This window comes from Papaver somniferum, chromosome 7, assembly GCF_003573695.1.
Source record: "Papaver somniferum cultivar HN1 chromosome 7, ASM357369v1, whole genome shotgun sequence".
Lineage (NCBI taxonomy): Eukaryota > Viridiplantae > Streptophyta > Magnoliopsida > Ranunculales > Papaveraceae > Papaver > Papaver somniferum.
Genome location: NC_039364.1, coordinates 30461520 through 30533608, shown reverse-complemented (window position 1 = coordinate 30533608; position 72089 = coordinate 30461520). Strand labels below are relative to the sequence as shown.

Genomic DNA, 72089 nt, shown 5'->3' with positions numbered 1-72089 from the left:
CTCTATGAGGAGGCAATGAGGTGGGTTCAGCAAAAATGTCTTGAAATTCATTAAGAAGTGGTAACAAAGGTGGAGGGGATGAAGGTGTAGGAGTGGAAGTAGATACATAAAACAGCTGACCAATAAGCCCATGTGTAGTTTTGGTGAAACAATTCTAAACAGCTGCACTACTCATTGATAATAAGGAGGGAGGGGAGGGAGTACCAGTTAAGGTGATCTGTTTCCCATCATGAAGAAAAGAAATGCTGAGTTTAGAAAGATTAAATACCACATCACCTAGCTTGCGCAACCAGTCATCCCCTAAGACCATATCACACCCCCCAAGTGGTAGCAGTCGAAAGTCTTCTGTGAAACGAGAGCCCTGCGTAGTCCAAGAAAGTTGTGGGCAAGTGCATGTGCTGACTGTTTTCTCACCATTTGCAACTGTCACCAACATGTGCGCAATATACTCCACCTTACAATTGAGCTTAGCAGCTAAGGCACAATCAATAAAGCTAGTAGTGCTACCCGTATCGACAAGAATAGATATATAATGGCGTTCAAGAAAACCAGGAATACGTATAATATCACCATTCGTATTACCAGTAAGAGCATGGAGTGAAATATCCATATCAGATTCCATTGGAGATTCGACAGCTTCCTCAAATACTTCCTCATCTGTCTCAGTATCTGGAGTATCAGAATATTCAGCTTGGACCATAAATAGTTGTGGTCTTCCTTTGAAAATGTGCCCAAACTTTTAAACTTCATCGCAATTGTAACACAAACCTTTGTCTCTCCTCAAACGCATTTGTTCTGGTGTTAACCTTCGCAGGATTGGTGAAGATGAAGAAGGTTTTGTGTTGGTAGGAGAGTAAGATTTTGGGGTGGTGGGTGCCGATTTAGAGAAATTGGCATTAGTGATGATGGGTTTGGGAGGAAAATTTGGTGAAGAATAAGGTCTGGATGAAGAAAACGACGTATAAGAGGGTTTGTTGAATTTAGGGAGTGATTGGTGTTTTTGTTCCTCCATTCTGGCTAATGAAAAAGCATGACTCAAAGATTGAGGGTTAAACATATAAACTGAGTTGCGAATCTCTTCCTTAAGGCCACTGATAAAGCTCAAAATGAAATAACGTTCATCCAAGGATGGATTATGGGCAAGCATTAAGGCCTTAAGTGCTTCAAATTGGTCAAAATATTCCTTCACATAATTCAATTGCATCAGTTTATTAAAAGACCCAACAAAATTCTCATCAACCGGATTTTCGAATCTAGAACAAATACTGTGAGCAAAATCATACCAGAGAATGCGATGACGACCCACTTGGAAATTTAAGAACCACTTATCTACCTTTCCGTCAAGATGTATGGCTGCAATATCCACTTTACGTTGTTCTTCGATGTTGTGCAAAAAAAAATAACGATCACATTTTTGAATCCAACCCCTCGGATTGTCACCGTCAAGTCTAGGAAAATCAAGCTTTGGTGCTCGATTTAGGTGTTGGGTTGACGCGTTAGGAAGGAAGGTACCAAAGACTGGATTATTCTGGTGAAAAGAGTCGCCGCCATGATTGATTGGATCTTGAACACCAGATCCAGATGGTGGTGGAGATGATCTGAGTAACGCTGCAAGCTGAGTAGTAAGAGTTTTGACAGATTCGGCTGTCTCCTTGCAGGTTTCCGTTGTTGCTTTAGATTCAATAGATAAGGTACTGAATTTTTCATCAATAATTTGACGGTCTCGTTGAATGATTTCGAATAGATCTTTCACTGTTTTTGGATCGGAAGCTCCCATAGTGGAGTTTTAGGATGGCTCTGATGTCAAAATGTACTGTACTCAGTACAAATTGAACACCAATTACCAGGAATCGTAACTCTGGTTCCTAACGAACACAACCTTTTCTATTTTAGCTAAAAATAAACTTTCATTAAGGAAGAAGAGAAGGTTCTTACAACTTTTAAAAGCAATCATTAACCAAACTCTAACGGTCAGATAGTATACACATGTCACTATCTGATCGGACACACACTAACCAATCCCTACCCTAGTTATTACAGCACACAAAGAGTTATATGGGCAGACAGGGTGCCATTAAGAGAGTTATAACATACAAAATACTATGACATGTTCTTGAAGAGTTGAAGGAAACAAGGAAGGAGATTCAACAAATAAAAGATATTTTTTTAAGAACTCTTGAAATTCAGAAGGCCCTGGTTCAGTATCAGTCAAGAAGGTTTGTTAGAATTGAATCTTTTCTTCATGAACCTTATGTTCCAATGGCTGTTGACGACAAGGAGTTCGGGGACGATAAAGAATTTTTCATAGGTCTTAATGTCTAGGAAACTTCTTATGAGAATTTATTCTTGTGTTTTAAGAAGGATAACTAGGGTTTGAAATAACATATATTGTGATTACACATAGCTATTTCCAACGATTTTCATCTTGCAATGTTTTTAGATTTATTTATTTAAGTTCTAAGTTATTTGTAAGATGATTTTGCAGTATTAATCTTTATTGGTTTTATATATAGCAAATAATGTTATGGGATATGTGTGTTGATAGACACATTCTTGTGTCTAAGTTGTCCTCAATTTTCTGTATTGTTAGTGCTCATTTTTGTACTTATTGTGGTGGTTTATGTGTGTATAGGTATTTTTGGGGAATAACCATTTATTGGAAAAATCGGCTCGAAAAGTTGTCTAAAGCACCCGGAGGACACGTGTTATTCGGACGCTCACTTTTGGATAAATGGCACCTCAGTTGGACACCTGTTATTCGCACCTCATGTCTCGGATAAGGGGCACCCGTCTTCAACATTTGAAATTCTGAAAATTGGCGGGAAAATGGAAGTCAAAACTGGCAGATTAGGGTTGCGATTTTGAAGGAGTTTTAGGGAGACTAAAAAGCTGAAATTGATTGGGTATGTTCCTATGGGCTAGACAAGGATGATAGAGGTGTTAGATTCGATCCAGTTTGGATGGATATTCCGCGAGAAGAAAACAGGGTAACACGTTCAACAGAGGAGTATTTCACGGGATCGCATGAATTTGAGTGTGTTCTACACATGTATGATGACTCGGGAAATAGGAAGGAGCGTGAAATAGATAAATAAGGAAGGTTGGACAGCTGCAGATGCATGGATGAAGCAAGAAAGGAAAGGAAATATCCGGAGATAATTTTCTTTACTGTCGAGTGATGACAAGATTTTTGGAAGTGGTTGAGCGTGCTTCCGGTCGCTGTTGGGTATATAAAGGGTCTACGGGAGTCAGGAAGAGGTTACGGGAGTTGGGAGAAGAAAAGTGCGTAAATCAGAGCTGCAGAGAATTCTTTTCTGCTGCTGCATAAGCTGAAGAACACAAAGAACATCGACCCCTATAGACAGTCGTTAAGCTACAGCGTTAACGACAGAATATTTGTACCGTTCTTTTTAACAGTTGGTTTGTAACAAATATAATTGTTGCAAACCCGGTTTTTCATCATTTCTCCTTTATTCATCATTTGTAAACCATTTTTGAGCATAAATAAATTCTTTGAGAGGGTTTTCAACATGATGAGCGGCTAAAATACCCGGTGACTGAGGCAACGGAGGAAACTATTCATTCGCTCTTGATTGGTAATTTCTTTTACAATTTCTTTAATTATTAATTTTATTTAATTCACTAGGATCAACATAAAGATAAAATTGGTTTTCTTAATTAGTTGTGAATCATTTCGATGTGTTATGCTTAGAATCAATTCTTTGATAATTCATGCTTAGGGATTACAATTTAATATTTGGACACCTTATAGATTATTAGTGAATTAATGAGAAAAAAGAGCTTAATAATAATTTCAGAAATATCATTATAAACCAATCAAATAGAAGGAACAGTGGAATCCGGAGCCTTGGTCTATTTTAATATCTTAAAATCAAATTTTGAATTAAGTTTTGTTTATTTTTAAGTTTCATTAAGTCTAAAATCTATTGCTTTCACAAGTCCTGAACGAACTATTACCACAACAACTTTGATACCACATCATGTGTTTACGTCCGTGAACTATGATTGTCCCATATATGTCAAAAGTTAAGTCTATTGTGTCATTATGCAAATATTGATGGAAAATAGAATGAACTTTTGAATTATATGTCAAAGATTAAGTGTATGGCATCATTATGCAAATATTGATGAAAAATAGAATGAATCTTTGAATATTCCGGAGTATTGATCTTTCCCTGATCCACTTCTATTGAAAGTATTGTACGACTCCGTAAGTTTTCTTATGTTGAGCATTTCCGATTAAATTAATCATTAAGGTTCCTTTGTGGTTAATTTAATTGATTTTACTGGATACAAATTCATGTTTCATGTGATTTGTTAATGTCCAAAGAAATCCTTCTTTTCTTGTAAAAGTAAGGTCGCTCTTGTTGTTCTTTCGGGAATGACATTTTATGGGGGAGAGTTCTTAATTGAACTTGTGCGTAATTGCCAAATCTTTGTGGGGAGTGCGGCTGTGGAATATTGCAGGAGTTATCTTGTATCTTTATAAACTCCTTGATGAATACACTAAGTTTCGACTATGTGGAATCATCAAAACAAAGTTGATATGTTCGCTTTTAGTCATGAAGTATCTCTTTGAGAATTTTATTATGATCCCGCTAGTTTTCGTACCTTTGCCAATTTATATTGACAAAAAGGGGGAGAATTATTTTGTTGTTCACACTACATATACATATGGTTTACGGATCATTATGTTAGGAGGAGTGGTTTTCATTGTGAGATGAAGTATTGACTAAGGGGGAGTGATACATATCACCATAGTATTATTGTCAAAGTTGTGATACAATTGAACTTTGATGTTGTGTAATAATACTATGACACTGTATAACAATAATTGAGAACAATTGTTTTCTTATTGTTATGGCTACGGATCTTCAACAACTATGATACTGAGTTGAATACATTCAGAATCACTGGAGTACTTGGAGTGACGAAGAATTCAAGGAATGTTGAAGAACCAAAGTGTAGTTACCTAAAATTGGTGAGAGGCTAGATATGGGATTCTAGGGTTTTGAAAGTGAGTTATGGGAGGTTGAGCACGAACAGTCTTCGCCTAAACCACGCACAGTGGCCATTCAAAGGCTGCTTCATTCACAAGGAAGAAGGATTAGGGCTGATCTTAGGGAGGGAGGCAGACGAAGAGAGAGATCAGAGAACAATTTATTGCTCTGAGAGGTTATGAGAAAGATGATCGTAGCTTGGAAAATAGATGACCTATTTATAGTTGGATTCTCTAATCTCAAGTCGGTGAAGGTAAGGATTGCTTTTTGTGTCGTGCGGAACAATTTTCCCGTCTCTTCAGGAATAGGGATAAACTAGGTTGAGTTTATCTCATTATGCCACCGCCTTTATTCTCTTCTGCGGTGAGAAATAAGCCGGGTATTTCTCACACGTGTCGTAGACCGCCAGACCAAAACCCTAATTGATATCCCCCCATTTGTGTGAAGCCGAGTCAGCCTTTGTGATGATGTATTTGAGAGAGAAACATTCTCTTTAGCCGAGTTGGCCAAGATAGAGAGATATTCTCTGGTTTGTGAGAATGACTAGGATGAGTCACGTGAAAAGGAATGAAATTCCTTAGGAATCGTGTGCAGAGTATGAGAGGATGTGAGGCTGATCTCCCTCTCTCTGTGTCCGGATACACATGTCATGTGAAAACCATATTATTGTTTGTAGGTCCCTTTGTTGAGCATGCGGTGCTCAAGAGAGCCTATCCACGTTTTTGGATAGCCATGTATAATTCAGGCTCAATTTACTAGCCGGGAGTGTATTTCAGAGGCTGAGAAATAGGCTTCAGCGTTAGGTAAGGCGTGTGCCTCTCAAAAGAAATCTCTCTGTGATTTTTGCAGAGAGATTTCAAATCTCTCATAGATTTTTGCAGACAGCTCAAAAATCTCTCAGAGATTTTTACAGACAATTCAAAAATCTCTCTGTGATTTTTGCAAAGAGATTTTGAATCTCTCAAAGATTTTTGCGGACAACTCAAAAATCTCTCAGAGATTTTTGCGGATAGCTCAAAAATCTCTCAGTGATTTTTGCGAAGAGATTTTGAATCTCTCAGAGATTTTTGCAGACAACTCAAAAATCTCTCCGAAGATTTTCTTAAGGATCCGTATCTCTTTGCGGTCAGCTGGGACTCGGCCTAGAGAGAGAAAAGGCTTTGTACGCCCGACTTAATGTCTCTGCGAGACTTTGGCTCACTCGTCTTTGACCAGCGTATCTTGCAGAGATGTGCTAGGAATCAACTATGTGTCCATATGATGAGCCAACAAGACCAGTGTATCTCGAAAAGATGTTCTAGGAGTCTGTCAAAAAGGCTCAGAGGTAGAATAACCAGTGTATCTCACGGGGATGTCCAAGGAGTTATTCGGAAACCTCAGTAAGTCGAGCCAGAGCCTAGAGAAGACATGATCAGTGTATCTCGCGATGATGTACTAGGAATCAGTCTTTGATCTCAAATAGGGTGAGTCGTGCTTACAGGAGATATGTAAATCTCCGCTCAAGGTCATAAGTCCATTGAGGACGTATTTACGCATCTACAGAGCCTACATGACCAGCAACATCTCGTTGAGGACGTATACTAGGAATCATGGCGTCACAATCAGTTGCGTCTCGCGAAAACATGCTGGAATTGTGGTTGTTCTGGTTCATAAGTCTGCCGGGGACGTTTTACGCTCTACAGAACCTACGTGACCGGCAGTATCTCGTTGAGGATGTACGTTAGGAGTCACGGAATCACGACTAGTAGTGTCTCGCGGGGACGTATACTAAAAATCGTGGCTAAGGATGCCTTGTGGATCAAGGGATTAATCTCTCCCGTGAGAGTTGAATTCTGTCTATAGGGTTGAAATGACACTTTAGCCCTTTATCCAAATTTCACCATTTACATTAAGTCCCCTGCTCAGAGTAGAACCTTGATTTTTCTATGATGAGTATATAGATGGTAACAAACCATTCGTACGCAATTACAATTCATTCATCCTTTTAGACGTGCAGAATCCCCAAATTGATGTTTAGCCTTAGATCGTTGCGACTTTGATCTTTAAGTTGGTTATGTACCTTGGAATTCCCTGGGAATTTGTGTTGAAAATTAATGAAGTAATAATGAAGTCTTGATTGGGAAAAAAATTCCGTCTTGGAAGGATAGAATTCGTTAATTAGGGTTTACTCAGCCAAAACCCTAATTTTCTCTTTCGTCCGCATCTAACTCCTTCAGACACTCTGGATATGCTCGAAGAGACTTGGTAAGCGTGCATATTTCTTGTGGGGTCATCACCTTGCATGTTGAGAACTTGTTCAATTCCTTGTACCAATCAGACACCCTTTTTCTGAGACAAAATTCCTTTTTGAAACCAAGGGTATTTTCATCAAAAGAAAACAATGTGAGCCTGATTTTCCTTTGGCATGAAATATATATGGAGCCTCCCTAAGCATAGTCACGTCTTGAAAGAGGAATTTGCACGCCTCTGATCCTGTTTTTGGAAATCATGAACCCGAAATCCCCTTTTTGAGCTAGATTCCCTTCGTTTTCTCTGTAATTCTGCTTTTCTGGATTTCGTTTCAACCCCATTCTTCTTTGAACACTTATAGAACTCAATATTCACGTGCATGAGGCCTTTGGAAGGAGTAGATGAGAGCTTGGTCAATATCTAGCCGTATCTAGGCTTTCTTCTTCGAAAATACTCAAAATTGCAATATAAGGGTATTTTGGTCAAAATCCCTTATGAGCTCGCTTTTGTTGAAGACCAATGAGAAAAAAGGGATTGAGAGAGGCTTAGAGAACCGTCCAAGGTAATAGGAGAGGCTCGGTCCTCTCTCTTTTAGAATAAACCCCTTTTTACAAAATTCTTGAAATTAGGCCTCTTCGACAAAACCCTATTTCTCTTCGACTTTCGATCCCTCTGAAAATAATTCCGAGAGAATATATCACGTCCCACTGGCCTAGTAGAATCCTGACGCGTGAAAAGGGTCTTATACACGACTTGGAAGAGTTTTGGAAGTAGAAAAGACCTTGGTTTCCTTATTTGAGCCAAACTCCTTTGGTTTCCTCTTTTAGCTCTAACTTCTTTTCCTTTTGCTTCAAGGCTTCCTTTTTTGGGTTTAACAAAAAAAAGAAGTATATTGACGTGTAAGCACACATAGAACCGGTTCACCTCCTTCACAAGTCCTATTTCCATTAGAATTCCACATCTGGGTCGTTTCATGCATATATATATACATCTATACACACATACCTATAACTCTTGTGTGTGAATTTTCTTGTTATCTAATATTTATTTCTTAGAAAATAAACCAGCCCCTTATTTTCTTTGATATGACTTTGAGAATGGTTCGTAAATCTCCCAATATGTGTGATGAAGATGACATCAATATGGGCGATTCCGCAACGAGCAATGAGCCGTTAACAGTAAAGAGATTCCTAACTTCAACGACGAATTCCATCACTTTACTGAACTGATTGACATTTATCCTAGTCCCCAGGTGAATGACGATCTCGTTTTCTGCAATAGAATTACTTCTCAAAATCAACAACTCGTTCCCTCTGCAGTACTACGATTTTCCATGGAAATAAAAACTATGAAACCCTCAGCAGTGAAATTCAAGGCTCGTCGGGAACCCATGGATTCTTGGACGGATTGGGTAGAATCTATGCTCAGAAGTAACGAAATCCAACAAATCTTGAAGAGAGCCGACATCTACCATGCAGTTTTATCTTCAAGGTCCTTAAAAATAAAGAAAGTTGTTGCTGATTTGATAGCCCTGCTATGTCGTTGGAGTAAACATACTCACACCTTCGTCTTCGCTTGGGGAGAACTCACAATTAATCTCGAAGACGTAGCCGCACTTCTTCATCTTCCAGTTACATGTATCTTCTCTTTAACGTTAAATGATAGTGAAAAAGAAGTATCACTAGCTCTATCCGAAGCCATTAATCAAAATCATGCTCAAGCAGTTATTAAGAAGAACAGATAAAATTTTGGATTAGCCATTGGCATAGTAATGAGGGACTTCTCGGATTTGCATCTTATTCCACTACACAGATCGCTGCTTTCATATTATTACGGCTATCTAAAGATGTTTTTGAGAAATCGAATGGCGAAGAGCTAAAATCTGCACTAATTCCTATGGCGATAAAACTGGCTCGGGGAATAACTTTTCATATTGGGAATTTATTTTTAGGAACTATGTACTCGACTTTAGACAATTTTGTATTGGATATGGCATCTTCGAATGGTAAAAGAATTGATACCTGGGTGAACGTGTGCTTCCTTCAGGTATGGCTATGGGAACACTTCGAGAAATACGCCCCTGTCCCTCGTTCACTGAAAACTAGTGATCCTCCGATAGCCAGAATTTGTCGCTGGTGCAATAAATATCCTATTCAGCAACCTCTGTTTGCAGTAATGGATAATGAAAATTCTGTCATCTTTCGTCCTTGGACACAAATTCCTGAGGGTGTGGCTCAGTTGCAATCATTTTCCTTAATGAAAGACGTCGTATTACTTCCTGAAGGCCATGATCACTTATCTGAGGCAGAGGCTACATATGTATTCAGCAGTTCTCTTGGTCGTGTCTTGAGTTTGGATGGCCGTGGTGATTTCAGTATACAATCTTACAATATTGACAGAGCTGCTCGCCAGATGGGATTTGACCAGGATATCCCTTTTCGCAAAGGACCATCCACACTTTCTAGGATCCAACGGAATCTCGGTATTGTAAGTGGTTTGCAAAGAAACTTTCCCTTCTTTCATGCTCAAAGGATCGGCCGCGTATCTTCAAGAGGTCAGACTTATTGGATGGAATAACTGTTGAGCATAAGTAATTTCATACAAGATATTCCTGAGGATGGTGTAATCCTCGCGTCTCACGAAACAAGTTCCAAACATTCATCCCCTTGCGCAAACCAAGTAAGTATTTTTCTGTTTAACTATTTTCCATGAACTAATCATATTATTCTAGAATTTTAACTGGATGATCCCTTTCATATTGGACGTTTCGTTCTTGCTCAAAGAGAACTTGATTCTCAGGTGGACGACATAGAAACTGACATAGACTGCCTCGATTCTACCATGACGGAAGGCCCTTCTCCTCCTTCTTTAGGAATGCCACCTGTAAGAACTCCCTTTTTTTTAAACTCCACAAATATTCCCATTCTTGGTTAGTACCGTGATGATCATACCTAGGAATATCCTTTTACTCGAGTATTCGTCAGAAATTTTCAGATTCAGTAGACCCGTATAGAATAGACTGTAGAATCTTCATACGATATCAGATTTGAGCTCCCAACCCCAATTTTAAAAGATAAAAGGATTATCTATTCAACACAAAAAAAGAATGGCCTAATTCTGAATTGTTTAGGTCAGTCAACCAACCACATACTTTTGTCATCAGAAATCCCGTATAGAATTTTCAGGAGCGTTTCAGATCGCGCTTACTTCAATGTTGGGATCATATCTCATAAATCGCTTATCCGTTTGAGACGCCCTTTGGATATGTTGTAGAAGAGACATAGATAAACATATTTGGTCAAGACAGTACCCCAAAATTCCTTACAAATTTTCGTCAGTTAATGCGTTTTAGCATGGCAGTGTACAACAATCCTAATCGTAAGAGGATTCTCATATTCCTTGATCCGTTGCACGTCATGACGCCTTGAATATGTCTCCTAGAGTATTATGAATTCATTAGATTCCTTATATTATCATAAGACGTGGCCTTTTTCTTCATGAACACTAACCCCACCTACGAAAGTAAATTTAGTCGCCGAAGCTAAATTTTCTTTTTTTTTACTTCCATATCTCAATATACCTTGTTTGATTTCATCTTCTTTTTTAGACTCATGACGTGAGAATGACTCAAGATGTACTTATTGGAAATACAACAGAAATATCCTCCCTTGACAATTCCTCAGCTACCCATCAGTCTCCAGGTTCTGGTGATTCTCGTGTCGAAGAAACCCGAAGAGATGAAGCACATCCATCGACTGTCGCCGAATATCCTACTGTTGGCCTGGATTTTGTCGGCCCTAGTGCAACCCTGGGTAAAGGGATACGCTGTATTTCGGCTGGGTAAGGAGGACGATGACTATGTAGCAAATCATCATTCTCTCTGTCTCTTTCTCGAGCGTTCAGCAACCTCTCCAGATCTGCCAGTGTCAAAAATTCAGGTGACTGTTTATCTTTCTGGGGCTCACGAGTATCACTAGTTCGGTAGTTGACGTGATCATGAATAGGGATCAGTGTACAAGGGCTTCCGTTATCATTATTTCTGGAAGACTCGGGTTCTTTGCGCTGATAAGGACGAAACTGTCCTCGCGAAGAATCAAGGATTGTCGATTTATCGATCAGAGCTTTCAAACTATCCAAAATTGCGATTTGAGTTTCTCACATATTCTTTTGTGCTTCATAAAGTTGTTCCTGATTTGTAGCCAAGCTTTCCAGAGCCGGTGGATCAGACTGGGTGGTTTCAACAGGGCACTCGAGGTTGGTGACAGGACGCTTAGTGCTTGTGTTAACCATATTAGGATTACCAGGACGTTTGTTTCCAATATTAATACCAGTAGTACCAATATTAGGCCTTTCAGTAACAACAGGTCGTTCAGTAACAACAGGACCAGTGTTGGGCCGTTCAGGGCATTCGGTAATAACAAGATTAACGTTAGGACGTTTCGTAACCACATGATGTTCGACGTTGGTGTTAATCCCCACAGTGCTGGCAGCAACATCGTTCTTCTTTGTCGTCTCGACTTCCTTTCCTCTAGTTGTGACCATGATGAAGATTGATGAATACGATCTGGGATTGATTTGGAACTGTGACTGAGTGGACAACCATCCCACCGTGATCGCCAAAATGTAGTTAACTAAAATCGGTGAGAGGCTAGATATGGGATTCTAGGGTTTTGAAAGTGAGTTTCGGGAGGTTGAGCACAAACAGTCTTCGCCTAAACCACGCACAATGGTCGTTCAAAGGCTGCTTCAGTCACAGAGAAGAAGGATTAGGGCTGATCTTAGGGAGGGAAGCAGATGAAGAGAGAGATCATAGAACAAGTTATTGCTCTGAGAAGTTATGAGAAAGATGATCGTAGCTTGGAAAATAGATGACCTATTTATAGTTGGATTCTCTAATCTCAAGTCGGTGAAGGTAAGGATTGCTTTCTGTGCCGTGCGGAACAATTTTCCCGTCTCTTCAGGAATAGGGATAAACTAGGTTGAGTTTATCTCATTATTCCACCGCCTTTATTCTCTTATGCGGTGAGAAATAAGCCGGGTATTTCTCACACGTGTCGTAGACCGCCAGACCAAAACCCTAATTGATATCCCCCCATTTGCATGAAGCTGAGTCAGCCTTTGTGATGATGTATTTGAGAAAGAAACATTCTCTGTAGCCGAGTTGGACAAGATAGAGAGATATTCTCTGATTTGTGAGAATGATTAGGATGAGTCACGTGAAAAAGAATGAAATTCCTTAGGAATCGTGTGCAGACTATGAGAGGAGCTGAGGCTGATCTCCCTCTCTCTGTGGCCGGTCACACATGTCATGTGAAAACCATATTATTTTTTGTAGGTCCCTTTGTTGAGCATGCGGTGCTCAAGAGAGCCTATCCACGTTTTTGGATAGCCATGTATAATTCAAGCTCAATTTACTAGCCGGGAGTGTATTTCAGAGGCTGAGAAATTGGCTTGAGCACTAGGGAAGGCGTGTGCCTCTCAAAAGAAATCTCTCAGAGATTTTTACAGACAGCTCAAAAATCTCTCAGAGATTTTTGCAGACAGCTCAAAATCTCTCTGTGATTTTTGCAGAGAGATTTTGAATCTCTCAGAGATTTTTGCAGACATCTCAAAAATCTCTCTGTCATTTTCGCAGAGAGATTTCGAATCTCTCAGAGATTTTTGCGGACAGCTCAAAAATCTCTCTGTGATTTTTGCAGAGAGATTTTGAATCTCTCACATATTTTTGCAGACAACTCAAAAATCTCTCCGAAGATTTTCTTAAGGATCCGTATCTCTGTGCGGTCAGCTGGGACTCGGCCTAGAGAGATAAAAGGCTTTGTACGCCTGACTTAATGTCTCTGCGAGACTTTGGCTCACTCGTCTTTGACCAGCGTATCTTGCAGAGATGTGTTAGAAATCAACTGTTTGTCCATATAATGAGCCAACAAGACCAGTGTATCTCGAAAGGATGTTCTAGGAGTCTGTCAAAAAGGCTCAGAGGTAGAACAATCAGCGTATCTCGCGGGGATGTCCTAGGAGTTATCCGGAAACCTCAGTAAGTCGAGTCAGAGCCTAGAGAAGACATGATCAATGTATCTCGCGATGATGTACTAGGAATCAGTCTTTGATCTCAAATAGGGTGAGTCGTGCTTACAGGAGATATGCAAATCTCCGCTCTGGGTCATAAGTCCATTAAGGACGTATTTACGCATATACAGAGCCTACATGACCAGCAGCATCTCGTTGAGGACGTATACTAGGAATCATGGCATCACAATCAGCTGCGTCTCGAGAAAACATGCTGGAATTGTGGCTGTTCTGGTTCATAAGTCTGTTGGGGACGTTTTACGCTCTACAGAACCTACGTGACCATCAATATCTCGTTGAGGATGTACACTAGGAGGCACGACATCACGACCAGAAGTGTCGTATACTAGAAATCGTGGCTAAGGATGCCTTGAGGATCAAGGGCTTAATCTCTCCCGTGAGAGTTGAATTCTGTCTATAGGGTTGAAATGACACTTTAGACCTTTATCCAAATTTCACCATCTACACAAAGAAATAAAGAATTTGGATGAGAAGCTACAAAGTTTATTTATTTTGTAATCCATATGTATTGATAGTTTTATCACTAAAATTGACAAACGGGGAGATTGTTAGAGCACTGCTAGGTCGAACTCACAAGCGTTGCTATCTCAAGCTTGTTTGTCAAGTTTAGTTGTCAAAACTATGAGTCTTTATTTTTGGTCTACTTATAGCTATGTCTCGCATTAGGATAAAATGTGTAGTTGAGCTTTAGACTTCACGACGTTCATCGATTGAAGACGAAGAACTACTAAGGGGAGCTTGTGGAACATCATCAATAAAAGGTATGTGGAGACTTGAACTCATATATCACTCAGAAGTCTATTCAATTCTATCTCCTATTGAGACAAAAGTCGTATAGCTATATAGACTTTACATTATACACATTTGATATTTCGAGCTGAGTTTAACTCGCTTATATCTTTCTCGAAATATGTGTTGGAAAGTTTTTTGCTTTAACCATGTTCATCATTATTCTTGAAGAAAGTCAAAAGATGATCATGTGAAAATTACCTGGTAACATCTTACATGATTTATGAGAGACAATCATTTGATGTAGGCTCGGAATGTTTCGTACTGATCATTCAATCACTTGAAAATTGCTTATAAGCTAATAGTTTGTGTGAGACAGCTATTATCGTCTTCTAAGAATGTTTCAATGATTGAACTGGGAGTTGAAAGCTAAACCCATGTCTGGATATATTACGGTTTGTGTACTTAGTGTACGAATTGTTTTCACGGAATTCTTGACCGAAAGTTTGCATACGCGTTCACAAACTTATTCAACTATTTAAGTCAGGGTACTTAAGTTTGCATACCCATTAGCAAACTGATTTAACTGTTGAAGTCCGAGAACCAAGTTTGTGTACCCGTTCGCAAACGGTTTCTGTTAGAGCATAGATCGGTCAACCTCGCATGCGTTGCTATCTCAAGCATGTTTGTCAATGTTAGTGATCAAAATTATAAGTCTTGATTTCTAGCCTACATAGCTAAGTCTTGGACTAGGATAGAAAAGTGTAGTTGAGCTCAAGGCCTTCATGGAGATTCATCATACAACGACGAAGATCTATACAAGGAACCGTGGAACTTCATCAACAAAAATGTATGTGGAGACTTGAAATTATATATCACTCAAAAGTCTATCTCTTCTATCTTCTACTTCTTATGAGACAAAAGTCGTATGCTATATAGACTAGATCATACACATTTGACATTTCGAGCTGAGCTATTGCTTATCTTTTATCTCGAAATCGTGTGTTGGTAAAGCGTTTCGCTTTGATCAAGTTTATCTTCACCTAGTGACGAAAGTCATGAAAAGTTTTCAATCACTTTGAGAATTTCTCTGAGTGAATCGGTTTATGAATAACGGCTACATAGCGTCCTCTGAGAATGTCTCAATGATTGAAATGAGAGTTTAGATTACATAACCATGTATTCCTTGAACCGAAGTTCTCGAACTTTGTTGATCAAGAGAAATCGGGAGGATTGTGAAATTGGCTTGCCAAGACCGCGAACCTAGTTCGCAGACTCAGTCCGCGAACTGTCGGAAGTTCTCGACCGAGAATTTCTACTGGGATTTTCCAAACTCGTTTGCGAACTCATTCCGCGAACCCAGTCCGCGAACTGGCGGAAGTTCTCTTTCCGAGAATTTCTGCTGAGTTTGGAAAACTCAACCGATTAACTTAAATCCGCGAACTTGTTTGTGAACTTAAGAGGTTATGATCTAAAGATGTGCTCTGAACATGAAACATTAAATTACTAAGGAATGATTTATGTAAACCGTGGCTATAATGTTCATGAGCCGATTCAATCGAATCGAATCATCTTTGTTTCAATTGTGTCTTGTGTAGTTACATAAGATCTCATAGCAGTTGAACAACTCTTTAACTAGTTCATTTGAGTCAATTGAACTAGTTATGGTGAAGAAGAACAAGGTTAATATGAAATGCTCATATGGTTAACCTTTTGGGTTATTATGTTGAACCAACATACACGTACACGTTTGGGCATGGGTTTCACGAACCCAGTAAACGTCTACCCAAGTGTGTATGACAAGCTAAGTTTTTCGATCTAACGGTTGAGAAATATTAGCTTGAATCTAAATCAGGTTTTCATCTAACAGTGAATATGGATTGCTTTGTAACTAAGGCAAAACCCTGATTTGAAGGATATATAAAGGAGACATCTAGCATTGTGCAAAACTAATCCCCACGCGTCTATGTGCTACTAGTGCGCCCGCTAGAGTCGATCTCCATTACACTTTGATTTTCCTCTCTAAAATCAGGTTAACGACATAAAGACTTCATTGGGATTGTGAAGCCAGACCGATACTACATTATCATAGTTGTGTGATCTGATCTTGCATCTTCTATCGTACGAGTACAATCGATTGATTGACTTGAGATCGTGATAGTTCTCCGAGAGGCAAGATAAAGAAGTCACAAACATCTTCGTCTCACTGTTTGTGATTCCTCGACAATCCGCTTGTGTAGTCAGGAAGGATTGTAGAGAGGTGATTGATTAATCTAGGCTGTTCTTCGGGAATATAAGACTGTATTATCAATTGGTTCCTGTTACCTTGATTTTATATCTAAAGACGGAACAAAACCTAGGGTTTATCTGTGGGAGACAGATTTATCCTCTTATAGACTTTTCTGTGTGAGACAAATCTGTTTATTATCAAGTCTGTTCTTGGATTACATCAACTCTTGGTTGTGTGTGAGATCAACTAAGGGAATCAAGTGCGCAGTATCCTGCTGGGATCAGAGGCGTAGGAGTACAACTGTACCTTGGATCGGTGGGAGAATGATTGGGGTTCAACTATAGTCCAGTCCGAAGTTAGTTTGCAGTAGGCTAGTGTCTGTAGCGGCTTAATACAGTGTGTATTCAATCTGGACTAGGTCCCGTGGCTTTTCTGCATTTGCGGTTTCCTCGTTAACAAAATTTGTGGTGTCTGTGTTATTTATTTTCCGCATTATATTTTATATAATTGAAATAATACAGGTTGTGCGTTCGTGATCATCAATTGGAAATCCAACCTTTGGTTGTTGATTGATATTGATTGATCCTTGGACATTGGTCTTTGGTACCGTCCAAGTATTCCTTGTATTTGATAAAGACTCGCTATTGTTTTTAGCTTGAGTAAAAATCAAATCAAGAGAGAGATATTAACTCCTTGAGATACTTTTATCTAGATTGAGTCTGACTGTCTAGTTGATTCTCTAGCAAAGTATTTCGGAGTTAGTCCATACAGATTGATAGTCGAAATATTGGGTGGTGTTGTTAGACCCCCGTTTTTTCAATTGGTATCATAGCAGGCAAACACGTTAAAGACCTTATAAGTCTGTGTTTGTAGCGATCTGATTATGGACGAGTCTATCTCTAATAACATACCAATTCAGAAATTACCAGATGATTCTAAAAGCTTGAATTCACATGAGAGAACTGTCACATCTAAGTCAATATCCAAACATTCTCTTGATGTAAAAACTGTTGATTGGGAAACTCTCCTAGAAGAAAGTTGGATGAACTTTCTGATGAAGGTGATTCAAATATTGATAGAGATGTTGATGAGGAAGTCTCAGAGTATGTTAAGTTTTTGGATTCGTGGAATATGAAGAAGATTACAACTTCTCATGTCACACCTCTTCTGACTCCTCTCTGTCGAGAAAACAAGAAATTGAGAAGATGTTACGCAGGTGTTTATTTTTCGAATCGTTCTACCGAATCGATCCTCAAGGATTCTGAGGAACACCTACGTATGAAGTCACTTGAATATGATAATCTTTATCAAAAGTACTTTTTGTTGGAAGAGAAATTTGCAGAGTCTGAAGCAAGGTTTAACTCCCAGCAAACAAGTTTTGACGACAAAGAAAGCGCTCGAGAAAAACGCCTTGAGGCTGATTTAGCTGCTGCTCTTGATAATATCAAGATGTTGGAAGATGACTTGAAAAAGTTCAATACTAGTTCAAGCAAATTAACCACTATGCTAGGAACAAGTAAAAATCATCGTGATACACGAGGATTGGGCTATAAGGGAATATATGCTCCAAGTACTAGCAAAGAGGTAAAATTTGTCAAGGCTAGTAATTCTTCTCAACAAAAGGTTTCCACTGATGGCAAAAGTGAAATACCTTCTCCGGCAGTTAATATTCAAAAGACCAAAGTTTATCAACCTCCAAAACCAGCACACATGAATCCGGGTAAGAACGTTCCTTATATTTGTCATTATTGTGGAAACAAAGGTCACCTGAAAGGAGATGTCGTTTTCGTATGAGGAATGAAAAACTTCATGATATTCTTGTTTGGGTGTCAAAAGAAGTTGTTAAACCGGGATCATATGTTAAGGCTAACACTCTTGACATTACGGGTTGTAAACGTCCAACCTTTAGGCAAGGGAATCAGTGCTGTGATAATCCTAGATTTGCCTATAAACGTCTTACGAAGCCTTTTCACAATCGTAATGGTTATCAAAAGGATAACTTCGTAAAGACGAAGACAAGATCTTATGCTCCCAATTGGAGAAAGACTAACTTGCAAAAGAATAGTCAATCCAATTCTTTTCCGGAAAATCTTGAAGAGAGTAATGGGAAGAAGGTTCCGACTATTCCTAAACACACTCAGAAGTGGATACCGAAGAAAGACAATGATGATTTGAGTGTGAAAAGGAATGATCTCCCATAAAGTTCCATGACTATGGATAAATCAGTATCCATGATGCTGGAACTTAAAGAGTTCTTTGGGAAGATGGACTTGGATGTGAAAGGTTCTAAAAGTGATCTCTTTCATGATAATCCAAAGGTCACTTGTGGTGAGCAAGACTTTTTTCACCCCAACGCAACTTGATTGTGTTGGAAGTGCATCCTCACCAAGGAATGCCTTGCTTTGTATACGGTGAGGGAAGCAAAAGAATTGGGGCACTCATATTATGTTCGATAAGGCGGTAGAATTCGATTGGATTCATCTAAAAAGGTATGCCTATAAACTTGAGCAAGATTTGTACTTTTATTTTCTTAGAATACTTATAATAATCTTGCTTATCGTTCATTTCTACCTAACTTGATATGTGTTTAAGGTTCTTAAATATTTAATTTTGAAAATAATAGTTCGGGATGTTTGGACTACATGGTACCAATACCAAGTATGCATAACAACATTCAAAATCAAAATCCAGGGGTTTAAGTTCGCAAACCCGTATGCATACTTGACGTCGATATTCGGTAAACTTGTTTCGGTCGTAACTTCTTCGTCCGAACTCGGATTTACCTCATTCTTTTTTCATTCTCTTCCTTATTGAATTCCATTCAAAATGGAGATGAGAATTGTTGAATTTGGATGATTTAATATTGGTCTTTGTCCTGTCTATTGTTTTTTAGTGTTTGCTCCGTTTCGTTGCACTTGTTCTATTCTCTTGGAATTGGGAACTGGGATACTTGGAGAAATCCTATTCTAAGCTATTTTGTGGATGTTACAAGAGTGATGTTGGTGAATCACAAAGAAGGAAGTTCGAGAATGGGTAGTAGTTCACATTGCTATATATTTTTGAGTGTTCACAATCATCTCATGTGAACTATGGTGCATAGTCGTCAATGACTTTATATGTTCTTCTTTGTTAAGGAAATATTTTTATACGCTTTTGATAACCACTCTTGGTATAAATCCGTGCGAAAAAGATTGATTCTACCTTCTAAGGGCGAAGTATGTTATTGCAGTATTAATCTTTATGATTTTGTGATATTGCAATATTTTTATGGGATATGTATTGTTTACGTCCGTAAACTTGAAGGTCCCATATTACTGTCAAAAGTAAAGTCGTTCATGAATCGGTATTCGTATTGATGAAAGGACGAATGGACTTTTGACATATATAAAAGTTAAGCCTATGTAATCATTAATTTGATGGAAAATAGGATAAAATCTTTTGTTCAACAAGGATAAAGTCTATTATGTTGTTATGATGGAAAATAGAATAGATCCTTGTATGTTATCCACGGTATTGATCTTCATTGATCCATTTTATTATGTTTTACCGTGAAGGCTCCATTGTGTGTCCTATGTTGAGCACCTTACAACTAAGTCAAGTTTCGCTTAGTTGGTAAAGCGTTTCGCTTTGATCTCGAAATCGTGTGTTGGTAAAGCGTTTCGCTTTGATCAAGTTTATCTTTACCTAGTGTCGAAAGTCATGAAAAGTTTCAATCACTTTGAGAATTGCTCTGACGTGAATCGGTCTGTGAATAACGACTACATAGCGTCCTATTAGAATGTCTCAATGATTGAAATGAGAGTTTAGATTACATAACCATGTATTCCTTGAACCGAAGTTCTCGAACTTTGTTGATCAAGAGAAATCGGGAGGATTGTGGAATTAGCTTGCCAAGACCGCGAACTATCGGTAGTTCTCAACCGAGAATTTCTGCTGGGATTTTCCAAAACTCGTTTGTGTGCTAAGTCCGCGAACTGGCGGAAGTTCTCTTTCCGAGAATTTCTGCTGAGTTTGGAAAACTCATCCGATTAACTTAAGTCCGCGAACTTGTTTGTGAACTTAAGAGGTTATGATCTAAAGATGTGCTCTGAACATGAAACATTAAATTACTAAGGAATGCTTTATGCAAACTGTGGCTATAATGTTCATGAGACGATTCAATCGAATCGAATCATTTTTGTTTTAATTGTGTCTTGTGTAGTTACATATGATCTCATAGCAATTGAACAACTCTTTAACTAGTTCATTGGTGTGGAATGGAAAACACACAGAAACTTGCAAGTATACAAGGCCAAGTTTATAGAATAGAAGGAAAGCAGGGGAAAGTCCACAGGGAGTGGGAGCACTATAAGAGAAACCTAAGCTAACAATGGAGACAGTGAGCAAGACAAAGTAATATGGCATACAAAGTGGCAGAAGTAAAGAACCAAAGCAGCAAGGTAAAGCAAAGCAGCAAAGAAAACAGCTAAGAACCAAGGCTTGGAAGCCAAGGGCAGAGGTGAGTTTGTGCACTGACTTCAGTGCACAATAGGCTTCAAAATGCAAGAACTAAGAAAAACAGTAAAGGAATGTAACTAAGCAGTGAATAAAAGCAGAGCAGGAATTGTAAATGACTGAAGAAAGGAATTGTGGCTAAGCTAAGGCTTAGATTCCACCTTGTGTCCTAATCAAATAGCATATTCCTAGGTTGAGTTGAGTCCTATGCATACAATAGAAAGGAAAGAAAAACAGCTTGCTAACAGAAATACCCCTAGTATTGATTGTCTTTTGACAGCACAATCAATCACAAGCAATCATAGCACTGCTTTCTTCCCAATGCACAAGAAAAACAAGCATATGACATCCTATCCTAGCAATTTACCATTAGACAGTGCACCAAGGCTTCATCAAAGCCTTAGCTTGTTGCTAATTAGCTCATACTACACATGTTAACAGCATCAACATTCATCACATATGCTAATTGAAACAACATTCTCAACATTGAAGATAAAAATCAAAACATCATATAACATTCACTATCAACTGTCATGCAGTAACTGAAATTGAAATTGTGACATAAAACAGAACAAATGTTTTTCTGGCTAGTCCAGAGATCATCCCCCTCTAACCCTCTACATCACCCCCTATTTATATCACCAAATACCCAATTTTTCCGAAACCCTAGAATTGAAATTAGGGTTTTCAATTTCCGAAATTTACTCACCAAAACTCTGAATTGACGTCGCCCCATGTCTTCTCTGCCTCTCTCGGTTCTTCTCCTGCTCCCAATTGCTACAATTGCTCCCTAATTTGAGGTGTTTTATCAACCCTCACCTAGGTCAGTTGGTGAGAGAGGTTAAAGCGCTTCAAATTAGGGGGATGGGTCGTGTCGGGTAATGATGGAGATGGTGGAGGTAATGGTGGTGACAGGAGTGATGGATGATGGAAGTAGCAGGTGGAGGTGATGGTGGTGGAATGGGTGTTTCTGTTGCAGAGAGGGGGAGAGGAAGACGAAGGTGGAGGTCGATATGGGTTAGGGTAGGGAGCTGTTTGGCTAGGTCATAGGGTTCGAGTATTAGTGTGTTAGGCGGGTGTATCAAGATGTGTGTACCACGAGCTGAAGCCGCTGGATATGGAGATGGTAGGTGGATCGGACGGATAAGGAAGAAGCAGCTTGTAGCGACCGTAGGATGTAAAATACAACGAAGTCTACGGTGCGAGATTAGGTTAGGTGTTGTAGTGTATAGCGGAATCATCGGGATTTGATGCACAGGCATAAGAGCGACCGTAGGATGCTGAAATGCTTCGATCTGACGGCTGAAATCCGAGACGGGCTTGGATATAGAAAATGGGTTTGGGTGAGGGTTTTGGGCCTTGGGTATGCCAAGCCCATATCTTCTTTAAGAACAAATCTTCCTCTTCACGCCCACTTCTAGCCTTTTGGTCTTGTGCACGACATTCTTCGCGGCTTCCTTGTGTAATTCCTCCCGGCTTTTCACTACTTTTCTTCTCTTTTCGCTCCGCAATTCATCCAAACTTTATTTATTACCTAAAAATGCAAAATTAAGTAAGAAAAATATTTATTCTTGAAAACAATGAAAATACAGAATATGGGATAAAATGTAGAATTACTGCACAAAAGATGAGTTAAATGCCAACAAAAAGGGATAAATATATACAATATTTGGCACTCATCATTCATTTGAGTCAATTGAACTAGTTATGGTGAAGAAGAAAAAGGTTAATATGAAATGCTCATCTGGTTAACCTTTTGGGTTACTATGTTGAACCAACATACACGTACACGTTTGGGCATGGTTTCACGAACCCAGTAAACGTCTACCCAAGTGTGTGTGACAAGCTAAGTTTTTCGATCTAACGGTTGAGAAATATTAGCTTGAATCTAAATCAGGTTTTCATCTAACGGTGAATATGGATTGCTTTCTAACTAAGAAAAAATCCTGATTTGAAAGCTATATAAAGGAGACATATAGCATTGTGCAAAACTAATCCCCACACGTCTGTGTGCTACTAGTGCGCCGAATAGAGTCGATCTCCATTAACCTTTGTTTATCTCTTGTTTGTGTTAGCCGCTCCGGCGAAGTGCAATTTCAAAGAAGAGGAATAATTTTAAAAGAAACAAGCGCATAGAACTTGAAACTAGAGGAGTTCGTCGTTAAGAAATTGAGTTTTTGGAATCTGAAAAGTTTTATGTTCGCCGAAGGAGAAAGTAAGACCCGACACGGTTCCGGCCGATCCTGTCCCGTTCCAACCCGACCGACCCTGTCCCGTTCCAAACCGGCCGATCCTGTCCCGTTCTAACCCGGACGATCCTGTTCGTTCCTGGTCGGATCTTGTTCCGCCCTGTTCTCGTTTTGGTTGTTGGGACGCGCATGACCGTCTGTTCTGGTTTTGTATATGCATTGGGGGAACCGAAGCTTGGTTTTGCATGTGTACTATATAGCGGGAACTTAAGCTCGACTTGCGACTTGAGGTATGTAACTGATGTTAATGCGGGTTTTAATTTTGGATACTTGTGGCTTATTTATTTATTTTAAGAACATTCCTAGTTCTGTTTTTGTTTTCCTAGGATAAGTCCATGAGTAGTCAATTTAAATTATGAGTGTCAATCTCGATTATTAAGAATTTTGGTCTTAATACTATTTTGTTCTCTTGAATATGATATTGGCTTTAGACTTTAGTTGAATGGTGTCTTTTGTTCAATTGGTTATACCAACTCGATTCCAATGTATTCATTTGAAATTTTGAAATACTTGAGCATCATTATTTTTCCCTAAATTTGAATGTTTTGTGGGAAGTAATTCATTTGCTCGACTATTAAAGAGTCGATATTTTCAAAAGATGCGTTGGAAATAAATTCACATGTATTCCAAATTTTTGTGGAAGAACTCACAAAAGGTGAAATGAGTCAGAAAATTTCAATTTCTCTACTTCATCCATGATACTAACGAACCAGTATATGTTGAAGTATGACAACAAGAGAACTCTCTTTAGTAATCTATTCAACCTAAAGTAATTGGTTGACATGTGTAGTGAGATTCTCTTGGCCCATTGAGATAAAGAAATTTCTCAAATTAAACTAAATGTAGCAAAATTGAAAATGGAAAGAATCCTGAAGTAATAAGGGTTAGACGTAATGGCTCATATAAAGCATGTGAAAATGGACATATATTTCATGAGACAAAGATGTATTTTTTCCCAGTAGTAATGACACCAAAGTACAAGTATCAGCTGAATATGGGATGAAGCTAAGATATAATTCTAGCTCCCATCATAAATGAAAGAGTTGGAAATGCACCTGGTCATAGGTGTTGATATATACAATGTAATGTTGTATCATAGTAGAAACCAATTTTCACATCAATTTTAATGGCAACAAGAACTTTGTCGTGCCAATTGACTATCTTTTTCAGTTGAACTAGATCCAATATCTGCACCTATGGAATGAAAACACGAGACATAAATTCTCTAAAGCACTTGAGATATATTGGGTGAAACGTAATATATATTCAGTCTAACGTACTTGAGTTGAATCCCACTTTTATAACGTAATAAGGCCGCACCACTTATTAAAACTCTCAAGACCCGAATGTCTAACTCATAGTTGTTTTTCTTCCACTAGCTTAAGGAATTTAAACTAGTTGTTGAACTATTTCCTTATAATGTGACTACGAGGATTGGATCATCGAGCGCAACACTGCTCAAAAATTTGTTTTCAAGATAGAACAAAGACGTCACAAAATCTCTATATGTACCGAGAGATAATCACACCTTGTTAAATTCCAAAGAAACCCATGCAAATGGATATCATGTGGAACCTGACTGTGATGATAATGTAATTGATTGCATCTTTTATAGTCACTAACGTTTTTGGAAGGAAACATACTTTAGAGAGACTAATGAGTCAATTTAGTGAAATGTAAATCACTATAGTATTAATCTGGATTATTGAATCCATATTGACTTCGACGATGAAATGTTGGAAATTAACTCATAAAGACTTTGACATAACCATAAAGTCACTTTGGTTGTGACATGATGTTTTGTTTTGAAAGCATTCATACGTACATCGTTGTGTTTGAGTGGACGAGACAACGGGAAAAAGATTGACAGAATGCGAAGTAATGGCATATCTCTCAATAAAATAAGTGTTTTCTAAAGTACTAGATGCACAACCCCCCCCCCCCCTTCTCATTATACTTTTAAGTAAGAGAGCATATCACTCATTTTACAAAGTCTTCGGTAAAACAGGATCGAGACCATCCTAAGATGCAAATGGTAAACAATCCATATTACAAAGATAACAAGGTGAAATTTAGAAAAATATTCATGCAGAATGCGGACCATTAAAGTGACTTATGGCTCTGGTGAATGTTTTGACATTTTGGACTAGTTATAGTTCCCAAGAAATTTGCGTTTAAAAACTCCTAGCACATATTAAACAATAGAAAGTACAAAGGCACACCACCCTTATTAATGCTAGAGCATTTACATCAAAAGGACTTGATGAATATTGCATATTTAATAGGATCAATATAGAGCATCTTATACCCAATGGTCTCGCAGAGGCTACCATCAAAGGTTACAGATGGTGCCTAAGGAATAGGTTATGCGTATCAACCTATCTTTTATTTCTTTGGGGATATGCAATATTACACACATCTTACTTAATTCGTTTTTAGAACCCAATATTAGTCAACCTTTTCTACGCACCATTTGGTAACTGGATTTAAGCCTGACATTCGTGTTCTTACGAATTTTTTGTTGCACTATATATGTGCCATTACGACTCCACATCTTACTATGATGGGTCTTCAAAACTGTTAAGTAGTTATGTTGGAAATTAGTTCCCAAAAATTATCCGCATTTTAAAACTTTTGGCAGGAAATCTCTTACCGCTAGATTTGCGGGTTATCACTTTAATGAGACAGTCTTCCCGTCGTTAGGGGGAGATAAGAAAAAGTATTTTCTAAGGGAACGACAGGAATTTCGTGGTGTGTTCCCACTGTGTCTCATATTGATTCTTGTACTCCACAAATGTAAATGTGAAGTGATAAAGGATATTAGATTTCCAGAATGTACAATGATGTTTCTAAAGTGATGAGATCACACATGCCAGCTGCAAACCTACTTGCAAAGTTACAAATCCTCAATACGGGATATACACCATAGACTAAGGTGTTGCAACTACACTCAGTGGAAGTGTGGTTGAGGCCGTGGCTCCATAAAGGAAGTTGGAGAGACCACTTTGTTCGATCAATCCTCACCTAGAAAAGGAAGTGTGGCATAACTTATTTATATCATCAGAAATCATCTCATAAGATTATCTCTGAAAATGTCCATGAATCAAACTGGAGGACGCTCCAAAGTTTTAAAGGATTCTAAAGAACAATGAAATCCTGACAGATTATGAGAATCCATATGAGTCAATTGAAGGATCATGCGTGCACAATGATGATATAATCCATAAATAGTTGCTCTATAAGTAGAGCACAATGAGATCGAACCAGGCTTTATTTTGATTAATTTCAAATAAATAGCATATTTGGCCTACACAATCCAGGTAGAACTTAGTTCTTTGACAAATATACGGGTATTTGGTGTGGTAGTGCTAACCAAACTAGTGTAAAGCCCGTGGGACATATGTGGTTATTTGTCACAAAGTGTAGTGAGAAGAATGAGGTCTTAAAGTATAAAGAATCACCTTGTGGCGCGAGGTTTCTCACAAACCCCTGGATCGCTTACTCTTTTGAACATCATAATGTTCAGTTAATTAGTTTGTTTGGTAGTTTCAAAAGAACTTGAAACATAGTAGATGTGTTTATATCTCTGGAGATTTAGACTCAAAGATATTTGCAAAAGTGCATGATGGCCTTTTGCTTCCCAAGTCGAATGACTCTAAACCACGGAGTGTGTTTGCAGTTACACTGGAACACTCACTTATTGATTTAAATAATCAGGCGGATGTGGTATACCCGTCTAAGTGACTATTTGATTGGGAAGGGATAAATAAGTAAGGTTTCGTGCCATGCGTATTAAATAAGTTCCTGATTCAGAATTATATCTATATATGTCGACGGTATGTACATGATAAGTACTCTTAATTGAATAAGAGATCTTACAAGCTATTTAAAATTTGAATTTGAGATGAAAATCCTGGGAAATCTCGATCTTATCTATGTTCTAAACTAGAAGACCGATCTTGTGGTATATTATTCCACCAGTTTGCATATGTCCATTGTCAGGAAATTTAACAAGGACTTGCATGCTTCTAGCACTCCCATGATTAGTCGAGTTTCAAATGTACATAAATGACCAATTCGGCTAAAGGAAGATGACGATGATGAACTTTCCTTATCTAAGTATAATAGACGCATTATTGTACTTGGCATAATATACTCGACCAAATGTTACATGCTCAGTGATCTTGTTAGCTAGATATAGCTCAGCGCCAATACAACGTCATTGGAATGGTATAGTGAATGTAATCATGTACTTCAAAGTAACCATTGACATAAATTTGTTTTATACCTGCAAAGACATAAAAAGGAATGCTAACGAAAGTGCAATCCAAAAGTTGTTGATTATGAAGGAACAATAATCTCTTCTCCAACGAAAGTAATCAGGGGGAGATATGGTAGACTATTTTCTAGGTCATTACCGAAATCCAGTTTTGAAAAGTACATGACTAAAGGAACTGTCTGGAAAAACTCTGAAAGTAATCTGGGGGAGATGCCGACATCAGGGGGAGAATCCAAGGATATGATGTCGACATATTTTACTTCGAAATTGAAGTTGTGTTGTACTCTTTTTCCCTTCGATCGAGAATAGTTTTTCCCAAAGGGTTTTTGTTACTCAACAAGGTTTTTAGCGAGACAACATTAAAAAAAACATCAAGTATGTTGAACGTTGAAAATATAAAGATTGCGTTGATATTACTGAAAATATCTGAATCTAAGAAATGAAACACGATAGTTTGTTAAGCAACGTAACTTCCAGAATCAACAACATGGTCTTATAAACATTCAAGTCACCAAAGTAAAGTGTGATAAACTCCTTTTGACTGCATTAGACTAATGAAAATTATCTGAATCAGGGGGAGCATCTAATGGTGTGTTGAACTATTTTCCTTCACCGAGGTTTCCTTTTCCAACAGGGTTTTGTCACTCGGAAAGGTTTTTAATAATACAACAACAAACACCAGGAATGTAATTCCCAGCTAATGTTATTGTATTTCCCACAAGGATATTCTGCCTTAGGAGTTTTGAAGCAACTAGTCAACTTCAACGGAGCAAAGTGATCATCTGCAACAGATCACCTTTACTTGCATCTTTCATGTTGTACTCTTTTCCCTTCGTCAAGGTTTTATCCCACTAGTTTTTCCTTGTCAAGGTTTTAATGAGGCAATGTATACAAATCCAACTATGTTCTAAGTTTACTTTATATTGTACTCTTTTTCTTTAGTTCAGGTTTTGTTCCTCTGGGTTTCCCTGATGAAGTTTTAACGATACAATTAACTTAGACTCGTCAACCTTTGAAGATCGTATTGCATGTGATGAACTACATGTAAAGTACGAGACAACATGTGAAGTACTACATGTGAAGAGTTGTACCAAGGTTTTGTTCCACGGGGTTTTTTCCTTGTCAAACTTTTAATGATGCAATGGACTTCGACACAAGTCATCAAGAAGAACGACATTTTAAGAACTACATGTGAAGCTCTATGTATTAAATTTTTGTTATTGAACCGCACAAGGGGGAGTGTTACAGGGGATACGGCCCATGGATGTACGGTCCGTCTAGATTCCTAGGGTTGTATATAAAGGAAACTATGTAATGGTTTTATTATAATCCCCTAATAAGATTATTCTTCTTCCTCCTCTTATCTCTCCATGTTTCACCTCTAATTCTCCTCAAACATTTCCAATATTGTATACCAGAAAAATGTAACACTTTCATCCGTTACATTTATTCCCATCCAGATTCAATTTTGTGCGTAAGTGCATTTCACTAATTAAGGACAATTAAAATTATGGCAAGCTTTGAGTAATAGCAAGTTCATGAATGCTTATGCTCAAACGATATTCTTTTCCAATTAGCTTTATAGACAACTTGTACTTGACTAATATAGAATCCTTGTCAGTTGTCACCAAATTATTTAAGTAACATACTTCACAAAGTCAAGAACAATATTTCAAAGATAGAAATCGGGATCCAGTTTTATGTTGCTAGCATAACCATGAATGACTAAGTACAACTTTTTTAAACCTTCATTGTTGCGTGACGAAGGTTACACTGAATGATAAACTTAAATATACATGTTATGAATTCCGTCCCTGCAAGTTTCGAAAGTGTTTATTTTTTAAATCTAAAAGTTATAAAAATAGTATTTCACTTTCAAAAGTTAAGCGATGCAATTTCTAAAACCTTATTAGCGAGCAAATATGGTCGTTGGCTAACTTCTGAAAGCTCAAGAGCTTAGGTCCTGAAATTATGTTAGTGAACACTAAAACACGTCAACTTCCTCACTTTTAAAATTAATGGGCTTAACTTCCAAAAGTATGACCGTGAACAATGTTCATTGACTGAACCGTCTACTTTCGAAAGTTCAATTTGGAAGTTACGCGAATTCTAAAACACGTCCACTGCCTTACTTTTGAAAGTTAACAGGGTTAACTTCCATAAATACGACAACAAAATGTTTATTTTCCAAAGTTAATGGCTCAACTTCCAAAAGTTACATCTTTTTATTTTTCGAAAATTCAATAGTGAGGAGAAAACATCATATGTTGTCCGACCATATATTGGTTGTTCAAAGATCAGGCAAGCCTAAGTTTGAAAACCATACAACGAGTTAATAGAATATTAATCATGTATTTTATTCTTTATACACTTTGATCATATTCAACAATCAAGTCTCTCGTACTAAGGTCATAACTTTATTCGATATTTCGTTTCTTACACAAACAGATGAATAGAGAGAGAGGGTCATAATCAACGAAATCAAATCTTCAAACTTGTATAACGGATGACGTCTTCATGTGATCTTTAATTCTTCGTCTTCAGTTCTTCTGTGGTAACTTGAAGTGTTCATCAGATTCACGTTTATTTATATGCATTTATATAACATCAAATCTGACGACCTAAAACTATGTGCCCATGTTACACTCGAGAGTATGATAGCACCGGTCTTTGTCATAAATCTGCTTTAACTTAAACTATTTTTCATTTCTAAATGTTACATATATTTTAACTAGATCCATTTTTTTCATGTAAAAGAGATAATATATTAATTAAAGAATATAATATAATAAATTTACAAGTTCATTTTTATCGAAAATATTGGTATAACACTTGATTTTAAAACTCTTAGCTGAACCTGAGATGGCTTGTGCTTAAGATTTTTTATTCGAGCTTCTTTAGCTATGTAGTCCGCCGCTGAGTAATGTTTTCTATTTATATACTTAACTTAAGCATGTGGTATTTTTTCCAGAATTGAGAGGGTTTCCTGAATGGTATTTTTCGCCCTCAAGGAAATTCTTTGCTTGTCATGTTAATTGTCTCTGCCAGGGTTTCGTAGTTGCTATGGAGACACTTGACAATATATTTTCGCATAACCATGTAGTAGCTTTTAGCAAGGCTTTTGAGTCTGTTTGCAATGCCAAAGACGCCCACTCTGATCCCATCAAAATGTGCATGAAAGTCTCATTGTCCATAGAGTAAAGGATAAAACCATAGCCCATGGATGAGTCTTCTTTCTTAAAGGCAACACCAATAAATATTATCCAATCCGAATTTAAGTCTGACCATTTCGGCTTGGGTATATTTATTCTATGGACCATCATTTTCTTTTGGTTCTTTTCCTGAGGAATATATGTTGCATGAATTTCTTAATTTGTTCCATAAGGTTGCTTGAATTTGGATTGACATTGTTAAACACTACCGAACATCTGTGTTTCAAAATAAACCAAGATATGGTTGCAATTTTATCTGATATTTGCATGAAGTCCGGTTCCGTGATCCACTCTTTGATCCAAGTTTTTATGGAATCAGTGCAAATTCTCGTATCAACGACACCTAGAGAGAAATCAAACCAGATAGCTCTTGCAAATGTGCAGAATCGAAATAGATGTTGTTCCGTTTCTTGCTCCTGTGAGTTACACATCGGGCAATCCGTATTTATGTTTGTATTATGTGCCGCGAGTCTTGAATAAGTTGGAAGAGTTTTTTGAATTAATTTCCAGATGAACGATTTAGTTCTCGGAATTGCTTGAATATTCCATATCCTTTGCCAAGGGAATTCACTTGAGTTATCGTTTTCTTGGTCTTGACTTAAGATAAAATTATACTTATATTTTTCACCGAAAAGCTTCCTGATGGGTGATGTTGCCATCTAATTTTTTCGTGCTCTTGACTCTTTTGGGATGTGGCTAGGATTGTGGCTAGGATTTTCGCTTTAATATTTGGGGTGAAGTAATCATCTAGGTTTTCTTGTTCCCAACTATCTTCGGGAGATACCAACTCATTAACCCTTTGTAGAGATGACTCTTGAATATTCGTGAGCTTTGGAATTATATCTACATTGGCAACCCATTTAACTTCTCAAATTTCTGTGTAAGCTCCATTTTTGACTTGCCAAAAAAAATTACTTTTGATAAGATTTAATCCTTTTTCTACGCTTGTCCAGATCCAGGATAAATTAGATAACCCCCTGTGTTGTTTTGTTTTCACATGGCTCTTGAATATTCTCGAATGATAACACCCTGTTGTGTTCATGAGGTTGAGGTAAAGGTTTTTCACATTTACAAAACAATTTTCATTTCACCTTCCCAACCGACATATAACACTGTAACTAAGTTGAGTAAAAACCATGTAAAAACAAAACAGTAAAAATTCTCATCTCCATTTTCAGTTTTGGATAGAAATGAAATTCCCATTCCGTATTTACATTTACACCTCCTGACCTACTTCCTACTAACAAACAGTGAAAGATACCCTCAAGTGTGACTGTCCATCATAAAGTCACTAGTGAAAAAGCAACATCAAAGAGGCTCCTCCTCCTCCTTTCTGTATTCTACTACTCTCCATCAACAAAAAGCAAAAATCATGATTTAATTCCAAAAGGCAACCTTCAAAAACAAACATGGGCTCTGTTTCTCTCATCTCTGTAATAAACCTTCTAGTAGTTTCTCTAACTCTGTTTTTCTTCTTCTTCTCATCAGCTCTTTCTCAAGATATAACAAATTTAGTCTACAAAGGGTGTGCAAATCAAACCTCTAATGACCCATCTTTCAAACAAACCATCACCTACGTTTTCAACATTTTATCTTCACAATCATCCAAAACAAAATTCTCAAAAACATCTTCAGGGTCAGGTTCAGGTACAGCTTCCATTTCTGGGTTGTTTCAATGTAGAGGAGATTTAAACGGCAATGATTGTAACAAATGTGTGAGTAAAATCCCAGATATGTTGAATAGATTATGTGGTAATACAGTAGCAGGAAGGATACAACTAAATGGTTGTTATGGTTTATATGAAGCTGCTGGTTTTCCTCAAGTTTCAGGTGTGAAATTGCTTTTTAAGACTTGTGGTAGTGTACAAGTAGCTAGTAGTGGGTTTGATGATCGGAGAAACACAGCTTTTGGGCAAGTTCAGAATGGGATTGTGAATGGAAATGGGTTTTATGCAACAAGTTTTGAATCTATGTATGTGATGGGTCAGTGTGAAGGTAGTTTGAGTTCAGGGGATTGTGTTACTTGTATAAAATCAGCCGTTCAGAATGCTCAAATCCAATGTGGGGGTGCAATTTCTGGTCAGATTTATCTTCATAAGTGTTATATTAGCTATAGTTATTACCCAAATGGGGTTCCTACTAAATCTTCTCATTCTTCAGGTATAATTTCTTTGTTTGTCTCTTCTTCTTGTTTGATTCTATAATCTGATTTTGTTTGTTTTGTGTCCCAAATCTTGATTTGTTAAAAGGGTCTATTTTATCTTTATCTTTGAAGTGTGATTGTCAGATAATAATTTAGATGGTGGATTTCAGGACCACAGAACAGCAGCAACCTAGGGAAAACAATAGCTATTGTGGTTGGAGGAACAGCAGCTGGAGGATTCTTGTTTGTTTTTCTCTTGTTTCTAAAATCTGTGTGTAAGAAGAAAAAAGATGGTATGTGGTAGTTTTTGCCAATTCTACATTGAATTCTTCCATTTCTAATCATATTAACATCTTTTTCTCATGATTTAAGTGCTGTAATTTTGTGTGCAGATTACTGAGTTGTAGTAGTTGGAGGAGGAATTAAAGAGATGAAAATTTTGAAGAGGGCAGCAGGGCAATTGAATGATGTTCTTATTTTAGTATTCTTTTTGTGGAAGAAGGGAAAAAAGCATCGGAAGGTGTGAAAAGGATGATAAAGAAGATTTGATGGTTTTTGTTTGGGGTGAGTAATGGGAGGAATGAATGTGATGGTGGGAGGATAGTCAAAAACACACTCATGTTGTGTAATGTATATGAATATGAATACTAACTGAATAGGAGTATTAGGCATGTTGCTTTTCCATTGTTTAGTTATTAGTGTTGTTGTTACTCTCTTTTCTGTTTCTCCACTCAATTTTTTCTTTGCAATCAAAATTGGTTAGCTTCTACATTCAGGAAACAATGCTGCTGCTTTTTAACAATCTCTCTTTATACAATTTTACGTCTCCTCCTCAATAAACTTTATCAGATTTTATATCTCCACAAGTATCCAAATCAACCTATCGAAAACCAACACGTATGCGTACAAAGGTGTATTTAGTAGATAATTAAAAAGAATTACAAGAAGAAACAAAGAGAAAAAGAAACTCTGTATAAAAAAACGATATGATATGTATCCTTTCCATCAGTATCTTTGTAGTCCCTACATGCTAGCAGTGGTTGCCTCCCTCCATACAAGTTTAAAATTAATAAATACAGAATCTCAAAAGCTTAAAATTGTACCATCAGCAAAGAAGAACAAACTCAAATCAAGCTGGCTAGATTTGTCAACAAAAAACTGTGCAGCAGATCTCTCTACACCTACCTTGCTTCATTATGAATACCAGACCTTGAACCTCCGTCATAACAGCCGAGCTAAAATGAGCCAAATTAGATTTTAGAGACTATGCAATTACCAATTAAACCAAAATTCGTCAGATAAAAATCAGGATCATGGTTAAAGAGCTATTAAAGTTTATCTTCACAACTGGTAGTGAATCACCTATGAAATGAGCATTCCATGATATCTAACAAACTAATAGACTAAGACAAATCCTCTTTTAATGTATTCCAAACAACAATATGGCAAGTTAAGAATGCTCTCGACTTCACAGGATTTGGATAGAAGTCTTTCTAAAACTGAATCCCTGCTTCGTTTCACATCATTATCCAACCCAAGACCTCTTCCTCTGCATACCACAAGGGAGGTATTGCAAAGCCAAGGAACAGAAACAACAAAACCCAAACCTGAATCATCTACATGAAAACTACTTCCCTTCCAACCCAAAACATCCTTGTATGCTCGGCAGACTTTTGAAACGTATTTGCCAACACCAGAAGATGGACTGCCATTCCTTACCTGGTCAAAGAAATCAGCATCAGAGTGAAGGTTCACCACAACAGTACCGTGCTGAGGATGAAGGCGATTTTTAAGAGCTTCTAAAAATGGACCATTAGGATCCCAAAATTTACGAGGAAATATGTCGTCACCATCGTAAGCATCAATGAACACAAGATCGTAGAGAGTGGTGCTGTTTTGGATGAAATTCTCTGCATCACATTCGTACAGAGAGAGCCTTTCATGGGTTCCTTTCCATAGGACCTCGTCAATTACTTCGGGACGAGGGAGTACACGCTCACCTGATGGTCTCATCATTGAAAAAGCAGGGAAACCCATTGCCTGAACAGAAGCCGAAATAACCAGGGGATCTATCTCGACACTGTGTACAATTGCACCTGAACTTGAAGACAGCAGTAAATATTCAGACTTCTTCATTGATTGTGCGGAGGTTAGGCTAAAATATCTCTCTCGATATTAACAGAGTTACTCAATACCATAAGAATAACACTAATGGCTATGTGTTATTCAGGATAACTTTCAACTCAGCGTGCAACACTTTAAAAGGGATGTACTTACTTTGTTGTGCTAGGAGCACAAAACATACACCAAGCTAAACACTATTTTTCACTAGATAACCAAAAAGACCTAAAAGGCTAAAATCAACCTTTAGGATAAAAAAGCGATCTAGAGGTGTGTCATAGTTTGTCTATATCATTCTCATGACTCCACATCAACAAAGAAATGAAAGTAAAAAGTCATGTACGCAATTAAGGAAGAAGTATTGAACTTACCTGAAATTTTACTTGCCAAAAATAAGGGTAAGGTTCCACCACCATGACCTATACATAAAACATGCATAGGTTTTTGTCCAGAAACCGCTCCCATGAGATCAAAATTACATGAAGCAATGGTGGTCAAACCAACAGTGGCCATACTCTTCAGATCTGCGATACATCAGGATGCAACATTAGCAAATGGCGGTATAAAATGCTGAATTCAGAAGTTAGTTAAGGCAGCACAATAACAGCACCAGTATCAATGTCAAGATATAAGATGCAGGTTGTATGCATGTAACAAAAATAAAAACTGGTCACAAAACCATAGACACGTGAAAGACGAGAAGTGACAACAACGCTAATGCTTGTAACTCTGGCATACGACAAACTGAAATCATATTTAGTCCTCCTTTCTTATCTTGATTGGTCCTCAGTTTGACAATGTTTGCCTTCCTAATTACAAGAGCATAATATGTAAAGTGAACACCATACATTTTTAGATGAATGATCTTGCAAGTTAACAGAACAAACTTACAATGGAGAAAGAATTACAATAGTCAACTCTGAAGCATATGAGATAAACTAATGCAGGATATATTAAATGCTATATTAAATCTGCTAATCCACCCTATGATAACATCCAAAATATCATTAGGTTATGTTGACCTATAAACTGGCACCTAATACGTGGGGAATATAAAAATCTAAGGGTGGTCATATATAAGCTGCAAGCCTTCAATAATGTTTTGATCTGTCTATGTACATTCTTATACTCATTAACAAGTTTGGCGAGCCAACAAGGTACTGTTACCATTCTAGAGTGAGAAAATGATGAGTGGATATCGAAGTCATAAAAATACTAATGGTATCAATCTTCAAAATGAATGTAAACCAAAATTCTGTTTACTAAAATTAAACCAAAGGAATTACATGGAACTGCCAAGATATGAGGTTGCTGCATAAAAAACACTGATCCAGGGTCCGACTTCTTGCATGCAGCCATTATCTTAACGGCACTTTGGCGAGTGATGTCGTTAAAGCGAAGGACGCGCCACTGGTGACCAAGTACCTTAAAGTCTGCATCGTGTTCATCTTGTGGTTGTATCTCTTGAAATCTTCGCTGGAGCCATTTCTCCACTCCTGTCCATTTAACTGCATCCTAAGATCAAATATGTCATGAATGTCTCGCAACGTATCTACTAAGCATTCAAACATCATAATTTCAAGCACTAATAGAGTGCCTGGGTTACTAAGTAGATCAGCTGACAGGATAGGTCACAACACCAAACCACCCAATTACAGAAATACATAGAGAGAATATAGTCGTTTCACCCGCAATTGATATATAAAGCACTACCAAAGACATCTCACTAAAATTCTTAAGAGGAATAACCAATTTCTTTTTTCTTTCCCTATTAGATGATTCCAGTAGACAGTTATCAAAAGCATAGCATTGGTGTCGTCGTTGCAAGGACATAGACTCTACAGGACTGATGCCTGTATTTTATGGGTTGGTGCCTTGAGGTTATTTTTATAAATTTCTTGGTCTTGACTAGTTCTTCAAGAGAATTCAAGGTAGTTTTATTGCAGAATCATCCAAATAGCTACAGATCGCGAAGACTCAACTTGTTTCCATACTAATAGTTCTTCATTTCTAATCAAGTTTTCACCTACCAGTCGAGCTACAGCTATTGGTGCCAATAAAAATTCAATCAAAAACGGAATAATAGTTCCAAATGGTGTGTAAGTTTCAATATAATCCAAACATGAAAATGAAAAGTGTTAAGAAACTAACCGGCCTGGAAGAAGGATATGCAACGACGGAGACAACACCATTTCCTTTGTCTGAATTAGAACGAAGAACAGTATGACCACCATCAGGAGAAGAGGAATCAGTTCCCCACCATTCAGAAGAATAAGACCAATCTCCTTCGTCTTGTGGAAGATGAAGATAAGACAAATAACGAGAATTCCATATCTTATTGGTCCTCCTTCTGGCTGTCTGCAACATCATCATCATATAAACCCTAACTTTCTCTATTTTTAAGAAGAGAAGGGTTCATTTTAAATAAGGGGGCGGGATTAATATACCCAGGAGAGGAGACTGAAAGTCGGGAGTTTCGCCAAAACTGGCCCTAGTTTAGTCCCATATTGCGTAGGATATAAATAAAGATATGTGTATATACCGCAAAAGGAAGAATCAGTTCGTCCCTTCGGGGACATCCGATAAAATTGGAACGATACAGAGAAGATTAGCATGGCCCCTGCGCAAGGATGACACGCACAAATCGAGAAATGGTCCAAATTTTTTTGATTTTCATTTTAATTTTTTTTTTTAATTTATTCAGTCAGAATTGATGAATGAAATATCACAGTGGTTTCATCATGGATTTTGCTAAGTTAAGTGATTCTCCTCCAATGTTTCATCAACAAGTTCGATATTATATTCCTTCAAATTTTCAATTTTGATGCCATGGGTGCCAAGGAACACAGCAGGGTTTATTGGCTGTACCAGCCAAAGTAACAATTTAAACTTGAGTAATGTGGTGTTGTCCTTTCTGCTGCCGTTGCTATAATTTGTTGACACTGGAGTACTGGACTAATTTTTGTACAGTGGTTTGATCCTAAAACAGTCCAGTGTATGAAAATCAACAAAAATAATAAAGGAGCCGGCGATCCTCGCTTTTGCTTAGAACTAGATAACCAGCTCAATAGAGGGAGGTCTGAACGACAAAATGGTGGATACCAGATTTCTGGCAACAGTTTCACAAGGACTCTGGAGAGGAGTAACCTTGAAATGATTTGCATTGAAGAGAAGATGAAGTCTTGGCAATATATCATTCGTAGTTGGTTATCAAAACATTAACACAAGAAGATCACAAAACATAAAGAGGCAAAGACCACTGCAGTCCCTTGTTTGATTTAAAAGGGAACCCAGTAAAACTTAACAGTATACCAAAACTGCACCGCTCAAAAATATGAATACAAATTTTGTTCCAAAATCCTGTAAACAAATAAAAGTTCACTAAGAAACGATCACTACACCAGAACAAAAATTCTGTGCCGTCTTAAGTCTCTCTAATTCACTCTAAAGACTAATCTTGTCCATTTCTTGATGATAATACCCCTCTACCATCTTGTCGGGACCCACGGTGATGGAGACCATTTCCTCTTGATGATCTATTGTAGTACTCTCCATCTTGTCCATTGCCTCTCCCAAAACTCCGTCCACCGGCAAAGCGACCACCTCTAGAAGCATCTGTCTGGTAGCCTCCCCTTCCTCTAGCACCTCTTCCTCCTATAAGAAATTAATTAATCAATAAGCTTAATGAGTTGGCTAAGAAAGCAACTACCCTCATCTAGATAAATCAAGGGCAAGGTTGAATTTATTGCTATGTGCTACTGTGACACGAGTCGTTATTACGATCCCAATGAGGATGTTATCCCTGAGGAAAAAGCAAAGCTTCTAATCATCCAGATCACATGTAAGGTTTGCACGTTCATCACAAAAGGGCTTCTAAGCTAAGGCAAAAATACAGTCATCTACAGTGTTCTGCCTTCTAAGGATCAATATGGGAACAAGGCGATAAAGGCGTTATACATGACATGGAAATAGAATTTAAGTGAGCAAACAATGGAACCAACAGCAACCATTCTACAAAAAGTAAGAGACAATACCAGCAGTTGAAGCGGTTGATAAAACAGAAACAGGGATATAATGCAAGATGTTCAGACAGAATTTCTGAATTTAACAAATTTCCAGAAAGAACAAATAAGAATTTGATAGTTTGAGAATCAGGAATCAAACACATACTTCCACGTGCGCCACTGGGGTTTGGCCTCCGCTCCTCGATGTGTACGGCACGTCCATTAAGCTGTACTGGAGATGACTGCACAAAAAAAGATGGATCTATCAGAATCTTAGAAGTATTAGCCCATTAAGGTCAGCCTCACGCCAAACAGTACATCAAATGAATACCTAAGCAAAAAGCATAGAGGACGAAACACACAACACAAATGTCAAAAAACTAAAGTAAGGGACTATTATCATGAACAATAACAACAGAAGATGGTACATAGAAAAGTATGAAACATATCAGATGGAATATAGTTTCAGACTCAAGATTACAAGAAAATTACAAGAGATACTGAAGCCTAATCTTGCAAACACTCTATCCGCAGTAAGATAATAAAAGACAACTAAAAGCTGGAAATAACAACACCATCATTGCTAAACAAGTGTGTTTTAAAGACTTCTTGACCATAATTATCACTCACATGATTCTGATGTAATTATAACAATTGATTTCATCAAGATGAGTTCAACGATACCTTTCTGAAAAACACATCATTTTTATGATTTAAAACACAAGTCATGTGGACCCCAAACAATTTAGTATTATTATCACTATTTTTTCCTTCCAAAATAGCTCCGGTACCTATAAAAACTAGATCATTTTCTCACCAAACATCTTATTATGCAAGCACAACATACTGCATAAACACGCAACAAGACTACTGAAATTATTGCAAAGGATGGCAGGAATTAAAAAAAAGGTAAACGAGTATACAAATTAGTGGAAACAGCTCAAAGGCTTTTGCATTAGCAAAATGGCCAGTAATGAAAGAGACTCCAACCTGAATAGCAATTTGAGCACCAGTAGCATCTTCAAATTCAACAAATGCATAGCAAACACCAATATCCTACACACCAGAAATCAGTCAGTTTCTTTAACATGGGGACCAAAGCTTCTGGGAAATTGTCAAGACAAAACCACCACTCACAGATAACCATTAACATGATAAAAAAACGATTCGCATATGGTTTATTGTTTGAACCAGACAAATCACATTGGGGAATTTAAAGAGTAGGCGGTGTAATGCACCTGGCGAACCCTAATGGCGACTCCATCAGGCTTGATTCTACCAAACTGTTTAAGCTCTTGCTCAATTTCAGAAGCGGTAACCGTAGAGGACAAATTCCTCACATAAACAGATACTCCTTCACCTGAAATAGTAAAGCAATAGCAAAGCAATTTAACACAAGGCACCAAAATGAACCCTTCCTCAACAGACAACGATCACTTGTTTCCAGCAAGCAATTAACGAAGAACAATAAGCCAAGAATAAGTAATGTTGAAGTATGATATAGCAACTAACCTTCTTCAAATGATGCATCCTCAACTGGTTCAGCGTTAGACCTTTCCGAACCAGATCTCAGTGAAGGATATGCCTGCTGGGAAGGTTGTTGTGCATGATTCCATTCTGAAGTGGGTGGGACACTCTTGCTCACAGATTGTTGAGGAGCCGCTGCAGATTGACCCCTAGCCAACTTCATGATGACATAAGTAACAGGTAAGCAGACAAAAACAGATGAGACCCAAACAGAAATAATGCAAGGGTTAGGGGGGACATACAATAGAAGCGTATGTTTTCTTTGGAGGTTCTCCAACAGGTTCCTCAACAGGGATAGGAGCATACTCTTGCATGGTACTGCTCATTTCACTCAAATACGCAGGTGCAGCCTCTTCCAGGTGAAATTCTTCGAGAGCGTGCGTTGGTGGTTCCACTTCGTCAATTTCAGGATAATGCTGTTCCTGTTGCTCCGAGTGTATGTACTGATCGGCTGAGTCATTTTCTTCAGCATTGGCCGAGTCCTCAAAATCTCTAGCCTGTGTTTCTCCACCTTGCAAGTAATCAGAAACTGCAAAGCCAAAAATACATAACATAATCCTTAGATTCTAGCAAAAAACTGTTACAATAAAATAAACTTTTTTTACGAAGTGTTGTCAACGGATAACAGCTCTCCAGACATTAACTTTAGCATTATTTAAAGGTCAAAAGAAAAAGGAAAGAGAGGAAACATTGCTGCCTCTTTCTTCAATATACCTAGACTTAGTCTTTCTATTTCCTACAAAGAATCTGCGTAAAGTTAACTGACCCCCTTAACTTCAGTGTTTTAGGTCGCTGTGTCGGACACCGACACTTGTACCCATGTCGTTGATACACAGATAATTACTCTTGGAAGTGCAACAATACCGACCACCATGGTTGCTTTTGCACAAAAAAAAGAGAGAATGGGAATGATATCCTGGAGTAGATATTGATATTTACTATTCGTTAATAACTTCGTAGTAAGAGGAGAAGCTTGATGTACCTGGCTCCTGATAAGAGGTAGAACTATCAAGTGTGGAATCAAATTGACTATGCGTAGCCATGTCAGATGGATGAGGATGAATTTGCTCCTCCGCAAGGAAGTGAAAGATGTCACTGAGAACAAAGTAGCCTTTCTCCTGAGGAGCAAGAAAGAAGGACTGTGCAAAATTTCTTCTGCCTGCGTAGTCCTTTGTTTGCACAGAACCAGAAACCATGGTAAGAACACCTCCATTCCATGAATCCAAAGAATGTGCTGTCTTGATCTCAATTTCAGTGAAATTGAGCGCCATTATAACTGTATGAATTTGCTGCAAATGGGAAAAACAAAAAAGTTCACTCACAAACCCACATGAATCAACAACGAAATGTGAGCAAAAGTGAAAATGGATACTACTCATTACTCTGAATGTTATATGTAGAACTTACGAGTACAATGGACAGTAAAATAAGATATAATCAATGTGAGGTGCATGATAACCATTTCATTTGTGTCCGAGTTTGGACCATCCTGTTCAAAGGGTTAAAGTATGAAGTTGCACTTTCCATGGTAATGGCAATTCACCATGAAACCAAAAGCCTAATTGTTCTCACTGCTTTCTCCTATCTTCTAGACAGAAACAGAACTATAATGGTTCTGCCATAACCAGTTATTGTAAAATCTGAGAGTTCCATAAGGAACTTAAACCGGATAACATGTATAGATAAAAAAGGGAACCCAAATTGCAGAGAAAAGAAGAAACATGGATCTAAGCACATGCATAACCATTAAACCATACTGGATAAAAACCCAAAACAAAAATATGAAAATTGAGAAGCATTTTCTCACCAGCATACCGACGGCCGTTTCACTATTAGTTCCATCGACACGGAGCATGGTGCTTATATCAGTATAAAACTGATGAACTAAATCACGTTGTTTTTGAAGAACCTGGTAGTATTGCCCAACAAAGTACGAACCCACCTGCAACCAAAAAAAAATCAAAAAAATCAAAAATCATACTAAACCCAATCTAAATCCTCAAACAAAGAAAAGATTTAGGGCTGTAGAATCACCTGAGAAGCAGTAACAGTACCAGGATACGCAGACGCCATTACTTCGGTTCACTAGTAAAACATGCAACTGAATCTCAAAACCCTAACCCCTAGATGTACCCAAGCTAGATCTGCAATGCTCTGAAAAAGATCTGTGAAAGGTAGAATTCGGATTAGGGTTTTATAACCAAAAAAAACAAACCCATAGAACTTAGCATCTATCTTTATCCCCTCATCAACTAAAAGATAGAAAGAAAATCAAGAAAATCGAAGTTTGAAATTGAAAAGAAAATCGAAAACCTTACCAAAATTAATCAAGAAAATCCCTGGATAATTTCCTCCGGAGATCTCTGCTCTCTCTCTCTCTCTGTTATAGAGAAAAGAGTTAGTGGTGTTTAGTGGTGAACTCTTTCTACTGTGACTATTCAGTCTTCCACTGGTTTATTTTGTTTATATATCCTTCCCCCTTCTTTGAGGCGTTTCAATCAGTAAAAGACGCGTATTCTATCATTTTTCCATAAATGAATATAATTTCCTTGATTCCTTTTCTTGTTCTGGTCTTGGATCATTTCTTGACAGCCGTTGACCAGTGTGCCCACTTTTTAGTTATCTCTTGTGGGTGTGAAAATCGGCCTCAACTGATATTTGGAAAGGATTTTTTTTTTTTTTTTTGCTTAAAAGGGTTAAAATATTACTGAAGAGGGAATGGATTTTGCAACCTGGTTCCATGAGATCCATAGCTACCGGAAATGATAAATTTGAATAACGAAATATTATGTTTTATCTTTTAAATATGTATCATGGACATATATATGAACTGAATTCAGATGCAGCCAATATTATAGACAACATCAATGCCCTGTAGAATTGTTGATGGGTATAAGATGCAATTTCGGCATCAACCACAATGGAAAAATCGAAAAATGCAGAAGATTGTGGAAAGGCATGAGAAAGGATTAATTACTCCATCAGAAAGGAGAAGGAGATCACTATTTCAGAAAGTAATGGGATCGTCAATCTTAATGAATGTTGAAGTTCCTTCTTGGAAAGCTAGGGACTTAAATGCTAGTGACAAGATAATAAATGGTGCATGATACGATTAGAAGGGCTTGCGGGGGGAATGCTCACAATATGGAATATGGACATACTAGATTGTGTAGATGAAGCAGTATATCTAAACAAAGTTAGCGAAAAATTTGAAAATAAAAAATAGATGGATTTGAATGGACTTTGACATATGTCTATAGTCCTTGTGTAGACGATGAAAGGTTGGATTTATCAGGTTGGTCTGGAGAAGCTTGGTGTATAGTTTAAGATTTTAATGCTGCAAGAAGAAGATGGGGAAAAAAAATGGAGCCTCAAGAAAGGAAAAAGGGTTGTTCAATGAGTTTCTGTTTAGCCAAAACCTCACATACCTCCCAACGGCAGGTGTCTTGTATACATGGCCAAATATGCAAGCTCATCCAATTTTGTGCAGATTAGATAGATTGATAATATCACCAAACTATAAAAGTAAGTTTCCTAAAATCACCCAAATCTTGATTCACATCCAGAAATATGTCAGATCACTCTCCTATTTTATTCACATCTAGAAATATGTCAGATCACTCTCCTATTTTATTCACATCTAGTAATAACATCAGACAAAAACCTTCATTCAAAGTCGAAAGCTTTTTTTAGATAGTTCTTTTAGTAGACGAGCTAAATGAGCCAGATAGTTTGAGGATCGGGCAAAAATTTTAAGCTAACTCAGTTTTAAAAATCGATTCTTAATATTGGTTTTCCTGGTTTTTTTTATCTAGGCTTTATCTTCTTAACCTTCTAAATCATAAGTTAGTATGTGTTAGCATGTCCTGTTTTTATCTTAGTCGGATTGGTTGTTCAAATTCTTTACTTCCTTGTAGAAGTAATCAAATCGTAACTTGTATTTTTTTTTATTTTCAAATACGTTTGTCTATATCTTATAGTTTTGTGTTGGTCATATGCTTTAAGACCCATTTAAGTTTTTTCTTTTTTCTTGGGTTAACTCAGATAATGTTGTTTAATCTTTGTTGCATATATCCTTGTTGATTCATGTGTAGTCACCGTTAGTGGTAATCAATGGTGATTGACCTTTTCAGAAACCAATTTATCTGAGTTTGCCGCAATAGTGCTTGCTTTATCAGCAGTGGCGTTGTTTTTATCGTCCTACTTGTGAGATTCAAAAGTCGTTTAAATAAGCTCCTTAGTATCAAGACACGACCATCAATATGAGTCTCCTTTCATTCTGTTTAACTAGTTTCATCATGAACAGATTAATCATCCAGAGTGAAATGGGTAAAACAGATTAGGCATTCAGAGTGAAATGGATAAAACAGATTAAGCATCCAGAGTGAAATGACGAGGGTACCCAAGTACACCACAATCTTTTCGACATCAACCTATAAATCTGATACCTAGTGTGATCGTCTATGGACAAAGTCGAGACAACACAACAACAAGATATACACTTGGTAAGGGCTATGGTATAAAATCGATATACTATAGGATCACTATCTAGTGCCTTGGATTAACGTACTAGTGTATTTATTTTTAATTATAGTAAAAGTAATTATAATTACGAAAAGTAAAAGTAAATAACACAACGATATTTTGTTAACGAGGAAACCGCAAATGTAAAAAACCCCAGGGACCTAGTCCAGTTTTGAATACTCTCAGAATTAAGCCGATATACAAAGTACAAAGCCAACCTCGTATAGTTGAGACCAAGTAATCTACCCCTGGCTACTTAGTTCCCTCAGTATCCCTGCGCCTAAGACCTCTTGGACAACGCACGTGAATCCCAAGACAGAAACCACTAACTTAAGTTGTTTTACCGATGTAAAGTCTTAAGCTCTCAACTTCTTTTCATCGTATTCCAAACAATAAAAGAACATAGTTGTTTGGTAACCACTCTAGTACTCTTTGAATAAAGATATGTTGAGTTTTGACAAAGACTCTTCCGTTTAACAAGTAAACTCCTTTGTCGGGTAAGATCAATCAAGATCTGAAATAATCAGATCTAAATTCACAGGCTATCAGATTCAGATATTGAAGAATACCACCAAAGATAGTTATCGATCTACACGACTACTTGATCAAATCTACCAAAGATAAATAAAATCTTAGTCGGATTCCAGCCGATCAAGGAGTGTGTACAAATATAACAAGATGCGAAACCAATAAGAAAAATCTTATTGTCTTCAAATCATCAATTATCTTCGATTGTACCTGTACACAAAACTTGATTCTACTTATGATCGATCACACATAGAATGGAGTTTATTAACAATGGATGATTACAAATTGTCTTCAGATCAAACAATTGTTTTAAACATCCCGTCAATTCTTTGATCTAGTTTGAGTGACCATATGTCAGAAGAGAATGTTCTCAAGAATAATCAAACTAGGTGCAATCAAAGGATCAACAATTGTTAGTCAATCAAATCAATAATCGAAAACTAAAATAGCAATGCAATTATCTAGTTTCCCACCAATGGTACTTTCTAGAGATTCTTGATCCCATGTAAGTCTTTAAACGAGCGGATGTAAGAGATTTCACCTAATTAGGGTACTCTCCTCTCCGAAATAATATTACAAGTAATATTATTCGTTGGCTCCACCGGAAACAACAAAAGGATTGCCCGGCTAAGGATAGTTTGTAAGAAGAACAAACTTCAATATGTATAGACCAAGGATGTTTGGCCAACAAGGAAATTCCAAAACCGAAAAGATTCTCAAGATATGCAATTAAATGCGTAATTTCGGTTTTCATATTTCCAAATAATATTCAACCTATAACCCGAAATCATTTTTAGAAAATTTATAATATTATTTTAGCACTTGACTAATATATCTTTTCTAGAGATATGTTTTGATTGCTGGAAATCAAAAACATATAATTCAAAAATGTGAATCAAAAGATTCTCCAATATTTCGGTTTGGGATCACCTGGAGAATCAAGGAATATCTTTGAAAAATCAACACTAAGAATTATGCACATGTGCAGATTATGTTGACATCTAGAACTTTCCTATCTAGCAAACCCTAATTCCAAACTCACAAAAACCCTAAAGTATATGTGAATATCGGAAATCAGTTTTGCTATTGGTACTGGTTCTACCATGACTTCTAACATAGGCTAGGATATGTTCTACCATGACTCTCAATATGGGTAGGGATTGGTTCTACCATCACTCCCAAAAAAATCTAGGATCAGTTCTACCTTGACTCCCAATATAAGCAGAGATCGGTTCTACGAAGACTCCTAACATAAGCTAAGATCGGTTCTACCATGTATTCCGAGATAGGTAGGGATAGGTTCTACCTTGACTCTCAACATAAGTTTAGATCAGTTCTACCTTAATTTTCTCTTAAGGTACGAATTGGTCATCCAATAAATCTTCAAAGAAAACTGGACCAAACCACCTATTGATTTCCTTTCGATTACGAAACAAGTTTGTATATTTACTTCATTTAAACCAATGTAATAAAACATAGTTTCCTGAGATGAAATCAAACCTATATCCAATACACAATCAAGTAACAAGTTACGTAGATTATATCGATGTCACATTTATGAAATTTAAAAGATAAACGTTATACTTCGTAATTCAATATACCATATCAAAGCATTCAACAAATGTTATATACTTCCTTGACACTTTGATCATAATAATATGATCAAGTCTGATACTAGATTATCATGTATAACCTCGCATTTTATGTTTTCAATCTTAAACGACTCGAAAGAAACGATTGGAATGGAAACAAGTTGTTAGAGCATTGCTCGGTCGAACTCATAAGGGTTGTTATCTCAAGATTGTTGTCAAATTTAGTTGAACTAAACTATATATCGATTTCTAGTCTGCATTTAGTCAAGTCTCGGATTAGGATAGAAGTGTGTAGTTAAGTATCGGATATCACTGCGTTCTACCGTTTGAAGGTGAAGATCCACCAAAGCTCCGGAGAGCTTCTTCAAAAAAAGGTAAGTGAAGACTGAACCACCTATTTATCAAGTTTTCACCTTTATATCTATGAGATATTGTCGGATGACTAAATTACACGTTACATGCATAATATAAATTTCGAGTCAAGTTTATCTTGAATATCGTTCTCGAAATATGAGTAATTAAGCTTAAGAATATTTGTTCATACTTGATGAATTTGTTTAATAACAATTTATTGATTATGACCTAAATTATGATTCAAGATTTAATCATTTGAAAATAGCCTGAAACAGTGATATCTGTCATTGATGTTATTTGGTAAAGTTTCGAATTGATTATTAGAGAGATATAAAACTACTATAAATCTGGATACATGACAATATGCATACCAGTTCACATACTGGGGGAACTGTTATAAGTCTAGAGCCGCAGTACATGTACCCATTATACGTACTGGCAGAACTATAATTCGGAAGCAACTTCTTAGTACGCATACTTGGTATCCATACCGTAAAACGTCTGTTGACTCGTGAATCGGGAAGGTACACATACCTAATATGCAAACCGGAAAACCGTAAAGGTACGCATACCCAGTATGCAAACCGGAAAAAATCTGTGGATTCCTGAACCCATTTTTGTATTAAGGGTACAAATACCCGGCACACGTACTATGACAAAAATATTCACGAACATGCATACAGTACGTGTACCAGGTACACGTACTTACCATGTCGAAAATATTTTCAGATGCATCATAATTATTTCTATGAGATACTCGGCATTTGAACAACTCTCTAAAACACTATCTAAACATGTTTGATCACATGTGTGACTCAAAATTAAAATATTAAAGTAATATATGAAAATGGTTAAGTTTATAGTTCGATTGGCTAGTTTCGGCTAACCTTTCATGAACAAGTCATTGTACACGGTTCGGTTATGGTTCATTCTAACCAGAGTGTATATTCTGTTATGTTAAACTTAAGTCAAGTTTTCATCTAACGGTGATTATTGATTGCTTGATTCCAAAGCTACCTTAGCTTAAATCCAAAACAACCTTGACCTTGAAAGTCGATATAAGGATAACCTCTAACAACTGGGATCTTCGAATCCCTGTCACTTTTATTGTGTGTCCTAGTTGTAAACTAGAGTTGTCCTCTCTTTCAAACCCTTCCAGGGTTTAGCGACTAAAAAGACTTCACTTAGGGATTCATGAAGCCAGGTCCACATATCTTTATCTTGATAGTTCGTGTACCCTGATCTTTCTTTGATTGTTGAGCTTTGCTCCAACATGCAAGATAGATAAAAATCACAAAGTTTCTTCGTCTCAGACTTTGTGATTCCACAAGTTTATATTTGTAATGTGAATAATAATCTAGGCTTATCTTCGGGAGTTATAAGACCGGATTTCGAGGTTTGCCAGACTTTGTTTATTACAACCGATTTCCTACCTCACCTTGATCTTTGATCAGAACGGAAATCACATATAGGATTATCTATGGGAGCCAGATTGGTTTAAGGTTTTCAATTGAGTTGAATAAACTCTTAGGCTGTAAAGGATGTCAGCTAAGGGAATCAATTACGCGAAATCCTGTTGGGATTCAAGAGGCGTAAGAAGCGTGACTGTAATTAAATTGATGTGACAGTTTAATTCGGTCTCAGCTACATTCGGTCTCAAAATATGTGTTGGAAAGCTTTTTGCTTTAACTACGTCCATCATTATTCTTGACGAATTTAGTTGGAAACGATTTATTTGTTGGAAACTAAACAAAGAGTCAAAAGATGATCATGTGAAAATTTCCTTGAAACATCTTACATGATTTACGTGAGACAGTCATTTGATGTAGACTCGGAATATTTCGTATTGATCATTCAATCACTTGAAAATTACTTATAAGCTAATAGTTTGTGTGAAACAACTATTGTAGGCTTCTAAGGATGTCTCAATGATTGAAATGGAAGTTTAGAACAAATAACCATTATCTGGATAAGTGAAGGATACCAGTATGCAAACTGTTGTAGTGTGATTCAGGTCCGGGAACCAAGTATGCATACCACTATGCGAACGGTTTTTACTGTCAAAGTCCGAGAACCAATTTTGCATACTCATTTGCAAACGTTTTCACCTGAGTTGCGGTCTGGTACGAATGCATGCATACCCGTTTGCAAACTGTCGGACATGACCAATGTCCGGAACTTAGTTTTGCAAACTAAGTTGGTTTAAGTTCTAAAATCGGTTAATTATGATTTCATACTCATGAACAAATACATTTATATATTAAGGAATGCAATCTTTGCAAACCGTGGCTTAATGTTCATGAAATGATTCTCTTGAATCAAATCCGATTTTGTTTCAATTGTGTCTTGTATACTTCTATGAGAATATATACAATTGAACAATTCTATGAGTAACACAATTATATTCATTTGATTATCATTTGATCCAGAAGTGTTAGATGAATATGGTTAATAGAAAAGTGTTCATATGGCTAACTTCTGTTAACTATTGTTGAGCCAACTCAATATACACGTTTAGGTACGGTTACCCATATCTAAATGAAAGTATATTTCATTTGTGTGTAACAAGTTAAGACCATCTAACAATGGAGAGATATTGGTTTGGCTTTAAGCAAACTTAGATTGAATCTTAGATCAAGTTTTCATCTAACGGTGAATATTGATTGCTTTGTTTCAAAGCTATCAAACCCTGATTTGAAGCCTATATAAGGGAGATCTCTAGAAACTGGGAAACCTAATCCCTACACCTCTTGTGTGATACTAGTAGCGTACTAGAGTCGATTCTCCTTTAACCTAGTTTTTTCCTAAAATTATTATAGATTAACGACTTAAAGACTTCATTGGGATTCTCAAGCCAGACCCAACTATTTTATGTATAGTTGTGTGTACTGATCTTACTTGTTCTATCGTATTGAGTACTATTTTCTCTAAGATTGGCTCGAGATTTATCTCCGATAGGTAAGATATAAAAAGTAATCATAAAGCTCTTCGTCTCATTCTTTGTCATTCCCAATAACTTGTTCTACTACCATATAATTAAGTTACTGTAAGGTGATTGATATTTCTAGGTTGTTCTTCGGGAATATAAGACCGAATTATGAATTGGTTCATGTTCACCTTGATTTATCAAAAGAGGGAACAAAATTTCTTAGCTATTTATGTGGAAGACAGATTTATCTATCAGAATAGACTTTTATGTGGGAGACAAACTTGTTTATCAAGTCTTCGACTTTGGGTCGTAGCAACTCTTAGTTGTGCGTGAGATCAGCTAAGGGAATCAAATACATAGAGTCCTGTTGTGATTCAGAGGCGTAAAGAATGCGACGTACCTTAATCAGTGTGAGACTTGGTTAGGTCTCAACTACATTCCAGCCCGAAGATAACTTGTAGTAGGATAGTGTTTGTAGCGGCTTAATACAGTGTGGTGTTCAGATCTGGACTAGGTCCCGGGGTTTTTCTGCATTTGCTGTTTCGTCGTTAACAAAACTTCTGGTGTCTATGTTATTTGTTTTTCGCATTATATTTGTTTATATAATTGAAATATCATAGGTTGCTCGTAGTTCAATCAATTGGTAAATCCAACCTTTGGTTGTTGATTGAAATTGATTGACACTTGAACATTGGTCTTGGGTACCGTTCAAGTTGTTTCTCATAATAATCAGGCTCACAGATTCTATGTGTTTGATTTGCTGATTATATTGAGAAACAGAGATATAACTCTTGGATGTTTTTCCTTGATTGAGTCTGACTTTCTAGTTGATTCTCTTGGAATTATATTGGAGTTAGTCCATACAAATTTCCTAACGAAATATTGGGTGTGGTTGTTTTACCCCCGCTTTTTCAATTGGTATCAGACCAGGCAAACACGTTTAAGACCTCATAACTTCGTGTTTGTAGCAATCTGACTCTTTGAACATAAGTGTTATCTCTGACAAACACATCACCAGAAATAAAAGCTCTGTTTCTATCAAATCTATTAAAGAGAAAGACTTTTCGATCTGTCTTATAGATGAATATTCTGTTCATACGAAACAAACAAGTATTGATATGTGTTGCCCTAATTATCATACTAACGAGTCTGACTCTGAAGTAGAAAGGGAAGCAGCCCAAGAGAGTGCAACAATTCTAAGTCGTATTAGAATTCAGGATGTTGAAATCAATAGGCTGAAACAAAAAGTAAATATGATCATTAGTATGGTAAAGGATCGTGATTCCCAACTAAACGTTCTTCATGAGGAAAACGCCACAGTTTGTTCATACCGAACTTTACTTGGGGATAAACTCAAGGAGGATGCTTTGGAAATCGAACGCCTATTGAGTAAACTATCTATTCAAAGCAATGGATGTTATGAGGTATCCACTATACCAATTGCTTATGACTCAACTGTAATGTTAGAAAATGTGACTGAGTGTAATCATTTTTCTCTGATAAAACCAGTTCCAAAAACTAAATTGCTTACCCTTCCTATTGCTCAAGATATGCTTGTTAATTCCACTAATCATGGAATCACCACATCTCACGGAAGGAAGAAATCTTCTAACGATTTTGTTAATCCTACTCACTCTAATCACTTCGATGATCAGAAAGTATATCTCTTTTGTGATTTAAAAGGATATGTTCAACGGAAATGCAAATTGAGGTTGAATGACAACTATTGTGATCGAATTCAACACACCTTAGACTTAATATTCAAAGGTGTAACTGACAATCAGATGTCTAAACCAATTGTTTTAGTATTCACCCTGTGAATCCCTCCAGGAAAGTCAGTTCAATCTGCTCGTCCAACGTTCGAACTAATTATAGCATTAATACAATCGGTCAATGAGATTTCATAAAGATCCTTGTCAACTTAAAGTGAAGGATGATGCTCAAGATGTGAGAAAGGCACCAGTAGGTGAAAACAACAATGGAGATATGAAGGACAACCTAAATCTGATAAGTGAAGGATACCAGGATCTTATCAACAGGCTGCCAAAATCCTTTCAACAAACGTCTTCTGGTAAGGATTCAAACTTAGTCTCATATTTTTATTGTAGTAAGTTTTATGATACTTTCTCACATCAAAAAAAATTTCCTCCAAAAATTAGAAGGAAAAAAGGGGATTAACCATGAACAATTTCATTTGATGAGCATAAAGCTCATACTTGTGTTAATTTATCACAAAGGTTGAATTCTTACTCATGAAAAATCATGTTGAGTAAGATATGCTAATAATCGGGTATACTTATTGGTGAAATGCCTTCTGATTAGTTGAGCTATTTTCTTATCGTTCATAGCTAAACTATTGGCTACAGAGAGCTTTTCCTAAGTATTGTTTTTTCGAGAATCACTTTGAGTTTTTTTTTTTATTTGGAAAAGTTTTCTCTACAATTGAGTTTTGAGCTACGATTGTACTCTAAATTTTTCATCCTCTGAGAATATAAAATTTATTGAGCCAAAAAATTGTGAATTTTTTTTCATGTAGTAAAATTTTGTTGTGTTTTGTTTATCTTGTAAAGAGATGCTTTAAATGTTTTTTTGGTTTTGTTTTGGGGACCATGTTGGTTTTAGTACGGGTATCCACTTTGACTTGTCACAAACCAATTTTTAGAAACCCTAAAGTTATTCCCTAAGAAACCATTTAAATACCAACCTATTGAGTCACGTACGCATACTCTAGGTTATTTTCGTTTTTGTCAAGAATTTCTTCACCTTCTCACACTTGTGATTTTACAAGAGGTTTTCTTGATAAAGGTATTGGCTTCCAGTACAAAGGGAAGAAGAAAAGAACCCTGGTAGAAGTTGATGATATCAAATATCAAAATCTTGATGATTATTCCGATGTCTCATGCTACTATGCTTATACTCATCAAGATGTAGAGAATGATGAGATGGTTTCGGCCGAAGTGGTTTATGATTTTCTTAAATACTTTGAGGAAGCGAAAATGCAACTTGTTGATACTATGAAGGGTCTCGATGTGTTACAAACTGAGTTGAAAAAGGTTAACTCTGACCTTGTTCTCATGAAGACACATGTTAAAGAACTTCTCAATGAGGATATCTTCTCTGAAGAAGCAGTGGGTGCTGTCAATCACAAGCTCAAAGGTCTTAAGACCCGTGATGATTCCGGAAGTGTTCTTTAACTCTTGTTTAAGTTTGTTCTTTGATTTTTAGAAGTTGTTTTGTTTTTTCTAAGAAACTTCTTATGAGAATTTATTCTTGTGTTTTAAGATGGATAACTAGGGTTTGGAATAGCATATACTGTGATTACACACAACTATTGCCAACGATTTTCATCTTGCAATGTTTTAGATTTATTTATTTAAATTCTAAGTTATTTGGAAGATGATTTTGCAGTATTTTATCTTTATGGTTTTATATATTGCCAAAATTTTATGGGATATGTGTGTTTACGTCCGCGAACTATGAGTATCTCATATGAAAAAAGTTAAGTCTATTATGTCTTTATGCAAATATTGATAAAAGATAGAATTAACTTCTGTATATTCCGCAGTATTGATCTTTCTATGATCCACTTCTATGTAAAAGTACTGTATGGCTCCGTAAGTATTCTTATGTTAAGCATTTCCGATTAAATTAATCATTAAGGTTCTCTTGTGGTCAATTTATTCGAGTTTTCTGGATACAAATTCATGTTTCATGTGATTTTTTAATGTCCAAAGAAATCCTTCTTTTCTCGTAAAAGTAAGGTCGCTCTTGTTGTTCTTTTAGGAATGACATTTTATGGGGGAGAGTTTTTAATTGAACTTGTGCTTAATTGTCAAATATTTGTGGGGAGTGCGGCTGTGGAATATTGTAGGAGTTTTCTTTTATCTTTATAAACTCCTTGATGAATACACCAAGTTTCTACTATGTGAAATCATCGAAACCAAGTTGATATGTTCTATTTTAGTCATGAAGTATCTCTATGAGAACTTTATTATGATCCCGCTAGTTTTCGTACCTTTGCCAATTTTTATTGACAAAAAGAGGGAGAATATTGTAGTTCACATACATACATATGGTTTACGGATCATTATGTAAGGGGGAGTGGTTTTCATTGTGAGATGAAGTATTGACTTAGAGGTAATGACACATATAACCGTAGTATTATTGCCAAAGTTGTGATACAATTGACCTTCTATGTTGTGTAATCATACTATGACACTGTATAACAATACGAAAACAATCTTGTTGATTATTGTTATAGCTACGGATCTTCAACAACAATGATGTTGAGTTGAACGCGTTCAGAATCATTGGAGTACTTGGAGTGTCGAAGAATTCAAGGAATATTGAGGAACCAAGGAAATCCAGCATGTTAGATGAGAAGCTACAGTTTATTTATTTTGTAATCCATATATATTGATAGTTTTGTCACTAAAATTGACAAAGGGGGAGATTGTTAGAGCACTGTTCGGTCGATTTCACAAGCAATTGCTATCTCAAGCATGTTTGTCAAGTTTAGGTGATCAAAACTATAAGTCTTGATTTCTAGTCTAATTATAGATATATATAGGATTATAATAGAATGTGTAGTTGAGATTTAGACTTCACAACGTTCACCGATTGAAAACGAAGATCTACTGAGGAGAGCTTGGAGGAACTTCATCAACAAAAGATATGTGGAGACTAAAACTTATTTATCACACAAAAGTATGTTCTATTCTATCTCCTATTGAGACTAAGTCGTATAGCTATGTAGACTTTACATTATACACATTTGATATTTCGATCTAAGTTTAACTCGCTTATATCTTTCTCGAAATATGTGTTGGAAAGATTTTTGCTTTAACTGCGTTCATCATTATTCTTGATGAGTTAGTTGGAAACGATTAATTTGTCGGAAACTAAACAATGAGTCAAAAGATGATCCTTGAAACATCTTACATGATTTGTGTGAGACAGTCATTTGATGTAGACTCGGAATATTTCATATTGATCATTCAATCACTTGAAACTTACTTATAAGCTAATAGTTTGTGTGAGACAACTATTGTCGTCTTCTAAGGATGTTTCAATGATTGAAATGGGAGTTTAGAACAAATAACCATTGTCTGGATATGGCACAGTATGCATACCAGTATGCAAACTGTTATAGTGTGATTCAGGTCGGGCAACCAAGTATGCATACCAGTATGCGAACGGTTTTTACTGTGAAAGTCCGGGAACCAAGTTTGCATACCCGTTTGCAAACAGTTTCACCTGAGTTGCGGTCCGGTACGACAGTATGGATATCCGTTTGAAAACTGTCGGACATGACCAATGCACGGAACTTAAGTTTGCATACCAGTTTGCAAACTAAGTTGGTTTAAGTTCTAAAATCGGTTAAGTATGATTTCATACTCATGAGCAAATATATTTATATATTAAGGAATGTAATCTTTGCAAACTATGGCTTAATGTTCATGAATTGATTCTCTTGAATCAAATCTGATTTTTGTTTCAATTATGTATTCTATACTTCTATGAGAATATATACAATTGAACAACTCTATGAGTAACACAATTAGATTCATTTGATTATAATTTGATCTAAAAGTGTTAAATGAATATGGTTAATAGAAAAGTGTTCATATGGATAACTTTGGTTAACTATTGTTGAGCCAACTCAATATACACGTTTAGGTACGGTTACCTATATGTAAATGAAAGTATATTTCATTTGTGTGTAACAAGCTAAGACCATCTAACAGTGGAGAGATATTGCTTTGGTTTTAAGTAAACTTAGCTTGTATCTTAGACCAGGTTTTCATCTAACGATGAATATTGATTGCTTTGTTTCAAATCTAGCAAACCTTGATTTGAAGCCTATATAAGGAAGAACTCTAGCAACTGGGAAACCTAATCCCCACACCTCCTGTGTGATACTAGTTGTGTACTAGAGTCGATTCTCCTTTAACCTAGGTTTTTCCTAAGACCATTATAGGTTAACGACTTAAAAACTTCATTGGGATTCTGAAGTCAGACCCAACTATTTTCTTTATAGTTGCGTGTTCTAATCTTACTTGTTCTATTGTATTGAATATTATCTTCTCTAAGATTGGCTTGAGATTTATCTCTGATAGGTAAGATATAAAAAGTAATCACAAAGCTCTTCATCTCATTCTTTGTGATTCCACAATAACTTGTTCTACTACCGTATAGTTAAGTTATTGTGAGGTGATTGATATTTCTTGGCTGTTCTCCGGAAATATAAGACCGGATTATCAATTGGTTCATGTTCACCTTGATTTATCAAAAGACAGAGCAAAACTTCATAGGTATTTATGTGGGAGACAGATTTATCTATCAGAATAGATTTTTCCGTGGGAGATAGATTTATTTATCAAGTCTTCGACTTTGGGTCGTAGCAACTCTTAGTTGTGGGTGAGATCAACTAAGTGAATCAAGTGCATAGAGTCCTTCTGGGATTCATAGGCGTAAGTAACGCGACTGTACCTTAATCGGTGTGAGACTTGGTTAGGGATCAACTACATTCCAGTCCGAAGTTAACTTGTAGTAGGCTAGTGTTTGTAGCGGCTTAATACAGTGTGGTGTTCAAATCTGGACTAGGTCCCGGGGGTTTTCTGCATTTGCGGTTTCCTTGTTAACAAAACTTCTGGTGTCTGTGTTATTTGTTTTCCACATTATATTTGTTTATATAATTGAAATATCACAGGTTGTGCGTAGTTCAACCAATTGGTAAATCCAACCTTTGATTGTTGATTGAAATTGATTGACACTTGAGTATTGGTCTTTGGTACCGTTCAAGTTGTTTCTCCTAATAATCAGGCTCACGGATTTCTATCTGTTTGATTTGCTGATTACATTGAGAAACAGAGATATAACTCTTGGATTTTTTTCCTTGATTGAGTATGACTGTCTAGTTGATTCTCTTGGAATTATATTGGAGTTAGTCCATACAGATTGCCTAACAAAATATTGGGTGTGGTTGTTTGACCCCCTCGGTTTTTCATCAGTATTACTAACCTCAAGTTGAAGAATGATGTCTTTATTGTAGTCAATACGTATTCGCGTTCTTCAGGTCTTCGGAGTAATAATTGTATGTCTCAACATTCTTAGACTTTCTAGTCTAACCTAAATAAAGTTGGCTTTAGTAATCTTAATCAAGCAATTATAATTGAGTTTTGATACTAAAACATGACAACCAACCTTGACATACCAACGCATGGTGGGTTCAACCGAGCAATGCTCTGACACAGAGCTTAACTTGGTACATCCAACACGGTAACTCGGTCAATTTGACATGCCGTAACTATACCAACAAAATTGAGAATTCTTTCCCACTATTCAAAATTCAAAAAAAATAGTCAAATCAGTCATACCAGATAATCAGTTTACCTATAATATATTTTCTTATTCTAGGAAACTAATTGATCTTATGCATATTATTATCTTTTATAAAACTATAAGATATCCCTAAATTAGTCTCAACCCTAAAAAAATTGTGAAAATACTAGATCTCCTGAAGTTATCATACTGAGAATGACATCTCAGAGGACAACTTGTCATCAATAATGCAATCATCAATATCATCTCAAGTCTTGCTAGACCTATAAGAAGAACTATTTTTATAACACAAATATTGAGGGATGTTGCGACAAAATGGTCGTGTAGCTTGTTGGAAAAAATATTGTCTACTAAACCATTGGATTACGAAGATGTCAAGAAAGAGATAAATATCCGATGGAGGATTATGGAAAGTTTGAAATCATATCTATTTTTTTTATTTGTGTTCATATTTCAAGACATAGAGTCTTATAACGTTGTGCACAAGAAGACAACATAGACTATTTTAGGGTACTTACTTTCTCTTAAAAAGTATGTCTCTCAAAAATCAATTAAGGATCACCTTTCTAATCATCAAGTATGATGAATCAAGCTAAAAAATCTTGGAGAGATTCTCTTAAATGAACAACTCCTAGAAGATATTTGCAAGGATATTGAGAAAAGAGTATTCCCTGAGGGGAGGAAGAGACTGCTAAGAAAGCATGTTACAAATACTATTATGTCAAAGTCGATCTTAAAGAGCCGTCGAGAAGGGAAGTTGGATCGCTACTGCTGCTGGAGGATGTATATGGGTTATATATCATTTTGAAATGCAACCCTATAAAATTTGTAAGGAATGCTGGGAAGTAGATCATAATTATCAATCTTGTAAAAGAATTGCACAAGAGCTTAAGGTTGAAAACATGAATGAGATGGAATATTTTGAATTCAGTCAAACATAAAGGGAAAAAACATTTGTCTGCTTATTTCATGTCCACGGGTGTAACAACAATTTACCTCTTATCTCAATTGAAAGGTCCATCAAATTTTGATTTGGGTTTTTCTAGTGAAATAGATATCAGAAAACACAAGAGAGCTAGAGATGGAAGTCCATCAAAATCCAAAACTGATGAATTCAAACTCATACCAATACCCGAGACAATCTTATGTTTCTCCGTGATGATGTTATTATTGAGGATGTTGACTGTTGATGATTGTCGTAATATTGTTGAGACTAGATTAGTTCTCCACCAAAATCATGAGGATATTAGGATGTATGAAGCAATTGATAGCTCAAACTTGGTTTATGGAAGATGGGCGCTACACAGAATCAACCTGGATATCATGCTATTCCCTGACAGGTTTTTCAATCAACTCAATTCTCGTACGCTAATTTTAATTTACATAGCTTGTGTTTTAATTTATTATTTTTCTTCTGGTTTACATAGTCTGGAGGTGCAATAATTCATTGGTGATTTTTTTTTCTATTGCTTGTTAGCATTTAGGGGTTATCTTATTTTTGATCTCTACAATAAAAATTATTTTTCCACTTCTTTTGGTGATTATTTTCTAAACTTGGATCAATTCTGCTATGTATGTTTTTTGCTGGAAACTTTTTAATTTTGAAATTGAATTTGAAAAATTGGGGAAAACAGGGCTATAATTATAGTCTAGTGTATCTTAACATGAAAATACTTGTTGGGAATGTGCAAGGGTTTGGCATAAAGTTAGAAGGCAACAGTTAGGAGATTTAATTAAGTTTAATGATCCAGACATATTTTCATTGTCTAAAACTAATACAATAAATAATAAGATGGCTAGGTTCACTAGATATCTGAACTTTCTAAAAAAAATTTATATGTTGATCCCATAAGACTTTCTGGGGGTTGGTATATGCTTTAGAAGATGAATTTGGTTTAAATGTGGTTGGTATGAGTATAAAACTTATATATGTTTTGGTTAGAACAGACGCCAGAAGTGGATCAACCTTTTTGAATTGTATGCATGGTTCCCTCACAGACTTAGGCTGGAAAAATCAGTGGGACTATCTAGAAAATTTGGCTAATAGGTTTCATTGTCCTTGGGTTATAGTTGCGGATTTGAACTTTGTAATCAGGTAGGAAGAAAAACTTGGTGGAAATCCTTTGACTCAATCACGTCTTGATAATGTTAAAGACCATATAGATTATCTAGGGCTGACTGATGTGAATTACATTGGTAATACCTATACTTGGACTAATAGAATGAGTGGTCTCTTAGTTTGGAAAGGTTGGATAAGGCAATAGATAATGTTGAATGGTTTTCATTTTCCCTTGATACAATTGGTTATCATCTTGTTAGCGTCTTGTTTGCTCCATAAGTAATAATGTTACTAGAAAACCTTTTAGGTTTAATCCATGTTAGTTATCTAACAGTACTTGCAAAGATGTTATCGCTGGTTATTGGCACCACCCTTTTAATGGTTCCATTGGTTTTATCCATACTATATCTCTTAAGAATGTTAAAGTTGCCCTTAGGAAGTGAAATTTACATACTTTTCGTAACATTCAGAATTATGCTATGACTATTCAAGGTCATCTAGCCGGTCCTCAAAATGTAGGAGTTAGTCAGCTTAGTGATAATATAGCTAGACTGGAGGATAGTCTCAAATACTGGTATGATGTGCAACAATACTATTACATGTAAACAAGATAAACTAGCTTTTGGTGACAAAAACACAAAATATCCCATTATAAGGTGAAGTATAGGGAAAGAAGGACTGATGTGTTATAGAAGTGGTTATAAGAGGTTCAATCCTTAGACTTGTCAAGATTTGATTTTTTGACCAAATTTCTAAGACTAAAAATAAAGAAATTCAAAATTCAAAATTAATTTCAAGATTTTATAAATAACCAAGACACATGATTGGATGATACCAAATATTTTAAAACCCTAATTATCTTTTAAGTCCTTTTATTTCTTAATTCACAAATAATCAGGTATATTCTCAAATATATTGTATTCCCTAAGCATAGATTATCAATTGATTAAACAAAATATAACCTATCAAATTGAATCACAAGTAATTAAGAAAATTATGCAAACAATACTCTTCAAAAGCAGTGATTGAGTGAATTATAAATTAAAAACTAAAGAAAATAAAATAATTACCCATCAATTATGCGTAAATAGCTTCTTCCATTTTCTTGGTTGCGCAAGAATTAGCTCATCATGGTGTAAACTCTCTCAAAATATTGATTTACTACTCAAAGTGTTCACAAATAATACAAAAAGAGGGAAAATGGTAAAAACTAGGAATTTGCAACGCTTATATTCGTTGCAAACTCACTATTACAATAAACGATAAAAGAAATGTGTTATTGTTTATCTGTCACTAAAAATACAGTTGCAAAACCGAGAAAAAACCAATGTTTATTAACAACAGTCTTTGATATCTTTTGTTCTTCATGTTTTTCACAGCAGCAACAACAGAAAAAATCCTATGACTAGATCAATCTTGCTTTGTATTCTCCTAATTCCCTATGTAGTCGATTCTATTTGAAAAAGCGGGGGGGTCTAACAACCACATCCAATATTTCATTTAGGCAATCTGTATGGACTAACTCCAATATAATTCTGAGAGCACCAACTAATAAAGCGATCTCAATCAAGAAATATATCCAAGAGTTATATATCTGTTTCTTAATGTAATCAGCAAATCAAACAGATAGAAATACGTGAGCTTGATTACTATAAGAAACAACTTGGATGGTATTAAAAACCAATATCCAAGTGTCAACCAATTAAATCAACAACCAAAGGTTGGATTCACAATTGATTAAACTTATGCACAACCTGTGATATTTCAATTATATAGAAAATATAATGCAGAAAAGAAATAACACATACACTAGAAGTTTTGTTAACGAGGACACCGCAAATATAGAAAAACCCCGAGACCTAGTCCAGATTTGAACACCACACTATATTAAGCTTCTACAAACACTATCCTACTCCAAGTTAACTTCAGACTGGAATATATTTTGATCCATAACCAATCTCACACTGATCAAGGTACAGTCGCGTTCCTTACGCCTCTGAATCCCAACAGGACTCTGCGCACTTGATTCCCTTAGATGATCTCACCTAGAACTAAGAGTTGCTACGACCCAAAGTCGAAAACTTGATAAACCCAAAGTCGAAAACTTGATAAACCAATCTGTCTCAGACATAAAAGTCTATTGAATAGATAAATCTGTCTCTCACAGAAATACCCAAAAGTTTTGTTCCGTCTTTTGATAAATCAAAGTGAACAAGAACCAATTGATACACCGGCTTATATTCCCGAAGAACATCCTAGTAATATCAATCACCTCACAATAATTTTAATTGTATGGTAACGAAATAAGATATTGTGGAATCATACACGATGAGACGAAGATGTTTGTGACTACTTTTTATCTTGCCTATCGGAGATTAATTCTCGAGCAAATCTTAGAGAAGATAGTACTCAATACAATAGAATACAACAAGATCAGAACACGCAACTACAGAGAAAATATTTGGGTCTGGTTTCACAATCCCAATGAAGTTTTCAAGTCGTTAGTGTTGAAGGGTGGTTTTAGTTTTGGTTCTACCCGTCCTAGCTACACCGAGTGACCTCACTATACCAAGAATAGTAAGAGAGAGAGAGAGAGTTGTCCTTCCATTGTACCTTGTCCTTCCTTATATAGACTTTCCAAAAGCCCCTTATTTTTATGACATCATCCTACATGTCCTAAACCTCCTTAATTACTCATAATGCGATTCTTCCCCTAATATATCCTTCTCCTTATTCATTAATCCCTTCCTTGTCCTCCCTACTTCATGGGTATTTTATCGTTCGGGCTTGGGCTTAGTCCCTAAGTCCCCATGTCTCACGTTGGGTTTGCCTCCCTTTTAGGGGCACACTAGCCAGGCTAAGGGGTAATATTTTTCATGTATCAACGTTAGTCCCCTGACTATTGGGTCAATTGTTAAATGACCCGATAGTCACAGAATGTATCAAACGTTCTCTCTTTTCATAGAACATCGGGTGAGCCCCCCCCCCCCCCCTTTCTCTTTATTAACTCCGTGATCATGGGCGACGCTTGATTTTTTTTCATCGTGCAAAACCCTCTTTTTTCTCTTCAGTTACTGTCGGTTACCATCTCCTCTGTGTAACCGCCACGTTCAGGCTTTGAAGCCCTCTATATATAAACCTTTTAGTTTGTTTTTTCCCTCATCTTTCTCTTTTTCCCTCCTTCTCGAACATATACATATACTCGCCATGTCTAGTAGTTCCACCTGCAGTTCATCTGAAGAATCCTCCGAGTCCGGAGGATCCATGAGTAGAGGTTCAGAGGAGACCGAGTACTCGGAGCAAGACGAAATTCTCCTACCTACTCCAGCGGATGGAAGGTCATATACGATCGCGGAGTTCACTAGCGGACCCGCTCTGAAGCGCGCTCTAAGGCTGAGGGAGCTCCGTGGAGGTAAACGCGTTTTTCCTCTTGACAACATCTTGGTCCCTCGCCTTTTGAACCCTCATGTATTTCCTTATCCTTCCGCTCCTGGATGGCTTATGCAACCCGAGTCAGAGACTGTGGATGCTTTTGCTTTTAAGATGGTACCGCGGATGTCCATTCATTGCGGCGACTACGACCTCCCCGTTATAGATATCCGCTCCAGGTCAAAAACCCATATGGTATGGCCGCACTGGGCATCTTACATATATTCCAATCCTGATCACGCGGCCACTCTTCGTAAAGCAGGTATTGACGAAGCCATAAACTCGTCTCTTAAATGTGAGGTGAAAAGATGTAGGCGCGACATACTGAGGCTTTTCTCTCGCTGGATTGTTCCTGTTCACACTCTTTTTACGGCGTGGAGGGAAGCGACCATCGTTCTGGAGGATATGGTCGCCCTTACAGGATTACTACTCCATGGCAGTCACTCGTATGACGAGGAGGCTGTTTATGGGGCGTTGAACGATGGAGACAAAGCATTATGCAGTTACCTGTTGAACTGTAAAGACGCTTCCCGACACGAATTGGTTCGGAAGAGTCAAACGCCATCAAAACAGAGCGAGGATAAGAAGGCTACTGGTGAGCACAAAAAATGGACGTCATCGTCCGTTTCGAAGGGGAAGACCAAATGGGTTGAAGAAAAGAAGACTCCTTCGACGCGCCCAATCGGCAAGCGACTGTTGTCTGGTTCTATTCGTGCATACGAAGCGATCCATGGCTCCTCGGCCCCAACAAAGGCTGGTCCTGAGTGGGTTTCCAAGACCAATCGACGCGCTTCCTTCCCTCTCTGGCTGAAGTATTGGGCTCCACGGTTAGTAGACGGGAAAGTTCTTGCCCCCGAGAGAAAAGAAGAGAATCCTCATGCAGAATTGGCCGCGTTCATCCTGTTTTGGCTTTGTCATGATGTATTTGAGTACAGTCCCCAGGATACCATTAAGAGTGAGCTCGTTCTGATGGCGGTGTTGCTGTCCCGCGGTGTTTCTTTTCCACTTGCACCAATGTTCTTAGGCGGTTTGTATCGCCATCTGGAGTTGTTTTGTCGAGATCTTCATACGGTAGGTTCATCTCACAAGATCGATACTTACATCCCAACTTCTTTTATGTTGGCATGGTCTTGGGAGCACGTCCCCCCATACACGCCTGATGCTAATGAACTAGCGGTTCACCGCGAGGAAGACGTCAAACAAGATGATATATGGGTTAAGGAGGTTCCAGTTTTTTACGGCTACCCATGGATGGCTCTTTGGCATCTCAAGGGGAAAATTCCCAAGGGCGATATTTCCAAGCATTTGGATGTGGCTAAGGATTTCGAACCATTCCCTTATCAAGATGGTCGATCGGGCCCAGCTCATTATGACTTTACCGCGCCTTTCCACACGAAGCTAGACTCGTCAAAGATTTTGGCGGAAGCGGATTTCGATTCAGCGATGGCCGTGCTGCGTGGCTATCTTCCTGATTTCTATGTTGGCAAGTTTACCGCCATGTCTTATAACCCCGATCGTGCAGCTGGACAGGTTGGGTTTGATCAGGGGCTCCCTAGTAGGTTCCTCCACAAGAAAGCTCTGACATGGGGGATATCATTGCCAGTTTCGACCGTTTTGTCTTTAAGGGGCCAATACGCCTATCTGATCGAGGGATCAACTTTTCGTTCAAGCAGCCTGTCTCTGCGCGTCCTTTGACAGTTACTGAAAGAGCTCATGAGTACCATGATTTCTTGCGTCGTAGGGATTTGAATTTTCTTTTGCGTGAAGCGTCTCCTCCTCGTGACCTATCTGCTCAAGATCTTCGAGTGCTTCATGCGTCCAGTCGGATCAAACTTGATGACACCGTAGCCCTGCACACCGTCTCGTCCCAGCTAATAAAGGTCGCTCTTTAGATCCCGTGGTGACTTCTTGGACTCCTCCTGAGGAACATCAGCCCATACAGCCGAAGAAGGGATCAAAGTCGTTTTCCGATCGTAAGCCTCCACGGGTAGATGTGTCAAGGCCACCTGTTAATCCTCTGACTACACATGTACTTATTTTTCCCTTTATTATTCATTCGTCTATCATTTATGGTCTCCCCCTTTTCTCTTTGATAAAATGGATAGAGGGGGTTGCTTTCTCAGGAAGCTCCTCATTCCAATTGCGTGGGGTGGAAGCCCTTTTATTATGTAGTGGAAGAGTACTTGAACATGCCTAAAAGTGATTGGACTGAGAGGATCCTCACAACGAAGGCCAGGCGAGAAGCAGCTAAGTTACCTGCTCTGCGCCCTTGTTCTTCTGCTAACATTTACCCCTTACAACCTCAGCAGGGCCGTAGGAGGAGCACGTCACAACCCCCTAGGAGTGTGAGTAACAGTCCTACTTCCTCGTTCGTAGATCAGTTGAGGGACCTTGGGGTTAGTCTTCCTAAGGGTTCTGGTTGGGTATCTCTGCACCTTCATGTATCGTCAGTTCATCCTCTTCGGACTGAAACTGTCCGTGCTAGGGGGAACTTCCGGTGTCCCCTAGTGCCATGATGCAATCAATGAGCCCAACTGGGTCCAGTCGGTCAGTTTTCGGTGGGTCTTCGTCCCACGTGGCACCAACTGCTGATGATCATGCGGGTAATCTCCTATATAATACGTGTCTTCGTTTTCGTCATTATTGTTTCCTCTTACTTTCCCTCTCCCATATTTATTCTCTCTCTGTTTTTTTTATAAAGTTGTTTATCGCAATGGTGGTCATCTCTCATTTTTCAGGTTCCACTAGTGACTCTGAGTCGTCTTCTAGTTCTTCCGCGTCTCGTCCTAACCCTGCTGATATCTCGCATGGTGTGTCGATTCCTGAGGTTAGCTCCCCGTCTCTCTCTTTTGTTTTGTTTTGTTTTGTTTTGTTTTCGCTTTCGTTCATTTGTTTGCCAAAGTTCCATTATCGGCGCCAGGATATAGGTAAGAAGCGTAAGGAGACTGTTAAGCCTGACATGGATGGCGTGCGGCGCGTTGTCCCCGGTGCCGATGGGTCTGGAAAATGTGCCTGGACAGATGGTAGTGGTTCCGCCACTCCTTTGGAGAAGCAGACTGATGTTCCTATTTCTGAAATACCAGTCGTTCCCATTGTGCCAGAAAATTCCGAGGATGTGCAGTTTCGCTTCCCTTTGGTGGTGAGCGCTGCCGACGTTGGAGTAGGCCCTGCCACTCATACCCTCGTTCATGGATTTTTGATTCCAACCATTTTTGGCGCTGCTTATAGAGATATTGTGGAGCGTGCTGGTGGTCGTATGACGAAGACGGGTCTTCTGGACGTTCGCATTCTGTGTTACATGACCAGAAATCTCTTGGAGGTCGCCGATCGACTCACGCGTGTAGAGGATGATCTTGTTGATGCTGCGATGATGCGGAGATGGGAGACTACCGTGCAGTCCGCGATCAATCTTCAGTTTCCGATAACGTGGTTGTAAGAATTGTTGGCAAAGGTGAAGAGTCGCCATCGCGGCCGGCTTACGAATCGGATTTCTAAGCTAGAAGAGGAGCTGAGGTGACTGCCAGCAAGAAGGCGGTGCTGAATATGTTGCTTGCTGATATTGGGGTAGCCAACGACGAGGTGCTACGAGTCTAAACCGCGGAGGCAACGGTTCGGGCGGATCTTGAGAAAAAGCGGCAGGAGTTGGCTAAGTTGTAGCTTTTTTGAAGTGCTTCTTCTTTGTGTTGTCTTTCCCTTTGTCTCCTGGATGATATATTTGGTGTTTGTTTTATTTGTTTTTATTTGTTGTGGGATATTGGTATGATGCTTGGTTAATTATTAGTTTGATGCTGGTGTTTTTAATTATTTTTGGCTTCGTGAATCGTCGCTTATTCATAATCTTCTTCTTTTGGTCTCCATAGAGACGTGGGGCTGGGTGGACTTTGATTGAACGCGCCTACTCCCTCCTCTTTTTATTGAAGGGTGTCGATTGGGGTGGACGTTAGTGAAACGTGCCTACTCCCTCCTCTTTTTAGTGAAGGGTGCTGGGTGGGATGGGCGCCAGTGAAAACGCGCCTATTCCTTCCTCTTGTACTGAAAGGGTGTTGGGTGGGGCGGGCGTTGATTGAACGCGCCTACTCTCCCCTATTTTTATCAAAGGGTGATGGGTGGGGTGGGTGCTAGTAGTGAAAACGCGCCCACTCCGTCCTCTTTGCATGGACAGGGTGTCGATTGGGGTGGGCGTTAGTAAAACGCGCCTACTCCCGCGACATCTCTTTCTTGGGTTTGTCTACCATGCCTTTGGCTTTCTGATGACTTTTGTAGATTTGTTAGTTAATCGGGCGCCTTTGGATTTCCTGAGACATTTTGTAGATCAGTCAATCAGGCGCCATTGGATTTCCTGAGACTTTTTGTACATTTGTCAGTCAATCGGGCGCCATTGGCTTTCCTGAGACCTTTTCTAGATTTGTCAGTCGATCATGCATCATTGGCTTTCCTGAGACCTTTTGTAGATTTGTCAGTCAATCAGGCGACATTGGCTTTCCTGAGACCTTTTGTGGATTTGTCAATCAATCAGGCGCCATTGGATTTCCTGAGACCTTTTGTAGATTTTTCAGTCAATCAGGCGCCACTGGCTTTCTTGAGACCTTTTGTAGATTTGTTAATCAGGCGCCATTGGATTTCCTGAGGATTTTTGCAGATTTGTCGGTCAATCAGGCGCCATTGGCTTTCCTGAGACCTTTTGTAGATTTGTCAGTCAATCAGGCGCCATTGGCTTTCCTGAGACCTTTTGTGGATTTGTCAGTCAATCAGGCGCCATTGTCTTTCCTGAGACCTTTTGTAGATTTGTCAGTCGATCAGGCGCCATTGGCTTTCCTGAGACCTTTTGTAGATTTGTCAGTCGATCAGGCGCCATTGGCTTTCCTGAGACCTTTTGTAGATTTTTCAGTCAATCAGGCGCCATTGGCTATCCTGCGACCTTTTTTTCTCAAATTTCGAAAGGGAAAGTTGTTCTTACCATAAAAAGGGGGGTGTTTAAAATGTGATATTTCCATTCATATTCTTCCTCTCCTCCTTTCTTTCGCATTAATGGCGAGGGAAAGGGTCATGCTCAATCGCTTGCTTAGTTGCCCCGAGCTTCTCAGCGGCGCGCTTGCGTTCAAATATACTCATTACAGCGAAACATTCTTTTGTTGGGTGCCCCAACCTTCGATGATAGTGGCAGTACCTGGCGGAGTTCTTGTCCATTTTGTTAACGTCTACTACCGTCGGGGGCAGCTGAATTTCTTGTTCGGTGACCCACTGACCCAGTAATTCGACTGCGCGCTCTTTGCTGCAAGGAAGAGGGGGTGGTGGGTTTGAATCATGCCTAGTCCTTCCGTTTCTCCCCTGGTTTCTGCCGATGATTTGGAATTGGTCCCTTCTTTCTCTATTAGTATTGGGTCTTACGTTGCGCGGTGCCTCAGATACAATGCTGACTGTGTGACGCCAAGCAGGGTCTATGGATATTTCTTCTATGCAGTCGGCGATCCTTTCAGCCGCTTATTCTAGCTCTACGAAGGTCTGGAATCTAAAATTGATCAAACTCCCCTTGAAAGTTGGGATCATTCCTAAAAAAATGGGGGGTCTAACAACACCACCCAATATTTCGCTTAGCAATCTGTATGAACTAACTACGAAATACTTTACTAGAGAATCAACTAGACAGTCAGATTCAATCTAGATAAAAGTATCTCAAGAAGTTAATATCTCTCTCTTGATTTGATTTTTACTTAAGCTAAAAACAATAACGAGTCTTTATCAAATACAAGGAATACTTGGACGGTACCAAAGACCAATATCCAAGGATCAATCAATATCAATCAACAACCAAAGGTTGGATTTCCAATTGATGATCACGAACGCACAACCTGTATTATTTCAATTATATAAAATATAATGCGGAAAAGAAATAACACAGACACCAGAAATTTTGTTAACGAGGAAACCGCAAATGCAGAAAAACCCCGGGACCTAGTCCAGATTGAATACACACTGTATTAAGCCACTACAAACACTAACCTACTCCAAGCTAACTTCGGACTGGACTATAGTTGAACCCAAATCAGTCTCCCACCTATCCAAGGTACAGTTGTACTCCTACGCCTATGATCCCAGCAGGATACTGCACTTGATTCCCTTAGCTGATCTCACCCACAACCAAGAGTTGCTGCAACCCAAAATCACAGACTTGATAATAAACAGATCTGTCTCACACAGAAAAGTTTATAAAAGGATAAATTTTTCTCCCACAGATAAACCCTAGGTTTTGTTCCGTCTTTTGATATAAAATCAAGGTGAACAGGAACCAATTGATAATCCGGTCTTATATTCCCGAAGAACATCATAGATTAATCAATCACCTCTCTACAATCCTTCTTGACTACACAAGCGGATTGTCGAGGAATCACAAACAGTGAGACGAAGATGTTTGTGACTTCTTTATCTTGCCTATCGGAGAACTCTCACGATCTCAAAACAATCAATCGATTGTACTCGTACGATAGAATATGCAAGATCAGAACACACAACTACGATAAAGTAGTATCGGTCTGGCTTCATAATCCCAATGAAGTCTTTAAGTCGTTAACCTGATTTTAGAGAAGAAAATCAAAGGTTAATGGAGATCGACTCTAGCGGGAGCACTAGTAGCACACAGACGTGTGGGGATTAATTTTGCACAATGCTAGATGTCTCCTTTATATAGCCTTCAAATAAGGGTTTTGCCTTTGTTACAAAGCAATCCTTATTCACCGTTAGATGAAAACCTGATTTAGATTCAAGCTAATATTTCTCAACCGTTAGATCGAAAACTTAGCTTGTCACACACACTTGGGTAGACGTTTACTGGGTTCGTGAAAACCATGCCCAAACGTGTACGTGTATGTTGGTTCAACATAGTAACCCAAAAGGTTAATCATATGAGCATTTCATATTAACCTTGTTCTTCTTCACCATAACTAGTTCAATTGACTCAAATGAACTAGTTAAAGATTTGTTCAATTGCTATGAGATCTTATGTAACTACACAAGACACAATTAAAACAAAGATGATTCGATTCGATTGAATCGGCTCATGAACATTATAGCCACAGTTTTCATAAAGCATTCCTTAGTAATTTAATGTTTCATGTTCATAGCACATCTTTAGATCATAACCTCTTAAGTTCGCAAACAATTTCGCGGACTTAAGTTATTCGGTTGAGTTTTCCAAACTCAGCAGAAATTCTCGGAAAGAGAACTTCCGCCAGTTTGCGGACTGGGTTCGCGGACATAGTTCGCGGACTTATCATACAAACGAGTTTTGGAAAATCCAGCAGAAATTCTCGGTCGAGAACATCCGTCAGTTCGCGGACTTGGCAAGCCAATTCCACAATCCTCCCGATTTCTCTTGATCAACAAAGTTCGAAAACTTCGGTTCAAGGAATACATGGTTATGTAATCTAAACTCTCATTTCAATCATTGAGACATTCTCAGAGGACGCTATGTAGCCGTTATTCACAGACCGATTCACGTCAGAGCAATTCTCAAGGTGATTGAAACTTTTCATGACTTTCGTCACTAGTTTAAGATAAACTTGATCAAAGCGAAACGCTTTACCAACACACGATTTCGAGATAAAAGATAAGCAATGAATGCTCAACTCGAAATGTCAAATGTGTATGATCTAGTCTATGTAGCATACGACTTTTGTCTCATAAGAAGTAGGAGATAGAAGAGATAGACTTTTGAGTGATATATAAGTTCAAGTCTCCATATACCTTTTTGTTGATGAAGTTCCACGGTTCCTTGTATAGATCTTCGTCGTTGTATGATGAATCGTCATGATGTCTTTGAGCTCAACTACACTTTTCTATCCTAGTCCGAGACTTAGCTATGTAGGCTAGAAATCAAGACTTATAGTTTTAATCACTAACATTGACAAACATGCTTGATATAACAACGCATGCGAGGTTGACCAAGCTATGCTCTAACAGAAATATCACAGGTTGTGCGTTGAATCGATCAATTGGTAAATCCAACCTTTGGTTGTTGATTGAAATTGATTGATAATTGAACATTGGTCTTTGGTACCGTTCAAGTTAATTTCTCTTGCATTCAATTAGACTCGCAAATTGCTATTTGCTTGAGTAAGTATTGATTCGAGAAATTGAGATATAACTCCTTGATATACTTTTCTTAAGATTGAGTCTGACTGTCTAGTTGATTCTCTTGAAAGTATATTGGATTTAGTCCATACAGATTTCTAAGCGAAATATTGGGTGAGGTTGTTAGACCACCACTTTTTCAATTGGTATCAGAGCAGGAAAACACGTTTAAGACCTCATAAGTCTGTGTTTGTAGCAATCTGATTATTATGGACGAGTTTATCACTAAAAACGTATAAGGTCAGAAATTACCAGATGATTTTCAAAACTTGAAATCACCTGAGAGAAGTGTCACATCCAAGTCAATATCTAAACATTCTCTGAATGTAGAAACTGTTGATTGGGAAACACGCCTAGAAGAACAGTTGGATGAACTTTCTGATGAAGGTGATTCAAATATTGATAGAGATGTTGATGAGGAAGTCTTAGAGTATTTTAATTTTTTGGATTCATTAAAAATGAATAAGATTACAACTTCTCATGTCACACGTCTTCTGACTCCTCTCTGTCGAGAAAACAAGAAATTGAAAAGGATTTACGGAGGTTTTTATGGTTGGAATCGCTCTTGCGAATCGATCCTCAAAGATACCGAGGAAAACCTAAGTAGAAATTCACTTGAATGTGATAGTGTTTATCAAAAATACTTCTTGTTAGAAGAGAAACTTGCAGAAATTGAAGCAAGGATTAATTCTCAACAAGAAAGTTTTGATGACAGAGAAAGCGCTTATCTCGCTCGAGAAAAACGCCTTGAGGATGATTTAACTGTTGCTCTTGATAAAATCAAGATGTTGGATGATGACTTGAAAAAGTTCAATACTAGTTCAAGAAAATTAACCACTATGCTAGGAGCAAGTAAAAATTATCGTGATACACGA

At 37.6% G+C, this 72089-nt stretch overlaps 4 protein-coding genes and 1 non-coding gene across 7 annotated transcripts in view; 2 read left to right on the top strand and 3 right to left on the bottom strand.

Moving 5' to 3' along the window:
• The window catches only part of LOC113294465, a 2151-nt gene extending 374 nt beyond the window's left edge, over positions 1-1777 (bottom strand). The window contains exons 1-3 of the mRNA XM_026542854.1: positions 769-1777; positions 269-669; positions 1-115 (exon numbers count right to left, since the gene is read on the bottom strand). The exon at positions 1-115 is cut by the window's left edge and continues 374 nt beyond it. Coding sequence (XP_026398639.1) covers positions 1-115; positions 269-669; positions 769-1777 — 1525 coding nt within the window. The remainder of the gene's footprint in view (positions 116-268; positions 670-768) is intronic.
• A 30045-nt stretch (positions 1778-31822) lies between these two features.
• On the top strand, positions 31823-33448 carry LOC113296847 (cysteine-rich repeat secretory protein 11-like). The gene is made up of 3 exons (XM_026545202.1): positions 31823-32693; positions 32847-32969; positions 33069-33448. The coding sequence occupies exons 1-3, from the start codon at positions 31943-31945 to the stop codon at positions 33074-33076; spliced, it is 882 nt and encodes a 293-aa protein (XP_026400987.1). The 5' UTR covers positions 31823-31942; the 3' UTR covers positions 33077-33448.
• A 229-nt stretch (positions 33449-33677) lies between these two features.
• Positions 33678-37275, bottom strand: LOC113300636. Of its 3 annotated transcripts, none has more exons than XM_026549841.1 (4): positions 36949-37275; positions 36084-36312; positions 35169-35321; positions 33678-34772 (listed from the first exon to the last, which is right to left on the bottom strand). In XM_026549841.1, exons 1-4 carry the CDS (start codon positions 37171-37173, stop codon positions 34072-34074), a joined length of 1308 nt encoding a protein of 435 aa, XP_026405626.1. In that variant the 5' UTR covers positions 37174-37275; the 3' UTR covers positions 33678-34071. The 3 variants fall into 3 exon arrangements, with proteins under 3 accessions (XP_026405626.1, XP_026405627.1, XP_026405628.1); XM_026549842.1 differs by having other exon boundaries at positions 36084-36305; positions 36949-37085; XM_026549843.1 differs by having other exon boundaries at positions 36084-36293; positions 36949-37076.
• An 85-nt stretch (positions 37276-37360) lies between these two features.
• LOC113300684 lies at positions 37361-37463 on the top strand. The gene has a single exon (XR_003335891.1). It is a non-coding gene; the product is annotated as a U6 spliceosomal RNA (small nuclear RNA).
• A 497-nt stretch (positions 37464-37960) lies between these two features.
• Positions 37961-42794, bottom strand: LOC113296846 (putative G3BP-like protein). Its single transcript, XM_026545201.1, has 10 exons — positions 42647-42794; positions 42363-42493; positions 42136-42270; positions 41311-41617; positions 40571-40857; positions 40314-40485; positions 40040-40161; positions 39792-39857; positions 38968-39043; positions 37961-38451 (listed from the first exon to the last, which is right to left on the bottom strand). The coding sequence occupies exons 2-10, from the start codon at positions 42399-42401 to the stop codon at positions 38249-38251; spliced, it is 1407 nt and encodes a 468-aa protein (XP_026400986.1). The 5' UTR covers positions 42402-42493; positions 42647-42794; the 3' UTR covers positions 37961-38248.
• Between the last annotated feature and the right edge of the window lie 29295 nt (positions 42795-72089).

Coding starts and splice junctions, on each gene's coding strand:
- LOC113296847 (XM_026545202.1), top strand. CDS start 31,943: ATGGGCTCTGTTTCTCTCATCTCTGTAATAAACCTTCTAGTAGTTTCT. Junction 32,694..32,846: donor TAAATCTTCTCATTCTTCAG/GTATAATTTCTT, acceptor GGTGGATTTCAG/GACCACAGAACAGCAGCAAC.
- LOC113300636 (XM_026549841.1), bottom strand. CDS start 37,173: ATGATGATGATGTTGCAGACAGCCAGAAGGAGGACCAATAAGATATGG. Junction 36,313..36,948: donor CATATCCTTCTTCCAGGCCG/GTTAGTTTCTTA, acceptor ATTTGATCTTAG/GATGCAGTTAAATGGACAGG. Junction 35,322..36,083: donor TCATATCTTGGCAGTTCCAT/GTAATTCCTTTG, acceptor GATGTATCGCAG/ATCTGAAGAGTATGGCCACT.
- LOC113296846 (XM_026545201.1), bottom strand. CDS start 42,401: ATGGCGTCTGCGTATCCTGGTACTGTTACTGCTTCTCAG. Junction 41,618..42,135: donor AAACGGCCGTCGGTATGCTG/GTGAGAAAATGC, acceptor TCCCATTTGCAG/CAAATTCATACAGTTATAAT. Junction 39,044..39,791: donor GTGCTCAAATTGCTATTCAG/GTTGGAGTCTCT, acceptor TTTTTTGTGCAG/TCATCTCCAGTACAGCTTAA.